At 32.6% G+C, this 72089-nt stretch overlaps 2 protein-coding genes and 1 pseudogene across 6 annotated transcripts; 1 reads left to right on the forward strand and 2 right to left on the reverse strand.

Moving 5' to 3' along the window:
* The first annotated feature begins 871 nt into the window (after nt 1-871).
* LOC139499001 (ATPase inhibitor mai-2, mitochondrial-like) lies at nt 872-15518 on the forward strand. Of its 5 annotated transcripts, none has more exons than XR_011658071.1 (6): nt 872-981; nt 3690-3732; nt 8967-8992; nt 10190-10253; nt 11463-12904; nt 15230-15518. XR_011658071.1 is itself a non-coding variant. In XM_071287655.1 (6 exons), the coding sequence occupies exons 1-6, from the start codon at nt 935-937 to the stop codon at nt 15311-15313; spliced, it is 345 nt and encodes a 114-aa protein (XP_071143756.1). In that variant the 5' UTR covers nt 872-934; the 3' UTR covers nt 15314-15518. The 5 variants fall into 5 exon arrangements, 4 of the variants coding, with proteins under 4 accessions (XP_071143756.1, XP_071143755.1, XP_071143754.1 ...); XM_071287655.1 differs by having other exon boundaries at nt 11463-11543; XM_071287654.1 differs by having other exon boundaries at nt 12824-12904.
* Nucleotides 15519-22527: 7009 nt separating this feature from the next.
* Nucleotides 22528-24259, reverse strand: LOC139499002 (alpha-L-fucosidase-like). The gene has a single exon (XM_071287656.1). It carries the CDS (start codon nt 24237-24239, stop codon nt 22839-22841), a length of 1401 nt encoding a protein of 466 aa, XP_071143757.1. The 5' UTR covers nt 24240-24259; the 3' UTR covers nt 22528-22838.
* A 6028-nt stretch (nt 24260-30287) lies between these two features.
* On the reverse strand, nt 30288-31884 carry LOC139497805 (alpha-L-fucosidase-like; annotated as a pseudogene).
* Nucleotides 31885-72089: the final 40205 nt, after the last annotated feature.

Genomic DNA, 72089 nt, shown 5'->3' on the forward strand with positions numbered 1-72089 from the left:
CTATCTATCTATCTATCTATCTATCTATCTATCTATCTATCTATCTATCTATCTATCTATCTATCTATCTATCTATCTATCTATCTATCTATCTATCTATCTATCTATCTATCTATCTATCTATCTATCTATCTATCTATCTATCTATCTATCTATCTATCTATCTATCTATCTATCTATCTATCTATCTATCTATCTATCTATCTATCTATCTATCTATCTATCTATCTATCTATCTATCTATCTATCTATCTATCTATCTATCTATCTATCTATCTATCTATCTATCTATCTATCTATCTATCTATCTATCTATCTATCTATCTATCTATCTATCTATCTATCTATCTATCTATCTATCTATCTATCTATCTATCTATCTATCTATCTATCTATCTATCTATCTATCTATCTATCTATCTATCTATCTATCTATCTATCTATCTATCTATCTATCTATCTATCTATCTATCTATCTACACAAACTTAATTGACACTCCTACTACTACTCAGGCCCACTCATCTACTCCCACCAATAAAAATGGTCGCCAGGACTTGAAATAGTCAACCGAATGATGATAGTGGCACAACATATCATTCTATCAATTAGTTAATCTCACGGTTTAGTTTTCTTTTATTTTTATTATGCTTTGGGGTGTTCGTCACTTTTTTAATGTCACTCCCTCCCACCCAATATCTTTTGCAACAATTAAGGAAAAAAATAGAATATATTTTTAAACTTTAAAAAATCATTACTTTCAAGCTATGTAACATTAATTCAGTTTTGCAAACGATTCTATATCTTTATTAGAAACGATGAAAATGTCGACGTCCCAATGACACCCAATGAATAAAAGTTTCTTGTTAAAAATGCGCTCCATAGTTGTTATCTCCCTTGGTTCTATATCCGTAACTTTGCAGACGTAAAATAACGATGGCATTGCAAGCAGCTAAAAGATTAACCTCCCTGCGGTTTATTGGGTATGGCAATATAAAGTAATGTTTCTGTTGCATTAAAAAACTACCAAAGTATTCATAACAGAGATTAAATTGCTTTAACGACACATAAGAACTTAGTAATTTGCCCTTTACTCTATTCAAACAGTTGAAGGTCGCATGGTCAACACACATGTGTATTACGTTTTATACAGTAATGCATTTTTTGAATACGGAAAACCACATAAGACATTTGCCGTTAAAGTGTTAATGAGTTACATAATTTAAGGATAACAGGTTTAAAAGATTACAGTCTATAGTAACCCCTCTTTTTAAGATTTTGTTTACCGTAAATTTTTATCCCTAATCACTAAAGTTGATACATCATTGACTTCTTTGGATCATTACTAGGTTTTGCACTTCTATGCACAGTGGCGGATCCAGAAATTTTCATAAGTGGGGGCCCACTGACTGCCTAAGGGGGGGAGGGGGGGGGGGGGCTGCTCCAGTCATGCTTCAGTGATTCCCTATATAAGCAACCAAATTTTTCCCAGGAAAAGGGGGGGGGGGCCTGCCCCCCCCCCCTTAATCCGCCTCTGATGCATGTATGATTGAATTGGAAACTTATTTGGCAGGCCTGTGTTGTCACGCATTTCTTTTCAAATGGCAATATACGGCACAATCATGACAATGGTGGTTCAATACACCTTTTTCGCTATTTGTCTGCATTTCAGGGATATCTCAGGTTCTCTTAAAATTTTGACGTTATAATAGAAAATACTTGACCCACAATCATGACAATACACCTTATTGCTCTTTCATTTGGAAATCTGTTCAAGTTGACTCGAGAATCTGCCCCTGCTAAACTATAGACGTCATACAACAATAGCTTTTGCATTGTGGCGTCTTATATTTTGTATTATGACGTCAAAATTTTAGGGGAACCTTTGTGATGTCCAGTAATGGCAGACAAATAGCAAGGTTTCGAACCTCCCTCATTTGGGGGGACCATCAATGTATTTGAATAGGGACAAATGGTTATGTACATATATATAATCATGATAATCAAAAATTTGGTATAGGAATATTTCAATAATTAGTTTGAGCTCAACTCTGATAAGAAAGATGCTTAGACATATTAAAAGTACAAATAGGTTTGAACAAGAGTGACCCCTCTTTCATGAGACTAAATTTGAATGAAAAGGTTGATAGCAGTAAAACCTCAGTTGTAGTTGTGGAAAAAGTTTTACTATAAATATATACATTTGTATATTGTTCACAAATTAAACACCTACCTCTTTAAATAAAGTGAATGTCTGTTCAAACTGTTTTCATGGTCTTACTTTTTTCAGCGGTGTGTTGAAGTGAAGTAAGTCTCTCATGTAATAAAATGGTTATGGAATGCTCAAATGCAAGTGCAAAAAAAAATCTGAATAGGCTTACAATTACTGCTTATTGTTGCACTATTTATATATGCTAGCCAAAGCATACCGGTATATATACGATGTATGGTTTTGAAAGTTGTTAACTTGTTAACTGCAAGGACTGGACAAAAATATTTGTCTTTAAAGTCATATGAAACGAGTGAGTGGTGAAAAATAATGTTTATCCAATTCTTGAACCAATGTATGTATATATCATAAACTTAGTCCTCTGTGCACGATTTTATCATTATTTTCGCAAATATATCCTATAATCGTCAATTTTTTCTCTCTCTGTTTGTTATGATTTAAAAAATATGGCTGCTCATTAAATGCCGTGTTTTGAAGCCGAGTTTTAACGATTGTCACCTTATAGTAAACAAATCACAAAAAGCATGGGTATTGAGCACGTGTTTAACATGTATACTCAGATATTTGTTTATTTCAATACAGATCCATGCGTATTGCGATTACCGGATTTTTACGAGGAGGGTTACGCTCGGGTCACTATGCATACGGAAAATATGTCGGCGAATTGCTTCCTGGAAGCAAGCAATTAAAAATAAGTAAACTTCTTCTAAATGTGGACAAATTAAAGAATTTTCCTCAGAAAAAAGTATATGTACATAAGTTGTATAATGAAAACTATCCATTTAGTTATAAAAAACATATGCATATTTTTTTTAAATTTGAGGTTTCTTATGACTTTAAGCATGGTAATCATGTACATGTTCATACAATTATATATGAATAGCAGTGTGCAAAACTTATTGGCACTGGAGTTATCACAGTTAAACACACACACACAAAATACTTTAAATAGGATAATTAGAATGGCCCAAAATATTTGAAAGGTCAACATGGTCAACAGAGACCCCCCCCCCCCAAAAAAAAAAAAAAAATAAATAAATAGAAACAAACACAATCTACAAAAACATACAGACTCAAAATATATAAAAAAACAATTTATAAAAAACAAATATGGCAGACATGAACTACATGAACTAACTACAACCACTCAGCACTGAACTAAAGGAACCTGACTTGGGACAGGCACATAATAAATATGGTAGGGTGAAACATATTTGTGGGGGCTGAACCCACTCCTTAATCAGGATTTCTTTTTTTAAATTTGAACCACAAGATAAATTGTTCAAATACATACATGTACAAAATATATATAGGAAATCTCTGATGCATAACTGGAGCGGGCCCCCTCTTAGGCAGTCAGTGGGCCCCCTCTTATGAAAATTTCTGGATCCGCCACTGACCACATCTCTATTTATTCATGTCATTCATGTTTTGTAATATGTTGTGATTTTTTTATTTCAGAATCAGGGCCATGAGTGATGAATGGGGAAGTGGTGCAGGAAAGGTAAAAACATATCTACTTAAATTCACCCCAACAGTCTTCTACAATGTATCTCAACCACAGTTCAAACAATCCAGGCTTGTAAAATGCTTTACCTGGCCTGTAAAAATCACCCCTACATGCCAATATACCCTGATTAAAGTTTTGTTAAATTCAGCCAGGGATCTCCATGGCCTGTTTAACTATGGCACCACGCCATCGTTCAAATGTCTTGCGCCATCGTCAAATGACTCGCACCATCGTTAAATTGTCTTCCGCCATCGTTCAAACTTCATCGTTTTTTGTAGCCTGACACCATTTTTCTCATCACTTGGCGTCCGTCGTCCGTAAACTTTTACAAAAATCTTCTCCTCTGAAACTACTGGGCCAAATTCTACCAAACTTGGCCACAATCATCCTTGGGGTATCTAGTTTAAAAAATGTGTGGCGTGACCCGTCAAACCAACCAAGATGGCCGCCATGGCTAAAAATAGAACATAGGGGTAAAATGCAGTTTTTGGCTAATAACTCAAAAACCAAAGCATTTAGAGCAAATCTGACAGGGTAAAATGGTTGATCAGGTCAAGATCTATCTGCCTTGAAATTTTCAGACGAATAGGACAACCTGTTGTTGGGTTGCTGCCTGTGAAATGGTTATTTTAAGGAAATTTTGCAGTTTTTGGTTATTATCTTGAATACTATTATAGATAGAGAAAACTGTAAACAGCAATAATGTTCAGCAAAGTAAGACCTACAAATAAGTCAACATGACCAAAATTGTCAGTTGACCCCTTAAGGAGTAATTGCCCTTTATAGTCAATTTTTAACAACTTTTCGTCATTTTTTGTAACTTTTCTAAAAATCTTCTTCTCCAAAACTACTTTGCCAAATTTAACCAAACTTGGCCACAATTATCATTGTGGTTTATAGTTTAAAAAATGTGTCCGATGACCCAGCCTGCCAAACAAAATGGCCGACATGGCTAAAATTAGAACATAGTGGTAAAATGCAGTTTTTGCTTTATATCTTTGAAACTAAGACATTTAGGGCAAATCTTTCAAGATTTAAATGTCCATCAGAATAAGATATATCCCCTCACAAATTTTGAGTTGAATCGGACAACCTGTTGTTGGGTTGCTGCCCTAAAATTGGTGATTTTAAGGAAATTTTGCAGTTTTTGGTTATTATCTTGAATACTATTATAGATAGAGATAAACTGTAAACAGCAATAATGTTCAGCAAAGTAAGATCTACAAATAAGTCAGCATGATCAAAATTGTTAGAGGACCCCTTAAGGAGTTATTGCCCTTTATAGTCAATATTGAACAACTTTTCGTCATTTTTGTAACTTGTATAAAAATCTTTTCTAAAACGACTTGGCCAAATTTAACCAAACTTGGCCACAATCATAATACTAGGGTATCTATTTTAAAAAAAAGTGTCTAATGACCCCGCCTACCAACGAAGATGGCCGACATCAGTAAACACATTAGCAGGTGAGCGACACAGGCTCTTGAGAGCCTCTAGTTTTTTATCAATTATAATCAAATGCATGTAATTGCATAACCCTTAGGCTTTTTATGTTATAATCCAATACAGTTCTAACACCTAAGGGATATCCGGATTAAGATCGCTAATCACTTGTACCTGAGCTTGTACAGGTAGATCAACAAACCAGACAGGAGAATACTATCTGAGGATAGACGATCCATTTGTCGAATTAATCAACTAAGTTTCAGCAAATGATTATGATAATTTAGATCAGGGTTGGCAAAAACCCGGGTTTTATGAGTATTGCCCAGCCCAGTGGGAAATACTGGGAAAACCCGGGTTTTACTGGGTTTTAGTGGGAAATACTGGGCAATAATGGGTAATATAAAATATTTGTCTGAATTTTAAAGAGGATTCAGTGATAAACACAAATGCAATACATTTAATAAGATATTTATACCCTATTTTGTTTGTTTAGCAAAATTTGTCTAGATTGGCAAACTGTAAATAGAAAGCAAATATTATTTTTTTTTTCAAATGAATATAGCTCCTTTCACTGCCTATTAAGAATTAACAATTACAACATGTATTAAAGAAACATCACATTTAAATAATGTATATATGTACTGTCACTAATTAATAAGTAGTTATTCAGATTAGAACACAGATTTGTTTATGTAACAATAATCAATCTTTTCAATTTTATAAGTGTTAATGGCATGACCCTGTAGGGTGTTTATTTAGCAATATGAATGTTTAACAATTAAAATTAACAATTCACTTAAACACTGCAATAAAAGGCATTTTTTAAAGTTTGAATTTTTGAAACAATACTTGGTAATTAAAAGGTATCTTTAAATGTACAAATCTTGTATTCTGCCTACATATAAAATTAATAGAGAAGAGAATGAAATTGAATTTTCTAGAAATGACTGTCAATAGTTCATTAGTTATCTGTATAAAAAGTATATATTTAGCTGTTATACTATGAAACTATAACAAGTCTTTACTATTTTGTGTTAAAATAAGCTTAAAAATCATATTGCCCAGTAATGCCCACTATTACCCATTTCTGGGAGTATTGCCCAGCCCGGGAAAACCCGGGTTTTCCCGCCCGGGAATTCCGGGTGGGTAATACTTTGCCAACCCTGATTTAGATTTAATAAATAAATTAATAATCCAGTTACAAAGAAAACAGTTTAACGAGTCGAACACGTGCTTTATTTTGACTTACGCAATCAGCATCCCCCTTTTTTAAGAAGTACAAAATAAGACGCAAAACAGTAAATATTATTTCATCGCAAATAACTTGAGTACTGCTGTAACGATAATTTAGAATTACTTAAAAAGTAAAAACTTAAATATTTCCTGTAAAGAAATATCGTATCGTAATTCCGAATTCATTTCGTATATTACAATCAAATTGATACATCCGCGTTTCCGGTTTCTATTCAGACTCCAAAGATGCATGTTGCACAGCATCAATTTGCCAGATAAAGTCATTAAAAACCTTTTCATTTGTCAACGTTTGCTTTACAAATCTCTTTAACCTTTTACATAACCCGTACGAATCGTTTTGTTGTTGCTGCAAATCATATACGTTGATAGTGGGTCTTCCAATGGATAGAAACAAGTGCCTGTGCCCCATAACAATTACCAAAAATACAAGAAATCTACATGGGGACCTTCATGACAGCTTTTGGTCATTCTCGACTAAGGGGGGACCATTAAGACTTGGCAAATTTTTAAATGAAAATATTGATACTTCTAATTCTATAATGAAAATTCAAATAAATATAATTTAAATAAGTAATGAATTAGCATGTTCACCATTCCTTGTATGGAGGGATAAAATACTTCCGATCGCGCTACACTGTACAGCGTAGACACGGTTTGAATACGTTGTTGTTTACAATAATAGACGTAATATACAGACAATTGCTGTATCAAAGTGGTAGCTGATGTTCTGAATATAGAGACATGCAGATATTTAATAGTGTCAGACCATGGTTATACTAATTTCATAAAGTGAATCAGTGTCATTTTAGATTTTAGACTATTTTTAACGAAGTATCAAAGTGAATAACTTTTAATACCGTCCGTGTAATATAAGCCCATCGTCTTTTTAATATATGCAATTGCGTTTTTTACTGTGAATTAACAAAGTGATTTTAGCTATATAAGTCCGTGTAATATAAGCCCACTTTGATAATCAAGAAATTGATGTGCTCCTAACCACAGGAGGAAGTTACTGAAAGAAGAAGAAGAAGAATGGTGAAAGTTCCTCCATCGTTCAATTTTCATCCATGGAGATCCCTGTTCAGCTTCAGGCCTTTAGATTCAAAGTTTATAAATCACAAAGACTGTATATATAATGATATAAATGAAAAGGAAAATTGTAAAAATAATCAGTGGTCAGAAATATGTTGTTCATTACAAACATGGGCAAAATATAGAATATGCACAAGAAAAAAGTGTTTTTTGAAGTAGAAAAGGGAGACAAAAAAGTTTGATAATATTTTAAGGGAGATAATAGAGCTTTGATATTATGATATATAACATTACAAGAGCGCAATTATTTGTTTACATTTTACCGGCAAGTTTTTTACCCCAAGATGGTTCTCAGAATAGAAAACTATACGGCTTCTGATTGGATGAAAAAGGATAGGAATTACATTTTATCTAAAGCTTATCCAATAAGGTTTAAAAATTGCAGAAAATCATATTCACATTTTACGAAGTATAGAAAATATCTTCCATTTCTGCACGTCGGAGCCATTGAAATATGCCTTTTTCATTAAGCGAAAGAAATAGACGATCTTTTTTAACTGCATTTTAAGTCAATTTCTGCTGCATGACCCTATATATTTTTTGGGTTGTAATGCAACACTGGCATTTCTAGTAACAGTAACTTCTAACCGTTTTTCCCTAGTTTGTGTAGTCTTCGAGAAAAAAATACGGAACACCAGTGGTACCCTATGGAAAATGCATTACGAATAATTGAGCTCTTGTAACCATAAAGGAAAACTTAGGTTTACCCTCTGATCCCATTAAATATTGTATAATTTTAGCCCTACCTTAATTTTAAGCAGACTAATTCAAAGACAAAATATACCATTTATACATGGTAATTTTATTACATCTTTTCACTTACAAAAAATTTATGAAATTGTAACTTTGAGCTTCTGTGGTAAGAAAACTTGACTTAAAATCAAAAAATTTAATATTTAGCACTGTGATAAGACTGATAAGACATATATACATATATTACAAGAAGTTTAGCTTCAAGCTTAGGTTGACTCATTTCTGTAAAATAGTTGTTGTATTAAGTCCCAAAGAAAACTACACAGCACAAGGACCTTCTGAATTTTGATGTTGGGTAATCATTTTAACTTGATCATGTTAATAACAACAACAACAATACTTTATTTTAAGAGGGTTACACAGTTAGCTATATAACTTATCTTCCCTTCCATCATGAAAATCAAACAAATACAAACATATACATTGCATATATCAGTATAAAAAGTCAAGTATGATAATAACGTTCAATACAACTTGATAAAATGTTATGAAAAAATTCAAATAATGACATAATCAGTTTTCAATTTTATTTATACAGCTAATACATGTTAATACATTGATGATTTGACTTTTATGCAGTGGTTCAAATTCAATTAATTGGGATAAATGTTTGATCTGTGACCAAGAAATGATAATGTACACTACATGTTTATCATATATTTGTCATAATTTTATCTTTGTAGGGTGGTGGTGCTGGTGGCAGTGTAAGGTAAGATAACAAAACAAAGTATTATTCAACTGTAAGAAATATTATTGGAAGTTCTCCAACTGATAATGGATCAGCTTTATAGTTGGGGCTTAGGAAATGATTGGAAGAGAGGCAAATATACCAAATTGTTCAAACTTTCCAAGTAAAAAAAAAATTGACAATGCCGTGGCAAAAAAAAAAAAAACACAACAGAACACAAGACACATCATAGAAAACTAAAGATTGAAGAACATGAACCCGGGGTCCCCACCTAAAAACAAGGGTATTATCTCAGGTGATCCTTCTTCACATGTGGCACCCATGAGGGTATTATCTCAGGTGATCCTTCTTCACATGTGGCACCCAATGCCACCATTGCCAAAAACTTTTATTCAATGTTTTGATTGAATAATAATCATAAGTTTGAGTATCTTATGAATTTACATTGTTTTTCATGTTTTAATATGACCCTACTTGTATACTCACAATAGGGAAATCTATAAATGCAGTCGGACATTCATATAAATGATCATCATTCCAGTCCTGTTTTATGAACTGTAAAATCAGAAATTACTGTGAGTTTTTATTATTGCAAAAAATGCGACAGAGGTGTAAATGCAATAATTTAAACTCACATTTTGAAATATTTTTTAAGACTTAAAGAGGATTTTTTTCAAAATGGTAAAAATTAAAATCGCATTTAAGTCTAAATGGACAAAATCGCAATAATAAATGCATGCAATAATTTCTGATTTTTCTAGTAGATGATCATGATGACAATTCTGTTTTATATACTATGAAGCATTCATTTTAGATATTCCTTTTTACCCTCTCAAGCATCTTCCCGCAAAATTTTTTGGGATATGACATTACATAAAAAAACGAGCTGACGCGTATTAGTACATGTATAATTACTGTGGTTCTATGATAATATCCTTTTATCCTCAAAAGTATGCATAAATATGTTAATGAATTACAGCTTTCAAGTAAAAAAATTTATCTTCACCTGTACAGAGAGTTTAAATCCAAATCTATTTCGGTGTAATTAAACAGATATATCATGTTATGGAGGGGTATTTGCGAAAAATACCAGTCTTGAGACTGCATTTCCCTTGCCTAGCGGCTCCGGAAATGTAACCGTCCCTTGACTGGCATTTTTTTGCAAATACCCCTCCATAATATGATATATCTGTTCAAAACTCTGTTCTATTATGATAGAGAGGCTGGTGGAGCATTTGGTAAAATGGAGGCTGCCAGGGAAGAGCAATACTTCAGAAAATTGGTAAGAATAATAATTATTATATAATTAAAAGAAGATTTTTATCTGTGTTCCTTAAATTTTCATCCGTATTTAAACTATCGTTTTATATAAATTTTAGATTTTATGTTTCTGAGATATGGGATTTTATTCATAAAAATTTAAAGGGGGTGATTTCAAGTTTTCAGACAATATCCTTAAAGTGCTTTGAGCAGTTTTCATTAAAATTTGGTGACTAATTTATATGTATTATTATTGCCTGTACCAAGTCAGGAATACGACAGTTCTTGTCCATTCGTTTTTGATGCGTTTTGTTATTTGATTTTGCCATGTGATTATGGACTTTCCGAATTGATTTTCCTCTAAGTTCAGTATTTTTGTGATTTTACTTTTTATTAAGATGTCCTTAGTTTTTTTTTTTTATAAATTTCTGTTATGCCATTGAGAAGTTATTGAACTTTATTCTTTGAAAGAGTGAATGGCGTATCATGCGCTCATGGCTCAGGTGTTTATTATGATTTTTCTTTAGGAGTTCAATATTTTTCTGTCAATTTTCTGAGAAATCATAGACCACTTTTGAGTTCATCAGTCACCGGAAAAAAAATGGTCAATTATGCAAGCCTTTATAACGTCATTTACCAGATAGAGGGGATCGCCTGTATCCCTGCACTATTAACCTTCATTAATCCTCTTTGTGATCATCATTGTGCAGGATAAACTAGCAATTATGTTTATTCTGTAGGTACTTAATCACAATTCCCTAATTATACAAGTGCTGAATGTCAATTTTTGAATTCAATTTGTCGAAAAATTTGTGCAAAATAGCAACATAGTTTTCCAACCACTCGCTCAACCTGGGAACGGAAGTGACGAAGCTCCTAAAGTGATGTTCACTAAAACCAAAGTTTTTGATGGAAATGCATTGAACTCGAAAGTTGTCAGTGTCTATTTCTGCAGCAGTTGAATAAAAATGTAGAATATTAATTTCTCTGCATTGCATTGTATGAGTGATAGTTATTTTGGTCATTTGATTGAAAACAATTTCTCTCTTTGTGATAATCGATTAAAGAAAACCATTAGCCTGGCTTAAAATGTTATGACAATCTAGGAAATATATAAATTATGGATTTAAATGAAAAAATTACTTTTTAGAGAACCCAACAAAGAAAAGATCTCTGCAAAAAAAATAAGAATATATTTATTATGGATTTAAAATGAAAAATTACTTTTTAGAGAGACCAACAAATAAAAGATCTTCGCAAACACATGGAAGAAGAAGTCAGTTACCATGAGAAGGAAATTATGAAAAATCAGGTCAAATTTATTAGTGATCTTGGCAATGAGACAGCCTTGCTTGTACCATGATATAGTAGTCACACGCTATTATTCTCGTAATTATTTTATGATGCATATTGATATGTACAAAACTATATAAACTCTCCTGTACTTTTCACATACAACATGGAAAGGCTTACTAAATTGTTTTATAATAGATATATTCTTTTTTTGATTAAAGACCATGTGATCTTTTGCCAGCAGGTGGCATCTGTCAAACTCTTCTTGCAATAACGCTTCAGATCTAAAAATTCGTTGAGTTTTAGAATTTCGCTTTTACTGCTTAAACATGTTTCTGCTTATTCTAATAATAATTATTTGAGGTTCAAAACTTCAAACTAACTTCTAAGGTTTTTGAAATGACAATAGTAAATAGTAATAGAAACAACTTATATATTTTAAGACTAGAAGTTGATAGAAAGTATTATTTTATTTAACTTGCTTTTTAATGTATAAAATTTTATAAGATTAACATTAAAACTATAAAATAGTTTGATTTATATATTTGTTGCTACTATTTACTATTCTTCATGAACTTAAGTGATTAGTAATCAATGTGGCATTGAAAATCTTGATTAAGTTTTTTGCTTCCAACTTATGTTTTCATAAATTCTAGATGTTGTATTTGGATTTATACAGGAGAGTTTTCTGCATGGTTGCATGGCGCTTTATACAAAACTGAGAAAGGCAAAATAATTGAAATGTTTTTGCATTAAGAACTCTTATCATCCATTCAAAATTCTAAAGGGAATCTTATATTAATTTATGAAAAGTCTCAAAAATATACTGAAAATGAGCTTCCACCAGAGGCTTAGCAATTTTTATTTTGTAAGGGGACAATTTTAGCATGTACATAACTGTACAGGAAAATTGCATTTATTGATGGACTTAATTTTTGTTTTGTTTTATTCATGACAATTTCTACTAATTTGGATTACACGAAAAATATAAAATTTGTTGGAGTAAGTTACACTTACATTTTTTTTGTCCTTTTAAGCTTCTGCTAAAATTTATCAGTTATATATTGTAAATTTTAAGACGCTTGATCAAAAGTGAGTAAACTTTTGAGGGTTACGATGAAACTTATTGATGGTCATCCCCCAGCCTCTTCTTAATTAAATTCATAAAAAGTATCTTAAACATGAATGTTAATTTGCCTTTCTCAGAATTTATCCATTGTAACTCATTATGTACTGGCACTAAATCAGTAAATGTTTTTCTTAGTTTTTGTCCTTTCTCTTTATTGTGTAAAACTATAGCAAGCTCAACAGTTAAAAGAAATGAAAGATCACTTAGATGAGGAAGTTAATCATCACGAAGTACAAATTAAACAGCACCAGGTATGGTTTTGTGTGAGAGTCATGTAGTTAAGATCATATCATGTGATTGTCATGTGATTAAAGATCATACCATGTGATTGTCATGTGATATGTAGCCTAGGTATGGCATTGTGTCTGACATTTGATTGTGTTATTGTCATGTGATTCATACTATGTGATTTTTACGTGATATGAGTAACAAGGTAATATTTCATGTTGTTTTATGTTGTGATTGTCCTGTTATTTTATAGTTTTTAAAAGCATTTGCTTTTTCTGTCATTGTGTATGGCCATTTTGTCAAAATAGTGTGCACATGTTTTTCATTCTACATTTTTTTCAAGATTGTGTAAAAGTATGTGTAACGGTGTTTGCTTGACTTTTGTATTGAAAACGAAGCTAATTTGATCAAGCATTCCTCAAATGCAATATTTAACTGGAAGTTTAATTGTTTAATCCTTATGCACAGACATTTTGATAATATACACCACCCATATGGCCGTCAACAATAAGCAAAACATAAGCTATAAAAGGCCCTGTTTTTTCATTACATACCTTCAATTAGACTGAAAGAATACCAGGTGATCTTGACAGAAAATCAATTAAAGTTTAGAGGATGAAGGTACAAAATGATGCGCCAAGCAAACTATGACAGCTTTATTCAAACTAACAACTTGTAGCCTAAACTATACTCATAATTAACATCAATCATTTAAGACTTTATATCATGTTAAATTTAAACTATTATTCAATTATAAACAGATATATCATGTTAAGGAGGGGTATTTGCGAAAAATACCAGTCGAGAGAATGTTAAATTTTGCGAGCCGTACGGCGAGGGAAATTCATTCTCAAGACTGGTATTTTTCGCAAATACCCCTCAAGAATATGCTGTATCTGTTTAATTACACGGAATGTTAATGTTCAAAAACGCGTTGATGATAGTGACATTACAAGTGTCCAGTCAGATAGAGTATTTTTTGACAAATACCATGGCAGAGAGGGTAAAAAAAGCATATCCTTTTGGCAAATACGACGGCGGCGTTAAAAAATGAATGATATTCATTTGATAACAGTAAATTGGTGAAAAATACACTAGCTATCAACCAATCAAAATCCAGGATTCTTACATAAGGTGTAATTATTACAAAAAACTTTACGTTTTGATATTTTTTTTAAATTTAAGATAGATAGATAAATAGATAGATACTTTATTCTCTAAAAACTAAATACAAGTTAACAGAGAAATATACAATATAAATAGATACAATAGTAAAGGTAAACAAATACATGAACATTAAATGAACATGTACTATACTGAGAAAAAAAAGTTTGCAAGAAAAAGTTCATATCCAATATGTTATATTTTGACAACTGAACAGAAACCTACAAATTGTAACAGAAAGAGAAGTAGAATATAGTAATTCCTGACTTTTATGGCATTGAATTTTTATGCCCCTGCTGTAGTGGAGGTGGCGTTTATGTTTACCCTTGTCTGTCGGTACGTCTTTCCGAACATACATCCCAATGTTCATTTATATTCTTTTAAGTTTGACTCAACCAAACTTTATGAAACTAATACACAATGCTTATTACCATAAAACACAGATCAAGTCTGAATTTTGGTAGTGTCACTTTAACTGTTTTAGAGTTATGCCCCTTCACAAATGGAAAAATTGCTGAAATTTTTGTTTCTGATCTTTAACATTAGTTTGCCTCAACTAAATGAAATTAAACTTATACTCCATGCTCATTACTAGGAAATACAGATAAAATTTGAATTTGGGGGTGTCACTTTAACTGTTCTAGAGTAATGCTTATTTACAAATGGAAAAATAACTTAATTTTTTGTTTGTGTTCTCTAACTTAACTTGGTTTCAACCAATTGGAAATAATACACTTCTTATTACCTCAAAATTCAGAACAAGAACAAATTTAGGTTGCATCACTTTCATGGTCCCTTTATAGTTTTTTATGATATGCAAGCGGGGCATCATCTGTGTTCCATGGACCTATTCTCCATTTATTTTGGTATCTAACAGTATAACATTTTTTAATATGTAAGGGAAGTGCCAAAACAACTTCCACATCACAAAAGAACTTTAGTTAAATTTTTCACAGAAAACATAGACAGTGCGTGTCTTTCCTTTGGATTTAGATCATCTGTCCCGAAGGGACATATTTTAATAAGATGCTACTGAAATATTTTAATAAGATGCTACAAACATATTTTAATAAGATGCTAAAAGCAGCTAATATATTTATGTTGAAAACAGATACTGTAAATTCAGATTATAGAATAATATTTTTTTTAAACCTTTTTTAATTTGTTATTTTTTTTTTATACAGGAAGCAATTGACAGACACAAGAAGAGAATAACTGACCTGGCTAAAGCAGAAAAGAAAACAGACGGGTCCAGTAGTAGCGATTAAAATACCCTGAGGACAACATAGTTAAATCAAGAGTTTCTTCTTATGTACGACTGCATATGTGTTTCTTTGTCAATGTGATTTAAAAAAATTTAGAAACTGAGAAGATGACTAACATTTCTTTTATGAATGTCAGGGAATATTATGAAAAATGTCATTGTAGACATTCAAATGTGTGACTTGTTATAGAATAAATTAATGAACAACATGGAGAGTTCATTGTTTTAAAAGTATCAAGTGGTATTCTATTTCCAACATTGTTGTAATAAATTTTTTTTGCTGATCTGGCCCTAAAATCTGGTCAAGCCAATGTCACTACCTGGCTTCCTTTATCATATAAGAAACACATTTTGTCCCCAAAAAGATGCAGATAAAAAAGATAAAAGTATTGTGTCCTTCCCTGTGAGTCTTGTCTGTCTTGATTTTATACAACTTATTTTCCAGTTTGTATCGGCAGTGTTTTAGGTAACTTTTCAAACTGATCAACATCTTATGTCCCCCACAAACGCTGTGCTGGAGTTGAAGAAATACCATAAATCTGTTCAATAGTATGTCTGGTCTAGTTTGTTCTCACATGTGGAAATGTATCTTATGAAGATAATCACTCTGATTTTGCTCTGAAACCTTCATTTCTCTTAATAATATTTATAAATTGCAAAAAAAAGTTTTCTTTTAGTTATTGCCCTTGGATGGATCAAATATGTGCAAACAGGAAAATTGGAACTCTGTTCTTTTGTTAAAAGAGTTATGCCCCTTGAAAATGTGAATTATATAGAAATTTACATTGTAAGCTTTCATGTGTACAATTCTTGCCAGAATTCAATCAAATTTTATCAAAGGTTTATAACAATGTCTCTTGACAAATTCAAAAATATGTGCACATGCACTTTTTTGAAAGAGTTATGACCCTTGGAAATATTTTTTGTACGGACAATTGCCTTGCTAGTACTATCATGTGTATATCTTTGTCAAGATATTTATGAAACTTGCGTTAGATTTATATTAGTAAAGTCTTCGGGACAATTTTGAAAATCAGTGCTGATTAACAATTTTCGAAAGAGTTATGCCCCTTGGAAATACTTACTGTCGTGTATAATTCTTGTCAGATTTTTATGAAACTCATATCGTAGGTTTATTTCAGACATGACTTGGACAAATTAGAAAATCAGAGAAGGTCATTTATTGAGTCATACCTCTTGGAAATATTATTAATTTGGAAAAGTGTAAAAAATAGATTAAAAAAACATGAACAAAAAACATTTTTTAGTTGATGCCCTTAGACAGAAATTCCCAACACAGTGGACATTGGAACTGTGTTCTTTCATTTTATATCAATAAGATATTAAGAAACCTTACCAAATACAAAATATAACAATTGATCTACATACGCTTCAATTATGGGAAGTCAAGTAACTAAAGATTGGATTGAAGAGTTAAATTGCAAATTTATAAGTGACACAGGCTCTTGAGAGCCTCAAGTCTTAAATATTATTATAGATAGAGATAAACTGTAAACAGCAATAATGTACAGCAAAGTAAGACCTACAAATAAGTCAAATGATCAAAATGGTCAATTGACCCCTTAAGAAGTTATTGCCCTTTATAGTCTATTTTAAAAAAAAAATCATAAATTTTGTAAATTTTTACAAAATATTTTAACTACTGGGCCTAATTCATTATAGATACAGATAATTGTGAGCAGCAAGAATGTTCAGTGAAGTAAGATCTACAAACACATCACCATAACCAAAACACAATTTGGTCATGAATCCATCTGTGTCCTTTGTTTATGATATGCACATAGACCGAGGTGTTGGACATAGGCTCTTTAGATCTTCTAGTATGTTTCGAAATTTAGCGTTCGTTTTCATTGAACTAGTACACGTTTTGTTTAGGGGCCAGTTAAAGCCCTCCTGGTGCAGGATTTTCTCCCTGTGGTGAAGCCCCATAGGTGGCATTCAGCTGTTATGTGCTCTTTGGTCAGGTTGTTGTATCTATGACACATTCCCTATTTCCATTCTCAATTTAATCCTTATCTCAAAGTCAACATCGAGTTAAAGCACACAAGTCACTGCAAGATCATACAGTACATCCAAATATTCTGATTTGAGTGGGACGTGTTGAAAGAAACCTTTATTTGAAAGGTCACATTATCATACAATTAAACAAATTATAAGCATTAGAAAGGATTCATCCGATTGTGTATTATGTTATGGTAAGGCAGAACTTAAAATGTAGCAACCCAATGAAGCTGAATCAACCTCCCTATTTGCATAGGGTTTTTTTATGCCCCACCTAAGATAGTAGAGGGGCATTATGTTTTCTGGTCTGTGGCTCCGTTCGTCTGTGCGTCCGTCCGTTCAGATTAAAGTTTTTGGTCAAGGTAGTTTTTGATGAAGCTGAAGTCCAATCAACTTGAAACTTAGTAGACTTGTTGCTTATGATATGATCTTTCTAATTTTAAAGCCAAATTAGACTTTTGACCCCAATTTCACGGTCCACTGAACATAGAAAATGAAAGTTGGAGTTTCAGGTTAAAGTTTTTGGTCAAGGTAGTTTTTGGTGAAGCTGAAGTCCAATCAACTTGAAACTTAGTACATATGTTCCCTATAGTATAATCTTTCTAATTTTAATACCAAATTAGATTATTACCCAATTTCAAGGTCCATGGAACATGGAAAAGGATAGTGCGAGTGGGGCATCCGTGTACTTTGGACACATTCTTGTTTCTATATGAAGTTGTATACAGATGTGCCGCTGGAATGGGTGCCTTTTTTTTTGACACATCAAATATATCAATGGGTTGCAATTTGACCAAGGTAATATGTCAATAGGTCATTAATTTTCATCTTTCGATTAGATGTTTGTACAAATGCTGTTTTTATCGTTTAAAATCAAGTCAAAATGTTAAAGATACTGTATGATAATTGAGGAATATATGAATGGGATATTATTTTGCCATGAAATATGTTTATGGGTCAGGATTTCACAAGACTACAATATATGGATGGGAAGTGTTTTTGAAATTCTAGCTACACATATGTACCCAAAAACTCATGTTGAGACCCCCATGCCTATTTTATTTTAAGAGGGTTGAAATAGCTTGATTTGTCTGGTGTCCGTGTTGTGCCTTTTGATAGCTTGGCAAAAAAGCAAATTAAAAATTATAAAACTTGTTGACCTGTCTTTCTATTTATAGGTGTCAGTTCTTCCCTCTTAATTTTTTTAGGAACTACAAAAAGTACTCGCATGAAATGTTGTATTAAGCTACATCCACTTTATTTCAACTTTGCTGGATAGTTGTCTCATTGACAATCATACCAGAAATGTTTTGTGTAATTGTCTCCCCTTATAACGAATTGTCTCCCCTTATAACGAATTGTCTCCCCTTATAACGAATTGTCTTCCCTTATAACGAATCAGAGGTGGATGCTTGAATTATGTAATTTTATTGTCGAGCCTGCAACTTTTGTTGCAGAAAGCTCGACATAGGGATAGTGATCCGGCGGCGGCTACGGCGGCGGCGGTGTTAGCTCACTTCTTAAAAGCTTTATATTTTAGAAGGTGGAAGACCTGGATGCTTCATACTTTGTATATAGATGCTTCATGTTACGAACTTTCCGTCAGTCACATGTCCAATAACCTTGACCTCATTTTCATGGTTCAGTGACTACTTGAAAAAAAAGTTCAAATTTTTTGTAATGTTGAATTCTCTCTTATTATAAGTAATAGGATAACTATATTTGATATGTGCGTACCTTGCAAGGTCCTCATGTCTGTCAGACAGTTTTCACTTGACCTCGACCTCATTTCATGGATCAATGAACAAGGTTAAGTTTTGGTGGTCAAGTCCATATCTCAGATACTATAAGCAATAGGGCTAGCATATTCAGTCTATGGTAGGACTGTAAGGTGTACATGTCCAACTGGCAGGTGTCATCTGACCTTGACCTCATTTTCATGGTTCAGTGGTTATAGTTAAATTTTTGTGTTTTGGTCTGTTTTTCTCATACTATATGCAATAGGTCTACTATATTTGTTGTATGAAATGATTGTAAGCTATACATGTCTAGCGGGCAGATGTCATGTGACCTTGACCTCATATTCATGGTTCAGTGGTCAAAGTTAAGTTTTTGAGTTTTGGTCTTTTTATCTAATACTATATGCCATAGGTCAACTATATTTGGTGTATGGAAATATTTTATGATCTTTATGTCAGTCGCGCAGGTTTTATTTGACCGTGACCTCATTTTCATGGTTCATTGCACAGTGTTAAGTTTTTGTGTTTTGGTCTATTTTTCTTAAACTATCAGTAATGGGTCAACTATATATGTTGTATAGAAGCATTGTTAGCTGTACTTGTCTGCCTGGCATGGTTCATCTGACCTTGACCTCATTTTCAAGGTTCATTGGTCTTTGTTTAGTTATCTTGGTTAATGTTAAGTTTATGTGACAGTTGTAATAAAGCTTAGCTTTATACTTAGGACTATCAACATAATATCAATGATTAGTATAGAAGGCGAGACATTTCAGCGTGTGCACTCTTGTAGTTCTTAAGTCAGATCGGACTTGTATAAATATGATGATATTTTTGAAGGCAACCCAAGAGGTAAAGGTAATTTGGAACTGGCACGTTTTTCATACACGATGAATGTTATTGATCATGCTAGATCTTAGTTATAGCTCCCCAAAACAGCATTTAACTAATAATTAAGCTGCCCTGTTAAGGTCAGTGTTGGATTTGAAGCTTCTCGATTTTATGTGAAGTCTTCCCGGACATTTATAATCTCTCTTGCCTAATGCAGGTTGTTTCAGGAACAAGTGTGATGACTGGAGACATGTTGGTACTGATAGAAATGTTTAGTTGTTGTGTTATTTGTCTATCTATCAAGTAGTCATGACTTCTTTCATGGCATGACTTAAATATAATAGCGGTTGTTTTTTTCTATGGTCGGGTTGTTGTGTCTTTGGCACATTCTCCATTTCCATTCTCAATTTTAATTAGTATGACCTAGTGTAATCAATGGTCATCCTTGTGGTCACTTTTTTAAAAGATTTTATTTGGAACCTGACTAGAACATTTGTGACTCACCGTATTTATCGATTTTTGTTATAAAGATAGAAAAAAGTAAAATAACAAAAGTACCGAACTCCGAGAAAAATTCAACCGAAAGTTGTTTATCAAATAGTGAAATCAAAAGCTCAAACACATCAAACGAATGGATAACATCTGTCACTACACATAGAAATGACCAATAGAATGGATAACATCTGTCACTACACATAGAAATGACCAATAGAATGGATAACATCTGTCACTACACATAGAAATGACCAAAAGAATGGATAACATCTGTCACTACACATAGAAATGACCAATAGAATGGATAACATCTGTCACTACACATAGAAATGACCAAAAGAATAAGATCTAAATAATGGCAACACAAAACCTGTTCAATTGAATCATAATAGGATATTGATTTTTATGCTACAAAAATGTCAATATTTCCGAAATCATCAAATTAATATTAATATAATATTGCTCCAGAATGACGATTTATGACATTTTAACGTTTTTTTTTATGCCCCACCTACGATAGTAGAGGGGCATTATGTTTTCTGGTCTGTGCGTCCGTTCGTTCGTTCGTCCGTCCGTCTGTTCGTTCGTTCGTTCGTTCGTCTGTTCGTTCGTCCGTCTTTCCCGCTTCAGGTTAAAGTTTTTGGTCAAGGTAGTTTTTGATGAAGTTGAAGTCCAATCAACTTGAAACTTAGTACACATGTTCCTTATGATATGATCTTTCTAATTTTAAAGCCAAATTAAACTTTTGACGGTCCACTGAACATAGAAAATGAAAGTGCATGTTTCAGGTTAAAGTTTTTGGTCAAGGTAGTTTTTGATGAAGTTGAAGTCCAATCAACTTGAAACTTAGTACAAATGTTCCCTATGATATGCCCCACCTACGATAGTAGAGGGGCATTATGTTTTCTGGTCTGTGCGTCCGTTCGTTCGTTCGTCCGTTCGTTCGTCCGTCTGTCCCGCTTCAGGTTAAAGTTTTTGGTCAAGGTAGTTTTTGATGAAGTTGAAGTCCAATCAACTTGAAACTTAGTACACATGTTCCTTATGATATGATCTTTCTAATTTTAAAGCCAAATTAAACTTTTGACCCCAATTTCACGGTCCACTGAACATAGAAAATGAAAGTGCATGTTTCAGGTTAAAGTTTTTGGTCAAGGTAGTTTTTGATGAAGTTGAAGTCCAATCAACTTGAAACTTAGTACAAATGTTCCCTATGATATTATCTTTCTAATTTTAATGCCTAATTATATTTTTTATCCAATTTCACGGTCCATTGAACATGGAAAATGATAGTGGGAGTGGGGCATCCGTGTACTTTGGACACATTCTTGTTTGTAGTGTCTTAACAAAATTTTGTTTTTCAGATATACTGAAATTGTGAACAGCAATAATAATCATCAAGTTAAGACCTATATATATATATAACTGAAATGATCGAAACAATGCAAAACAATAGACAACTATTGCCATGAAATTGTTTAGACGAATATTGTGAATATAATTCGAGATTGCATGTTAGTTAAGTTAGCGCGTGTTGGTCGTCGATGGTATATGTGCGTTGTTGTTTTGCGGGTTGCATAATGTGATGTTGTGTTGACTATTATATTATTTGTATTTGCGTTTCTCTGTTGTGAATGTTCTAACGTGAGCTTATGCTGTGTTCTGTCACGTAGTGTTTTAGCGATATTTTTTTTTAACATTGTCATAAAGTAGGAGGTATGGCATGCCATTACACCAGGTTCAACTCACTTGTTTTTCTTAAAATGTGCTGTACCAAGTCCGGATTACTGCAGTTGTTATCAAATCGTTCATGTCTATGTTCGTTGACGTTTGTTTTTGTTGCACTTCAGTGTTTCTGTTGTTTCTGTTGTTCATTTGTTTCCCACTTAAACATGTTATAATTGATCTGTTTCTCTCGGTTTTGGTTTTTAACCCGGATTTGTTTTCGCTCAATCGATTTTCGACTTTTGAACACCGGTATACTATTGTTGTCTTTATAGTTTGAATTATGAGAATATAACTGGTTAGTTGTTTATAAATACCAATTTTACTTTGAATTTGTCTAGAGATCTTCCCCTCTGAAACTAGGAAACTAACAATGCTAAACATGACTTGAGTACTCCAAAGTGTTTGCGAATTTCTTTGAGGATTTTAATGAAATACACGACGAAAATGTGAGCATAAGCACAAATATCAAAATTAAAAGGTAATAACATAACATGAATAGTTTGCTACAAAAATAGAAAGAAAAGTTCACACTAGTTACTTAAGCTAATATCTAGTTGCACTCAAAATTAATTGCATTAAAAGTCCCTGAATATATTTGTATGTTTTATATGTCTGAAAGTAATATGAATATCCGTTTTTTTTCTCTCCTAAAAAGGGATGATTCCACGTCAGCAACAACTAGAGGTACTTATGTTCGAGCATTTCATTATTACAACGGAATCAATTCTTTAAATCAGTTAATTTAAAAACCCACGCATCAGTACTTGGTATCTTTGAGAATGATATGACGGGTAATGTTATATTAATCCCGGATGGTTGAACTTTTGAATAACTAAAATAACCTGAATATCCTAGCATCGTTATCGAAGTGCTACTACTGGCCACAGGTGCATTCAAATACAAATAGTTTTTATCAGGCCAGTCAAGTAAAATGGCATAAACGTTAGTTCCGCTCGTCGTTTTCTTCATTGTATACCATGCATTCGTAGCGTTGTCTTGTTGTGTTGTCCATGGTTTTGACTTATATATTGCTTCCTCGTTTATTTTCATCCATTTTCCAAATTGTAGAAGTCTTTCTTCATAGATTGGTTGGATTGTACCATAGCTAGTTGGTCCAACGTTCATAAGCATATTCCCTCCGCAGCTAATAGTTTCCGCAAATGTAGAAATCAGTTCTCTTGATGTATAAAAGTCTTCAATATTTGCCTCTCTTCGGAATCCCCAGTGATTTTTGTCTATCGTCATTGGGTTTTCAAATTTTCTTTTCTGGAGAGTTTTAGGATTATACCTATCGCTGCATGTAAGATACCCTCCATGGTGACACATATCGCCGCGCCCCCATCTATCATTGGTGACAACAGTATCCCTGACAGGACTGTCATTGTAGAGCCAAGCGATGAATTCCTTTGACATCCAGTAACTATCCGATGCTTCCCAGTCGCCATCTGACCAAATTACTTCCGGTTTATATCGATTCACAAGTTCATATAGTTCTGGCATTGTTTTCATTTTCACAAAATTTTGTGTTGTGAAATTATTTTCTTTGTCCTTCAGATACAACGGATTGAACCATTCATACAGAGAATGATAGAGACCAAATCGAAGATCTGTTGTCTCCCGAACTGCAGTAGCTAGTTCACCGACTAGATCTCTATGTGGTCCAGTGTCGTAAGAATTCCAGTTCCATGAATAATTTGACGGCCAATTTGTAAAGCCCTCGTGATGTTTAGAAACTAAAACAACGTATTTAGCCCCGGAGGCCTGTAATATAGCAGCCCACCGTTTTGGATCATAGAATTCTGTTTTGAAATCTGCTGCAAAGTCACCATATGTATAACCAGGTCGATAGTTACGTTTCATAAAATTGTTAATGTCTTTATTTCCATTTTCCCAATTATTCCAAAACCAAACTGCACTATAACTAGGAACAGAAAACACTCCCCAGTGCATAAAAATACCTAGCTTAGCTTCATCAAACCATGACGGAAGAGATCTGCTTTCGAGAGATTCCCATGTTGGTTCGTACCGTTGTGCAGCAGATAAATATGCACAACATAAATAGAAACATAAACTGTAGATATCCATATTTGATTTCCTTGACTTGTGTTGGTTTATGTTCATCCACCTGTTAAATAATCAATTGCTAAATTTATAACATTAATAATGTACGATAAGCAAACAGTGTTACAATAGGTATATTTTACAACAGAAAAGTCATAGATTATTGCAACAGAACTTGTAAGCATGCACTACAGTACATCTTTTTATCACAGGTTGATGTTACCAATTTAGCATGCTTCGGTATTGTATGTAAGAAATAGCCTTATTTAATTGAATTCCTTGACTTGTTTTGGTATCAGATTATCGACCTGTTTAGTCATTGCTAAATTTAGAATATATACGATAAGCGACTAGTGACAAAGATTTTCATATTTAATCACCTGTGTTTCAACACACAAGTCAGTGTTTCTTTTGGAAGAGCACCAAAAGCAAAACTAGTATTATACAATTATGATTACATTTCATGTATGATTCATTATATGTAACCTCTGAAAGCAATACACTGGCTTACGAAAGCACACATATAGGGTTAATGAATTTATTGTATATTCATATACTATATAAATATTAGTGTTGTCAACGGTTAACCGGTTAACCGGTCGAACGACCGAATACCGAATACCAAAAACGCTAACCGGTTAACCGGACTTTTTTCAATTTTGATAGATTTGATAAAATTTGTAATAGATCAATAAATAGTTATGTTTTATTTTAAAAATGTCGTCGAGGTAATTAATTTGACATATCAATTGTCCAGTATATTGATTGCTATTGTTTATCCTAAAAAACATAAAATTAATTAGAGCTCGGGCAGGATCTTAAACAAACATAATTAGTATACATGTTTTTTTAACAGTAACTTTAAATCAGTAATGCGATTAAATACTAGTTACTTCATTATTTTGTGTTTGATCTAATATTGTGTAAACCTATATTTAAATGTGAAACCTCCGTAGTGCAAGGCTTATTCTTACTTTAAACGAAATGCTTACTCAAAAATTGTGAAATGGAAACCAATATGAATGTACTCAATGTATACGTGATAGTACGAGTAACATGCTTAAAAAACAAGCAAACAAAGTAAAGAAACATGTCGTACGGTGACCAACAGTTGTTCTGTGTCATTTTGGTCACTTGTGGAGAATTGTCTGATTGTCAATCATACCACATCTTCTTTTTAATAATTAATCATTTCAAATTGAAACACTCCACATTATATTCGAAGACAACAAGAGATATGGAAAGAATAATCGGTTTCAGACATATTCAGTTCTATGAGATCAAGAAGTTTTTTTTTTTTTATTTTTCTATCTGAAGTTGGAAAAAACGCTATAGTTGATACGGTGTATTTGATTATTAAAAGTCAAACTTCGCCCAGAATCCTCACAGACAAGCCTTATAATACCAAAGGACAAACTTCAGTTCCAAAAGCTTGGATGAAAGGTTGTCAAATTGGCTCTCATACCACATCTTACATTGTATCTATGTGTAGGATAATATTGATAAGGCTTTCAATCGCCAACTTAAACTACCGGTTAACCGGTTAATCGGTCGAACGATTATCCGAGTAACCGGTTAGGAAAAGGTGTACGATTTGACAACACTATTAAATATATATAAAAATAATCACATTAATTGACAACGCTGAATATTTCCATATTTGTGGAGAAGTAGAAAATAAAGAAAAAAAACAACAGTAGTATACCGGAGCTCGAAGGTTTCAAATCGATGGAGTAAAAACCAAAACCGAGGGACACACAAACTATAAGAAGAAAAAAAATAACAACAGGAACACCGAGCTGCACAAAAACAAACGTCAACATATATAGAAATGAACTATTAGCTAACAATTTGCCATATACCTGACTGGGTACAGGACATTTCATATTGGACCTGGTAAAATAACTAGCTAAACCTCCCGCTTTATGACAATTTTAAACAATTTCAGTTATATATCAATAGTGAAAAACACAGTGTAGTGATCAGTTTTATAACTATACACTAATTAATAGAATGCAGCAAATACTACTTTGAAATACCTTTAAATAATATTTGGGCAAACAAACATAATCAAACCATATGAAAAAATATGATTTGGTAAAATATATTAATTAATCGTCATTTCAAAATGAAATGTATCATTCATGATGACATGAGCTTTCACAATAAAGTGCACATGTACAAAAAAGGAATAACTTGATAGAAATCGAGTTTTCATGATCTTACCAACAACAATTAAGAATTGAATGCTCTTTTTTGTAAATTTATTGGAGTGTAAAAGCGTTGACCGAAGTACATTTGTATGAAGCGCGGAAGCGCTTCATACTAAAAATGTGCGCACGGTCAACGCTTTTACAACCCTATAAAGTTACAAAAAAAAGCATTCAATACTTATAATTACATTTTTACCTATAGGATCATGAAAACACGCTTTTTATCAAGTCTTTATTTCATTTACCTGTGCACTTTATTGTGGGACCTCGTGTCATCATGAATGAAAAGTTGCATTGTGTAGTGCAATTGATTAAGGAATACCACGAGATTGCTAGTTAACCAATCAGAATAACGTATTATAATGAAACATACATCTAATGTAATTATTATGGAATGAAAAGTATTGAATGCTATTTTAAGTATTTTATTGATTCATATCAATAAATTTACCAAAAATAACCACTATATTCTTAACTGATCAAAGGGTGATGTTAACAATTTGTTTTAAATGTATTTTATTTCGTTTGAAATAGGGTTTTTCCCGTTTGCTATTTGTAGTAATTATCTATAGATTGGAACTAGTATAACTAGTTCGGATACTGGTTTTGCAACAGTATGTACTAGTTATAAATTTGATGTTAGGTGCATAAGGGACGAGGAAAGTTTTGGCGGTTTTTACGGGTGGGGTTAAATGGTACTATAAAGTTTGGCATTTAAATGTATTGGTTTTTACATGTTTTTCTCGTAGGCTACCGTCAAATCAAAGGTTGACATTTCGTAACTAAGGGGTCGTCATGTTGACTTGCTGAAATCAGTAAATGTGCGAATAATGCAATAGAATAGAAAATAATACAAAACCTACCCCAAATATCCATTTTAATACAAAATTATACGAATTTCGATGGTTTACTTAACGTAAACAACTGTAGCGTTTTCATATGTATGACGACATGTTTTGAAATGACTTAAATGCGCCAAAAAACTTAATAGACTTTCGCAGAATGTTCATTTATTTCGATTTTGTTAATTTTACCAAGATCTTATACATTATTTCTTTTTATTTTGCATCCGAATAAGAATAAAAGTTCTTTCATCTTTTTGTAATTGCAATCTTTAAAACAATAAAATCGGCAAAGCGTTCTTAATACATGTGGATTTACGTGGGAGATTCATTGTAACATCCATTTTTATCAATATCTCTAAGTCTGCGCTAAGTATAGATGTATCGAGAATTTTATCACGGTGTTGTTTACAAAGCGAAAGAAGCACGCCATATTCTAATGCTTATTTAGGTTAATTATTAGTTTGTTTAATTTAATTTAAACATCGCAAAAACTTATAGATAATTCGATGCTTGTTGATGAGTTTCACTGGGTTTTAGTTGGTACCCGGATTTGTTTTCTCTTAATTGATTCATGACTTTTGGACAGCGGTATACTACTGTTGCCTTTTTTTTTAATGGTCACTCAAATGAAACCAAAGATTTGTATACCTAATTAAGCAACAGTAGTATTACAAACCAAAACCGAGTGAAAAACATTAATTCAAGATAGAAACAACAGAAACACTAAACTGCATTTTAAGAAAAAAAAGGTGGGTTGAACCTTTTTTATGAATAGCCAACCATCCCGCTTTTATTACAATGTCAAAGAATATCACTAAAATTACAACTCAAACGCAAGAACTGTCTACACAGAGAAATGCATTAATAATTACCATCATAGTACATTACAAAAACATTACAACCGCAGAATGACATCTGCCATCCAATGAGTCTCTTTACACTTTTTGTTACCTTCTCCACGTCACCATTTATGTTATACTTTAATATTTTTATATGTTGGTTTCTTATGTTGGTTTGTTGTTTTGTCCTAGTATATATATGCATTTATGTTCTTCATAGTAACATGTACAAATATTATCCAAAAGGAAAATTCTTGTAAGCTGCATTGAATGCTGTAACTAAGAAGTGCTTCGTTTTTTGCTGTTGCCAAAATTCCTATTTTCTGTAGTTTAAGTGAATCTTTTTTTTTGTCTTCTCCTTATACAGCAGTTTAGAAGTTTCTGTATTGATATATGTTTTATTTGGATATATTATAACTCAGATCTGTATATATTTAAGAAACTAATAAGTAACAATCAAATTATTCTATACTACTAATGGTGAACGAGCCCGGGATAATGGACCGGTATTTTTTTATATCTAACTAACAAATGTCATAACTATCAATAAAGTATGAAACAATTCAAACAAGAATGTGTCCATAGTACACAGATGCCTCACTCGCACTATCATTTTCTGTGTTAAGTGGACCGTAAAGTTGGGATAAAGACTTTAATTTGGCATTAAAATTAGAAAGATCATATCACAGGGAACATGTATACTAAGTTTCAAGTAGATTGGACTTCAACTTCATAAAAAACTACCTAGACCAAAAACTTTAACCTGAAATTTACACTTTCATTTTCTATGTTCAGTAAACCATGAGATTGTGTCAAAACACGAATTTGGCATTAAAATAAAAAAAAAGATCATATCATAGGGCCCATGTGTACTGAGTTTCAGGTTGATTGGACTTCAACTTCATCGAAAACTACCTTGACAAAAAACTTTAACCTGAAGCGGGACGAAGGATGGAAGGACGAACGAACGGACGCACATTTCAGAAAACATAATGCCCCATTACTATCGTAGGTGGGCATAAAAATAATAGTAAAACCAAAACAAAGCAAGAGATAAGATGAAGTTTAAATATGACCGTTCTGCCCCCTCTTTTTTCATAAAAGCCAATATAATAATTATAAGGAAGGTTTCGTCTACAAAATCTTTTCATGCACTACATCATGTACAAGCACTATATGCAAATTAACAAATTACTTTTAAAAAATCCACGTAGAAATCTCCTAAATCAACTCGTTTTCATCTCTTTTCTGGCCTTTGTAAAAAAAATTCCTGGAAATGGATAATTGCCTTGTTATGAAGAGTAAGTCGGGTAATCTTTAACATTAAATCATGTTTGACGCCACTGCCATGTTTAAAAAGTATAAATTAAACACACACACACATATATATCTTCTACCTTCTAATTTTATCAATTTTATCTTTATTAAGCTTCACCTTGAATAAAAACCTTGAGATTGAAAATGTAGAATGTGTCAAATAGACAACAACCCAACCAAAGAGCTGCAAATAGACGAATGCATCAATGGGTATTCAACACAGCGAGCAAATACCACACCCGGAGTCGGGATTCAGCTAGCCCTTCAACAAAATGTGTAGTAGTTGAATGAAAATGGATGTAACAGCAAACCCCAAAACATAAAAAAAAACCAAGACTAATAAAGGCCAGAGGATCCTGACATGGGACAGGCGCAACAGTTTATATTCAAATAAAACATCATAGGTTATAATGAGTCATCAAAACAGGTGGTTGAATAGCAAAACAAATTAATGCTACAATAACTGTTTGAACTTCAAAAAAGGTTGAGGTGAAGAAGAAGAATCAAAACTCACAACTAAATTATAAACCAACACAATCTTGGTACTATACAAATACCGAACTCTGAGGAAAATTCCAAGCGGAATGTTCTTTATCATATGGCAAAATAAAAAGCTCAAAACACACCAATGAATCGATAACTGTCATATTCATGACTTGGTAAAGATATTTTCTTATGTAGAAAATGGTGGATTAAACCTGGTTTTATTGCTAGCCAAACCTGTCACTTTAATGAAAGTCCTTAATTTGTTCATTTTTAAATTTAGACAGAAATTATGAATTGTAATACGTCTATTCATAAAAATATTAAACTGTTATGTCACGCTTCCTGCTTGAACACACAATGAAACGAAAGTCAAAGGTTCTTTACAAAATTAAAACATACTAACGACAATAAAGTTAAAGAGCCAATTATTCTAAAATTATTACATCTGGATATATCTACAACTATTATGACAATACTACCAAGTGTTATAGTAGTCTCATGTAACACTTTTAACTTGTATAAATAGAATGACTCGAAAAAATATGAAAGATGTCAGACATTGTTAACAATAAAGGATCTACCAAAACATTGTCATTTCAGTTACCCGCAAATGACTCTTTAGTGACATTGAAATAGGCACCTGATTACATTATTACAATGGAGTCAATTAGTTCTTTAAATCAGTCAATTTAAAAACCCACGCATCGGTACTTGGTATCTTTGAAAATGATATGACTGGTAATGTTATATTAATCCCGGATGGTTGCACTATTGAGTAACTAAAATAACCTGAATATCCTAGCATCGTTATAGAAGTGCTGCTACTGGCCACAGGTGCTTTCAAATTCAAATATATTTTCTCAGGCCAGTCTAGTAAAATGGCATAAACGTTAGTTCCGCTCGTCGTTTTCTTCATTCTATACCATGCATTCGTTGCGTTGTCTTTTTGTGTTGTCCATGGCTTTGAACTATATATTGCTTCCTCATTTATTTTCATCTATTTTCCAAATTGAAGAAGTCTTTCTTCATAGATTGGTTGGAATGTTCCATAGCTAGTTGGTCCGACGTTCATAAGCATATTACCTCCGCAGCTTACAGTTTGTGCAAATGTAGAAATCAGTTCTCGTGATGTATAAAAGTCTTCTATGTTTGCTTCTCTTCGGAATCCCCAGTGGTTTTTGTCTATCGTCATTGGGTTTTCAAATTTTCTGTTCTGGAGAGATTTCGGATTATACCTATCATTGCACGTAAGATATCCCCCATGGCGGCAAATATCGCAACGACCCCATCTATCATTGACGACAACAGTATCCTTGACAGGACTGTCATTGTAGAGCCAAGCTATAAATTCCTTAGACATCCAGTAACTATCTGTCGCTTGGCCGGAGCCATCTGACCAAATTACTTCCGGTTTATATCGATTCACAAGTTCATATAGTTCAGGCATTGATTTCATTTTCACAAAATCTTGTGTTGTAAAATTATTTTCTTTGTCCTTCAGAAACAGCGGATTAAACCATTCAAACAGGGAATGATAGAGACCAAATCGAAGATCTGTTGTCTCCAGAACTGCAGTAGCTAGTTCGCCGACTAGATCTCTATGCGGTCCAGTGTCGTAAGAATTCCAGTTCCACGAATAATTTGACGGCCAATTTGTAAAGCCCTCGTGATGTTTAGAAACTAAAACAACATATTTAGCCCCGGAGGCCTGTAATATAGCAGCCCACCGTTTTGGATCATAGAATTCTGTTTTGAAATCTGCTGCAAAGTCAGCATATGTATAACCAGGTCGATAGTTACGTTTCATAAAATTGTTAATGTCTTTATGTCCATTTTTCCAATAATTCCAGAACCAAACTGCACTATAACTAGGAACGGAAAACACTCCCCAGTGAATAAAAATACATAGCTTAGCTTCATCAAACCATGACGGAAGAGGTCTGCTTTCGAGAGATTCCCATGTTGGTTCGTATCGTTGTGCGACTGATAAATTAGCACAGTCAAATCAAAAGTAAGAATATACTGTAAATAGCCATGTTTGATTTCCTCCACTGTGTTAGTATATGTGTTCATCCACCTGTAACATGTGTGTAGTAAAGTATCCAAATGCTAAATATATTATATACGGTAAGCGATCAGTGTTTAAAAAATGGCATATTTTGTTCATCCACCTGTCGATTAATCAATTGCTAAATTTATAATGTACGATAAGCAAACAGTGTTTAAAATATATAAGCTTAGATATATTTAACAACAGACAATTCAATGAAAATAAAAAAGAGATTACTTTTATTTATAGTTGCTACCTCGATTTATGGTTCTTATTGCTACAATTTTTTTAAATTATTTTAAATCAAGGAATATGTCTACCCCATACATGCATTTGGTAAAAAAATCTCTTTTTATTTGGTTTATAAGCTCTTCGTGTATTTCTAATAAGTTTTGGTCACGAGCATCACTGAAGAGAAATTAGTTAGATTATTATGCGAATCTGATACAGAAAAGATTGTATCGTTAATGAGGGTAAGGGAGACAGGGAGAAAGGGGGTAGAGGAGAAAGGAGAGGAAGGCTGGAAGAAAGGAGAAAAGGTTGGAGAAAAAAATAAAATATGAAAAAATAAAATATCTCTCTTTTTTCCGGTAAATTAAAAAAAAATAAGGAGAAGAGGGGTAGGAGAAAGGAGAAGAGGGGTGGGAGAAGGGAGAAGGGAACCCCCTGTCCTCCCCCTCGTTAATGTTATAACGACCACTGACTTAGTATTAGTACCTCGATACATCGATAAGCAACTGTTGCCCGAAAGTATACTGATAAAATGTAATGACATATTTTCTAAATGTCTTATTATATATTTTTTTTTCTATAGCACGTTTCTTCTATTCAAAAAGCGCATAGATTTATCATGAAAAAAATATTTCCTTGTGTGAAAAAAAATATTCATAACAATATACATTCCTTTCCGACTGACGTTTTTAATGAAAATTATATCTTAAAACTGTAAAACATGATGTGTTATTTTAGTAATCAAGGAAGGTTTTAATTCAGTAACTATTTTACTAAACTTTGAATTCTTCGAAAATACCAGGATTATAATTTTATACGCGAGACGTGCGTTTTGTCTACATAAGACTCATCAGTGACGTTTAGATCAAAATAGTTATAAAGCCAAACAATTACAAAGTTGAAGAGCATTGAGGACCCAAAACTCCAAAACGTTGTGCCAAATACGGCTTAGGTAATCTATTCCTGGGGTGAGAAAGTCCTTAGTTTTTTTTTGTTTTTTTTGTTTTTTTTTTTTTTTTAAGTTTTGTAAACAGAAAATTTATAAAAATGATCATAAATTGATATTCATGTCAACACCGAAGTGCTGACTACTGGGCTGGTGATACTCTCGGGAACGAAACGTCCACCAGCAGTGGCATCCACCCAGTGGTGTATATAGTTATCAAAGGTACCATGATTATAATTTTATACGCCAGACGCGCGTTTCTTCAAAAGAAAGTACCAATACTTACAGTGTTTATAGATGCGGTATGACATTTATGACAGAAATTACGTTCTGAGATATTTTTGAGACTGCTTATTTGAAAAGCGAGTTCATTATTTTCAATAGAACAAAATGATGGCCCAGCAAATTAAAACTCACAATTCTATTTTCATGATTTGTAGTATACCAATATACGAGCGCCATTTACACGTTTCATTCTATCATGAGTTTCTGGTTTACGTAATGGGCATATAATTTTAAATACAAAATACAAATATGGTTACTTTGTCATGACTTGATGTAAGTTGTTTGGTTTTTTACAATGTAACCAATACTAGTAACTGATTCTATTTAAAAAAAAGCAGATTATTTCAATCAAAATATAAGAAGTTTATAAAAACTATTTTGATACAAAGTGATCAGAAGTGTTGAGAAGACCATACCAACATTTAACAGTTTTTGTTCTATCAGAGTTACACGGGTTGAACTTTAGAAGCGGACATGAACACAGCCATTTTTCTTATATTAATACAATCAGTTTGATTTTTTGTTTAATTTACTTGGGTTCATGGTCCGATATATATAAACTCATCATAGATACCAGGACTAAATTTTGTATATACGCCAGACGCGCGTTTCGTCTACAAAAGACTCATCAGTGACGCTCGAATCCAATAAAAGTTAAAAAGGCCAAATAAAGTACGAAGTTGAAGAGCATTGAGGACCAAAATTCCTAAAAGTTTTGCCAAATCCAGCTAAGGTAATCTATGCCTGAGGTAGAAAAGCCTTAGTATTTCAAAAATTCTAAATTTTAATTTAGAAATATTACCATATCAATGACAAAATTTCTTTCTGTGTTACGTATAAATTTTCTGACGTCATACACGCGAAGCAATGAATGGGATTTAAATATGATAGATGCTTGTGTGCTTTTTTGTAAAATTGTTTGTTTTAAGATTGTAACACAGTGATGACTGTTGTACCCATATTTTGACTGTTTTATTTATTATGTCTGTTTTGTTCACACATCGTTGTAAATATAACGGAATTTGATGAGACTGTCGTAAAAGTGAGAGGTTTAGCGCTATAAAACCAGGCTCAATTCTCCATTTTCTACATTTGAAAATGCCTGTACCAAGTTAGGAATATGACAGTTGTTGTCCATTCGTTTGATGTGTTTTGTCATTTGATTAGGGACTTTCCGATTGAATTTTCCTCGGAGTTCAGTATTTTTCTGATTTTATTTTTTTCCTCACAAAACCATTCAACCTGTTTATTACGACGATTTCAAAACCAATATCACGAGGTGTATAATTTTTTTCTGAAAGTAATATCAGGTTTAGAAATGTAATAGGAATTTCCTTGTGTCAATTAACATTCTTTTTAATAGGTTATTTTTTAAAAAAATATATTAAAAACCTATGATGACTTCCCCGGTATTTCAAATTGAGAATTACATTTATTTTGTGCTTCTATCAATGCCTTCTCCTTCTTAAAGGATACTTATCTTTTTCGTGAGGCAAAAAATAAACAGCTAACCACATTAAAGTTTCAGGTAAGTGAATGAGGTAAAAATTGAAGCAAAGAATTTTTTAACTAGAAGTTCTTGTGTTATTTTTTGATAATATGCATGACAAATCTATATACATTTGTTCATTTGTTTAAAGTGGTATTTACACTTGATAGAATTGCGACCATTTACATTGGAAACAAACTGTTTTGTCAGTAAAGTTAAAACGCATTCTTTGTAATTGGAAATATTTTAAATTCAAAAACCCCCTTTTTTTCTTAAAATATTCTGTACCTTGTCAAGAATATGGCAGTTGTAATCTAACAGTCCGTAACTATGTATGTTGGTGTTTGTTTTGTTGCACTTCAGTATTTCTGTTGTTCCGTTTTCTTCCTCTTATAGTTGATTTGTATGCCTCAGTTATTGTTTATAACACAGAATTGTTTTCTCTCAATTGATTTATGACTTTTGAACACCGGTATACTATTGTCGCCTTTTGAAAATGTGTCTGGAAAATATTATCTCCGATTTGTTCATCCAGTTAACATTTGTACAATTTTTCTTTCAAGAACGATGAAAATATAACAAGAATTTTTAAAGATTTTGAGAACGGCTTTTTAAACTGTGAAATAAAATTATAAAAAAAATAAAGGTTAGCGGGCTTTTTTTTATTGGCACTACATGGATAAAATCAGAGGATTCCGGATATCTAATAAAAAGTCAAAAACAGGAGTAGCAACAATCCTTGATATTACGTTTAGAGGCATTTCTATGTATCACAGATTTCTTCATTTACACAAACAGTAAGCTGCTGTCGGAAAATGCTTATAAACGTAAGATAAAAATAGTATTTTATTATTTAGAATAAATCGGATCAAATAACAGTTTTTTTTACAATTTCTAAAATGACAAGTTGTCACGTGGTACAAATAGTCTGAATATAACTGTGCACAAAGGGAGATACAGTGAAACCTGTTTAAACCGAACCTCTTCGAAACCTATGATTTTGTTCGGTTTAGGCCGATGTTCGGTTTTATCAGGTTCACAACGCACATTATTTGATATGACGGTGCGTGCGAACATGTTTGGTTTATACAGGTTTTCAGTGTATGCAGGACATGGTTTAGTCAGATTTCACTGTAATTTGTTTATTGTGTGTATCTTATGGGGGAATATTTCTTTACTTCCTAAAAATTATTTGTCATTATTAGAAAATACTTTATATTGAAAATATTCATACAACCGGAAAACTTTTGAAATATCATAATTGATTGTTTTGTCACGGTGACTTTCGAGACATAAAATATTTCAACACTATCAATAATGTTGATTATCAATTCAAATCATACAACCATGTACCACTTAATCCACGAACATCTCAAAATAGTGATCAAGAAATGATTATTAAAGTCAGGAATATAATCCTAATTTTCTGAGGATAATTTGAGTAAGTTTTGTCAAACTGAAATCTTGTAATATATCATGTTTTTGCGGAATTATGGCCGTATATGTTCTGTTAATTTTACTTGACACGATTTATATTATCGGTCTTTGTAAAAATCATGCAGAAGGTGATTCATGACATGTCACAAAAGTAATTGTTTTTGCCCTATATCATAAGAACTTTGGTAGATGAGTAAAATTTTGTCTTTATTTTCCCTGTATTATGCCCGTTGCCATGGTAACCATCAAATCAACATTTTGCCTGAATATGTGAAAAAGACCCTTTTGAAAATATAAAATAAGGAAATTTGAAGTCCCATAGAAATAAAGTTAATCAATTTAAACAATATGAATATTTATAGTATTGACAAACAAAACCCCAAACTATACAAAAACGTTAAAATTTTGAATTTACTAAATAGTTTGTTTCCAAAGCAACCATTTAAAAATGTGTTAAAATTCAAAAATGAAAAATTTGAAAAACACCTAAATTTTTAAATCTGTTTATATCCCAAGACCAACAATATTATGACATGTTATTGACAAATTTTGTAAGACCACATTTTATATTAATAAAATAATAACAACTCTCCACAATAGACCAAATAACCCAACATTAACAGCTGTAGGTCACCGTACAGTCTTCAACAATGAGCAAAGCCCATACCGCATAGTCAGCTATAAAAGACCCCGAAATGAAAAATGTAAAACAATTGAAATGACAAAACTAACGGCGTAATTTATGCACAAAAAATGAACGAAAAACAAATATGTAATACAACAACAAACGACTACAACGAAATTACTGGCTCCTTAGTTTGGATAGGCACATACACAAGGAATGTGGTGGGGTTAAACATTTTAGCGGGATTGCAACCCTCCCACTTTTCAAACTGTGCATAATTGTATCTTATCTGATAATTTGATACCCCTTTCAAGCTCTGAAGTGCAATTTCTTTCAATAAAGCATTAAACTAGGTATAACAGTTCTAGTTGGAAAAGTTTCCATCGTCAGTTTTGATTTGACGGTCACGTGCATTATTAATATTCATTCTTACACGTTTTGCTGTTTTATATTTTTCATAATGAATAGAGAAGAACTTTCACTTACAAATGTATTATTATCTCAGTAAGCTAATTAGTTCCGGTGATGTCAATTAATGCCCATGCTTTTGAACTGACAGCCTCTGCATTGTCTTGTCTCGCTTGTCCTAATTCATTGATACATATAGTGACTGGGAAGGTTTTGAATCACTTTACACGTGTCAATATTTGCTTATAGATATAGGAAGACACGGTATGAGTGCCAATGCCAATGTGACAACTTCCCATCCATGACATAATTTATTTTAAAGTAAACCATTATAGGTCAGGGTACGGCCCTCAACACGGAGCCTTGGCTCACCCCGAATAGCATTCTACAAGGGGCCTAAAAAATTCCTAGTGTAAAACCATTCAAACGAAAACACCAACGGTCTAATCTATGTTAACTCGTTGTCCTATTGGTTATTGTTAACTTCATAAATGTATTAAGAAAAGCATTATCCAGAATGCATCGATATGAAAAACCAAAGTTTATCTAGTATTTCTCCGGATAAAACATATTTACAGGCAACAAATAGTTTGGAAAAGCAGACTGTATTCAAGAAAGCAAAACGGGAGTATGGTTTGTTACAGACTTATCATTAAGAATGTTTATTTCGTCTATCCATTTTGTTTAATACCAGTAGATCTGCAAATATTATCAAATAATATAATTACCATCGTGATCCGCCGATTGTCTACTATAATGTGTTATCATTTTTGTTTCTCTAATATAGTCATGATTTATGGGGGTGCAAAAACGCTGTTTATAATAAACATTAATCGGAAAGTACTTCATTCAAATTATGAGCGTCAGTTTATAATTCCTCAACAGTGTACGAAGAATCGCAGGTTTTTGAAATAAACACATCGAAGGATTTGACAATTACAATTTCAAGACACAAAACTAATTAATGTAATTGTCAATGAATATTTTCAATTGAATTTTGTTCATTTCTATCTGATATAAGTATATTCACATCATGGTATAGTAGTTGAAACAGGAAACGTCTAAATCAGAAAAGTAATTTCCTAATAATTAAGGTTTTTGAACAAATGCTGTTACTTTGAAATTGAATACCTTGAACAACAAAATAAAAGATACCAATACGATTAATAGTACATGTTGTACTGCACAAGATGCACACTGCGTCAAAAAATGTCACTGCAATGATGACTGATGCAAAATATTTAAAAAAAACTTAAACGAACGTTGAAGAGATGATAAAAGCGATAATCAAAACTCGAAACTAAAAGAAAATCTACTAATCTATGAACTAAGAAACACGAATCCATCAAAAACGGATTTGATCTCAGTCGATCCGAATGGGCGTTCAGATCATGCTCCTTCTAGTAATGTATCCAAAAAAATGTTTAAGATAATTTCCCCAAATGTTAGTCAGCATGTTGGTTGAAAATAAATTTGCATTGCTAAAAATATGAAGATTGTACATGTGCTATGTATCTGGCTTCCCAACCTATGATCTGAGGCATTTTTGTAAATTATTTTCTGATTTTATTTTCTCAAAAATTATGATCTACGGAGCAAAAAAAAAAAAAATAGAATAAACACAAATACTGAACTTTAAGGAAATTTCAAAGCTGAAAGTCCATATGGCAAAATCAAAAGCTCAAACACACCAAACGAAGGTAAAAAAAACTGCCATATTCTCGACTAAGTACAGGCATTTCCTTATGTAGAAAATGAGTGATTGAACCATGTTTTACAGCTTACTAAACCTCTAACTTTTTGGCAGTCGTACAGAATTCTTTTATATTGATATCAATATGTGAGCAAAACAAACATAACAGGTAAATTTGTCAAAAATTGAGGAACAGTAGTCAACATTGTGTTATAATCTTAATCACCAATAACGTCAATACCTATATTCTAGACCATCAAGTATTATTCGTTAAGCTGATACGGAAAATTCATTGACAAAGTAGTCTTGGCATCTGACATTGCACCATTTTAGAAAAAGTACGAGACCAAGTCCTTTCTCCCAAATTGTACTGTATGTTCTAATGACAATTATTATTAATCACACTATATTCTTAATGAATTTGATCAAATCCAAGAACCCGTTTTTCACTTGTTTGTTTTATTAAAGTATGTCATAATTGTGTTTCGCTCAAAGTATACTGCCTAGATATTTCATAGGTAGCATGCTCGCATCGAGTGTGGGAGATCGTGGGTTAGATTTTCTATCAGGCAAAACCAAAGATAAGAATATTTGTATTTGCTGCATCTACGCTAAGCATTCAGCATTTAGGACTTGTCGGCTTATAGTCATAATAATGTCCTCGGATAGGGTGACACGTTTTTCCATAGACTGATACCTTGTGAACTAGCAACTGAAAAATCCGATTCAGTTGGTCTTGTTAAAAGAAGGGTCTGTATCTATATCCCATTATCATGTTCTCGTCCTGAAAAAGGCATAAAATTTGCTAGTGGAAGATAAGCAGCAATTCATCCATCTTTCTCGTTCAAAAAGTATAAACTGAAATGAGGCAGTGAAGTGTTTTTTTTCTTTTGGAATGTTTAACGTGCAGCGTTTCGAGCTTACTATAAATGAAGGCAATAGTAGTATATCGCTGTTCCATAGTCATAAATCGATTTAACTGAAACAAATCCGGGTCACAAATCAAAACTGGCGGAAACTCATTAACTACTTAGTAGAAGATAAAACAAAACGGAACAACAGAAATACTGAACTGCGACAAAAACAAACGCCAACATATCTAAAACTGACTATGTGTTAACAATTGCCATACTCCTGACTTGGTACAGGACATTTAAGATGGTGGGTTGAACCTGGTTTTATGTTTAGTCAAACCTCTCGCTTATATAGCAATGTTAGAAATACCGCTAAAATGAAAACATTATGTGACAGGATGAAAGTACAAATAAATACAAGAACATTCGGGACAGAGTAATACATAAATGAATAATATAATAATCTATTTAATCATGTAAACCACAGAATAACAAAGAACACCTAAAATTAATTTAAGACAGAACACAAATACTGCACGACAGTAAAATGAACTGTGCGTCACACGAATGTATCAACTCCGTTTTATAAGGGTATCGTTTGTTTGTGTTGCTCTACGTATGCTAGTTGTGCCTTTGGCTATCATTCCCCATTTCCTTCATAGTTATTTTTTCGGTTCAAATTTCAATGAAACTTATTCGAGACAGATCGACCTACAATTTAATGTTTAAGAGTTATTTAAAGTGTTAATATTATATATGAATTTGGCCAATTGACGTTGGACTTCAGTATTCGCTGACCAAAATTTAGTGTTTATTCGTTATTCGTATACATCTGTATCTGTCTTGTACTTTTTTCTGTCTGTTAAACTGTGTCGTATTTGTTGTACTTTTGATTGTCTGTTTTTATTGTCTCTCTGTACGTCTTCCAGCCTTTGTTGTCGACTGTTTGGGCTCAGTGGCCGGTCTTGTCGAATGTCCATTCTGTTTTATTTATCTACACCTCCATAGTTTTCTGTGTGTACGCCTTTCTTTTATCTGTTGTTATATTCATGACTATGTAATCTCAGTTTTCTATTTTATTGCCTGTCTCCTGTCTGTTATCGATCTGTGTGACCATGTTGTCTGTATGAATGACTGTTTTATCGTTTTTGTCGTCTGTCAGAACGATTGTCTACTCTTTGTTGTATCTCTTCTTTGTTGTCTTTTTGTACGATTGTCTCGTATCTGTTGTTTCTGTGACTATCTCATCTGTTTTGTCTGTCTAGGTTTGATAAAATTATTCCAAGTTATTCTAGGTCCAAATGGTCTAAAATTGTACTTTGTTTGATTTCATTAAAACTTGAATTCTCGCGGTTGTTTTATATGCTGAATCTAACCATATATTTTGATATTATATATTGGACCCTAATAGGTAAATCGCTAATTTCAAAATTTTCATTTCTAAGACCACATTCATTTTGTATCAGAAACCTATGCTGTGTCAAATATTTCCACACAATCCAAATTAAGAGCTGTATTGTTGTGTCAATACTTGAAAGACAGTTTAGGGATTGACCTCTACGGTCGTATCAAGCTGGTCCCTGCGGACTATTTTAGTTAGATAGCTTCGCCCCTTGGAAATATTGATTGTATGGAAATTTGCATTGTCATTACTCTCATGTGTACAATTTTTGCCAGATGTTTATGATACTCATATGACTGGTTTATATCATCTATGTCTCAGACAAGTACGACAATCAGTGTTGATTTTCTATTATTATAAGCGTTATGTCCCTTGGAAATATAAATAATTATTGAAAAGTGCTTAATAAGCACTATCAAGCCTTCATTTCACTAAGATATTTATAAAACGTTTTATAAAAACACAAAACATTTTTTTTTAGTAGTTGCCCTTGGACGGGTAAAATATGTGCAACGTATGGGACATTGAAACTCTGTTCTATTAGTATATTCTAAAGATCAGTAAAAACTATACCAAAAGAAGTCTTGAAGATATAAGATTTGGTCCACACACACTTTTTTCATTTGGAGTCAAGTTAATGTTTTTGAGAGTAAATTAGAAAATATAGTAGTCGGGACATATAGTAAAATACAAAATAAATAGATGCAGTTGACAAAACCAACAGCAAAGAAACATGACTTTAACTCCTGATCTCCATCACAAAGTTAAAGTGTAGCATTCAGCATGGAGTAAATGCTCACACATACATGCAAGCCTTTGACGACGACCAAATGCTGTGGTTCAAGTTGAACGTTTGGATAGAAAACTAATCGTCTTTAAGTGTCAGACCACCAATTATTTCAAACTTTTTCCATATTGTAGAAGTCCTTCTTCATAGACTCGTTTGATAGTGTTATAGCTAGTCCAACGTTCATACAAAATTCCCTTTGCCGCTCACAGTTTATGCAACTGTGGTTCTCGTGATGTATAAAAGTATTCTATTTTTGCCCCACTTTGGAACCCACAGTAATTTTTTCTTTATGTAGGTTTTTCGGACTTAACATACCACTACATGTAAGATGTCCCCCATGGTGTCACATATCACCACGCCCCATCTGTCATCGGTGACAACAATATCTTTCACAGGACTGTCATTGAACAACCAAGCTCTACACTCCTTTGACATCCAGTATCTTTACGACGCCTCCCCATCGCCGTCTGACCAAATTACTTCCGGTTTTTATCTATGCACAACTAATCGACCTGATTTAACCATACAATTTTTGTTTAATTTAACAGTCTGCTTACAAACATTCAACACGCCTAGCTTTATCCAAGGGCAAAATTTGAAAGAAATAAATGAAATAGGAACTTGCATCCTTATATCAAGTGACATACATTCATTGTTAATAAAGGCACAGTAGGCGTTTCCCAGTCTATGCATTTAGTTGAACTTTTCTTACATCTGTCCTTGCTCTAAGCAATTGTAACTATACAGAGTTGAGAGGAACTTAATCAACTCAAGAAACACCAGGTAAGTTGTTCCGGTAAATATATATATTATAATAACGTTTGATTTAAATTATTCATATATCAGATGATAATATCATAGACTTTTCCAAAACGTCAATGGACCCCAAGAGTGACTAGAATATAAATTTAGTCACTTTAGTTTTCTTCTGACCTGCATTTAAACCTTTGCCAAAGTGGAACGTTCGTTTGGCTTTGCAGAATGAACACAGTCAGGTCGGAATGTGAACGTTAAATCTCAACAGTAGACGCTCTTTGTACGTTTAACCCTTGCAACAACTCGTGATGTTATTTTGTTCTTGCCCTGAACATGCATGATTTGTTTGCCAGTGGACGTAAAGCAAATTGAGCGGTTCATGATGTTTAAAACTTTTACTCATGGTGTTTTGAGATTATCATAAAAGTATACAACATGTCAATATGACTGAGCTTGTGAAGCAAATTTTTGAGAAATGTAATGTAGGAACCAGTGTGATGTGGACTGTAGTGTGTTCCGGCGTTATAAGACAAACTTACACAAGAGTATAATGAATTCTGCAACGTTTAAGCATTAATTAATAATCAAAGGTGTCATAACAATTTAGAATTGGATTTCGCTTGATATCAACTTAAGTTATTTTAATTTGAATAATAATATTAACGAGCACTTAACGAATTATTTATAATTATCAACATTATGTAACGAGAGTTGGTATCAGGAGAAACCTATTTCTCTTATGTAAACATTTTCTTTGTGTTTAAAAAAATGTCTGGGAATCGTTGATCTAATTTTTTGCACATACCATTATGACATTATATATAAAAAGATAAGAAGAAGTGGTATAATTGCCTACGAAAAAAAATGTCAACCATAGACCAAATGACAAAGAAGAACGACGAGCAACGCCCAAATGTCTTGATACGGACGTCAAACTTTATAACTAGACATTTTAAAACTTTATTGCGTTTATCATTCATGTTTTGAAATTAAAGACAAAGAATTGTTTGTCAATTTGGTTTGTGCTGAAGCGGTGTAAAGCTACCACAAATCAATCAATCAAAGTGGTTATAACAAATTAAATTTTTGATTTAATTGTTTTCTTAAGGCATTTATTTGAATTTCTTGAATTTGGCTTTTAGATGAAGTTATACAGAACGGATTCGGGCTACCTTTTTAAAGTAAAGGATATACAGGTTTATCTGAATGTAGTGATTTTGTTTTTATCTGACGAGTTCAGTGAAAACAAATGGAAAACAGTAATAAACAGATGTTCGAATTTCGTAAATCAACTTGTATATATAAACCATGTGAAAACAACTGGAATGATTGCGTGACCTCTAAAATGATTTACACCTGGTAAGTTCACAAAGTAATCGCCTCCTGCTGTAAATGCATTACCAATAAAAATGTAAATGCAGGCTTAGTCAAAGTTAAGTCTTTCTCCTTTCATAATCTTTTGAAGTAGCTGATGCATTATAAAGATTGTTTATGCCGAAGTCGATGTTTTCGACAACATTGGGATGTTTTATTGGTAGGTAAATTGCTACTTTGTAAGATTATTGTAGTCATGCACTTGAATGTAATAACTTTATGAAATATTTTCAAATTCCCCTCTAAAGATTATACTGATTAAAAGATGAAACGAAAACGACTAAAACACAGTAGTCTCAGTTCAACAAGAGCAATCATTTGAATATACTATTTCCTGGTGTGTGCAAAATACTGAAAACGAATATAAATCCCTTAAAAGCTTTTGAAATCAATTTAAACTAAACAGAAAAGTGTAATATTTTTGTTTGTGATAATTCAGTATTCAGGGAAGATGAAACTTTAATAACTCTTTAGATATAAAAAAAAACCTTCTTATCTGTTCCTTCTTCATATGTCTTTTCTTTATGAAACTGAGTTATTCGAACTTAAAGGAAGTATTTTATACAATAATTAATATACTAATTTTGTTTTATCAATGTATCTTAATATCAAATGAATTTACACACTGTTTAAATCCATATTAGAAATGACAGTTAAGTCAACCTCGACATATTTCAATTAATTAAATACACTCATCATAGATTCCAGGGGCTTGGATTTCAATAGTATCGTATGACTAAGACATGTCTTATGATGGTCTCAGGACATATTCGTTTTAATAAATAGTAAAGTATTATTGTATCTTAATTCTTCTTGATTATTGGCAGAAAACTTGGGTTATGTCTTCTGTTGCAATATATTTTAAGTATAACATATGGACAGGACGTTCCCCATAAAAACAAAGGTATTCCATACCCAAGGGTACACGCAACTGTCATATGGAAAATTACTACTTTACCTGTAATCAGTTGACTGACCAACCCACTACAATTTAAAAAGTGTGTTGATAGATCAAAATGAAAATCATCATTTCTTCATCAAATTATTAAGTGAAATATTTTAACATAAAAAGAAAAAAAAATAATTTCCAAAAGATTAAAATAAAATATTATCTACTCCGGGAATAACAGAAAACTGTATTTATAAAGGGTCCCATCAATGATGTCTATAGAAATCATTGGTCTTATGAAATGGGTCTCAAACAGGCATGTATGATATAGATTTAAACATTTTTTTTGTTCTGTGATTTCTTGAGAAAAAAACATGAGGAGGGAATCAACACAAATATTTAGTTTTGATTAAAAATTATGAAATTCAACATGCTACATTGAATAACAAATATTTTTGATTGTTCTCAAAAAACTTCGCCACAAACGAAAGTCCCCCTTTTTAGTCACACACATACACGAGATGAATTGTGGGGTCAAAAAGAGACACTGGTTACATTTTTAAACTGCCTCAAGTCACCCATTTTAGAAAGCAAATTTGACTGGTAGTTTTTCGAACGGCAAACTCTAAGTGCGGTTTGTCAGTAACTTTGACATATAATCCCGGCGAAATCAATTAATTAAACGTTAGATAAAAAAAGAAATCACAATTTTACTACATTGGAGTCATTCGGGGTATTCCCACTTAGGTGCACCTGAATGGTATCTCACTATACAAAATTAATCAAGATTTGATCTAGCGATAATAAAAATGGGTATATAGCAGCAATATAGAAAGTCATAAACAGTGCATAATGTGTTTGTACACATTTCAAGCTAAATTTATACTGTTGAGATAGTGAGAAGACATCTTTAAGACCATCAAGAATTTGTCGAGATATATGAAGACATTATTAAGAATGTCAATATTAAGTAAACTGGCCTCCTTTACGAGTAGACTAGTCCGACAGATTACCAATCTATTTGTCTGGAAGACTAGACTTCTTCGAAAGGAAGGTAGTATACTTTACATAAAAATTACTTCACGGTTCAGCTAACAAGCAAGCTAACTAAGGATTCTATCTTTCCCTTAACACTCAATCACTGTATCACACCGGCAAACATGTTTGGACTCGATGCTATCTAATATCCGGCAGGTGACGGGACATTATTGGTCAGAGAAAAGGTTGATTTCAGACAACAGAGAAATAAGTAAAAATGCATGTCAAAATGATGAATTTGTATAATATCTCGTTAAATTGTTCACATTGTACGGGAAGAAAGATATGAAAAGAAAGATATTGACACGGAGATGACAAAGCTAGCCACTTTGAGCATCTCAATACTTGTATTTATGTGTATTGCATGAAAGAAATGGGTCATGTCAAAATGTAAGTGGCCGGTTTGGTCAATGTTGTTTACTACACAATCACCCGGTTATGTCTATGTATATCACCCGGTTTTGTTTTGTTTTGAAACCACACATTTATGAAAAGCAACACTAACACGGATCTTTATAATATTGTCCATCGAATGAAATTCAACATAACTATGACTGTTATTGTAAAACAAATTCACTTGCGTTTTTCAACAAAATTAAATACCATATACAATGTATTATTTATACAAGAGTGAACGCACTGACATTTAGCGACGGCTTGAATGTTCGTAATTTTGAATCTATTTTTAAGATCTGAAAGATAAATGATTTAATAAAAGTATCACAAGAACTTCACATTGTTCATGGAACCATACAAAAGTCAAGGTCTAATGAAACCTGCCAGACACATAACAATAATTAAAACCAACAAAAAAAAAACCAACAAAAAAAAAAAAACCCAACAAAAAAAAACTTAACATTTACCAATACACCTTATCGCTAATCCCGGCTGACCCGGCCGCTTGAACTTTTGACGCATACAACAATCACTTTTCCATTGTGGCGTATATGTTTTTCTCGTTTGAATTGTTTTACATTTGTGATTTCGGCGCCTTTTACAGCGATATATGCGGTATGCACTTTGCTTATTGTTGAAGGCCGTATGATGACCTGTAAGTGTAAATGTATGTGTTATTTGGTTTGTTGTGGAGAGTTGTCTCATTGCCAATCAGATCACATCTAATTTTTTTTTTTTTGATATTGAACACGAAATGTTAACCTTCATCATGGATATCAACAATTATGGAAAATCAATTTAACTTCCAGGAGTGGGGTATGTTTTTTTTTTTGTTTTTTTTTTAAATATTCTGATCACCAAATTGATGAAAAAAATGTTCTGAGTCAAGCAGATTACAAAACAAAAATATTTGAAATTCAGATTTCCCACTAACTTACAGTGTTAAATCTTAAAAAAAAAATCTGATTGATAGCCTTGCGAATTTTTTTCTATCTAGAAAAAAAACATTAACCACGCCTCTCCCCCTTTGAAGTTGAATGGTTGCTACCTTATCAGTGTGACATTCACAGCTATTCATTTTGATTGCAAATCGCTGAATTATAAAAATGAGGTCAATTAAGGGCAATGGCCATATGACAGATAGAAATATCGTACGGCAAAATATCTGTGTGCGCAGTTTGTTGCAGTCAGGCCTTCTCATTTCTGACACGTGAAGCCTCACACAAAAAGTTAAAGCCGCCATGAATTGCATCACTTGGTCTCGCCTTTTGGCGTTCTAAATTATCAATGTGAAATTTTAGATTAAACATGATAATCCTTCTCATATACACCCAATCTAAATTATCAATGTGAAATTTAAGATTAAACATGATAATCCTTCTCATATACACCCAATATCTCGGTTGTCGCTGTTTTCTTATTTCTTCTTAAAATTCTAAGTACGATTTAGTTATATCCCATTTGTGAGGAATCCAGGCGGCTTATATGTCACACGCCGCCAACCCCACCTGGGATGGCCCTTAAAAAATAATTCTTGTTTTTAACCTTTTTTTTTTTTAGCTTAAAATCGTCTCAAATACATTTGTCTTTTTATCATGTCTTATAATAAACTCTTAGCCTTAAGAAGATCCATTTTAATCGATCATAAGAAAGATTACACCCGTTGGTAGTGGGGAGTATTTGCGCGAATTTGTCCTACGTTTGCACGAGTAGATTGGATTACTTATAAAGATAACCATCTTGTTGTGCAAGAAATTCACATATCAAATGTACGTGTCCAATTGTTAAGACCGTAAACTGTAATTTCAAGTTTGATCACTTACATTTACATAGTGCATATTATAAACGTATAAAGATCTTAAATCTCAATTTGCGTGATAACCTTCATTTTTTTAAAGTTCCAATAGAGTAGGAATTCAAGTGTTTACAGACTCAAATAAATAATAAGTTGACCTCTGAAAGAAATCGTTTTCCAAAGAGCCATTAAACGCCGAAGTTCAACTATGTTATGCAATTATGCATTTTATTTCTTTGACAAAACCGGGTTCTACCTTGAGAAATCTAGGACAAAGCCGGGTTGTAAACATAGACCAAACCGGCCTCTTCCATTTTGACATCACCAATTTCTTTCATTTCATATTTATTACTTATTTCTCCGTTAATATAGAACGGTTGTAGACAATATCACACCTCACAATAGAAACTAGATATATATATATATATATGTACAAATTCTTCGATATCATTTTGCTTTGTTGAGGAATATTGACAATAAGGTCGTGCCAATATTTTTTATCTATGTCAAGATGGAATATGGTTAGAACATCGAATTTTCGGACTTAAAAAATAACGTTACCTTTGTTAAATAAGATTTCTTTTGAATATGACTATTTATCAAAAGTCTTCTGATTCTACACGTCGATAGAAACAAGTCTCACTGTGCAGAATGAAAAATCTGATTAATGATTGTAATCAGAGTGGAAACATAAGTATCGAGTGAGAGTTATTCTGTTTTTTTTTCACAGTATTAATAAATAAATCATGGTGTCTATGATGAGTTAATGAAGATCCAGCATAGATGCTTTCTTAGTTGCTTAGAATCGAACGGTCTGATTTAGGTGTATATCAATTTAATATAGATAAGAAGATATGATATGAGTGCCAATGAGACAACCTAAAAATCCTATTCACAATGTATAAAAACTTTTAACTTTTATAGTTCAAAGTACTGCTTTCAACACGGAGCATTGGCTTACACCGAACAACAAGCTATAAAGGACCCCAAAATGACTAGAGTAAAACAGTTTAAACAGGGAAACTATTTTACTAAATAATAACAATACCAGATGGATATTATGAAGCCACATTATGCTCATATTTCATTCTGTCTTTCTTGTATGGATCAACTCGCTGTCATTTTTAAGAAGAATATTATAACCCACGATATTTATTAACTTTATTTTTTTTTCTTTTTGGTTCGTACATATTGAAATTGAGAAACAAATCATTTCATGACGTGTCGAATTTGGTAAGAGGAGATGTCAAGCATGTATTGTTACCATCATTTTATCATTTTTACATAGATTTGCTGTAAATATGAGCCAAACACTTGAAGACCTTTCACTTCAATTTTACCAAGTATTATGTAACATTGTTGGTTCAAAAGATGTTGTGAAAACAAGAAGGAATTTATTTACGGTTATGGACTTTACTTTCAATGATAATGAACACGCAACCACAATAAGCAGTGGTAGTAAAGCAGAAGGAGTAGACCTCAAAGGCAGTGATTACGATCAGATGGTGGTTTACGAAGCCTTTCGTGTATTCGAGAGTATCAGTGATGAAATTTATCTATCAAAGAAAGTGCCACTTCTAATGGATACCAATGGTACAAAACCTGGTTTTACAAAATTGAAATTGTTTAAAAAATCAGACAAAATATTATCTGAAGTAACTGATTGGTCCTATACTCTAGGACAAGACACATACATCTCAAGTCAACTTGTGAAGGAATACTTTTTACCACCTTGGACACAGATTCACGGTCCTTGTGCGTGTGTACCAGGCGATATATTTGATTGTGCAATGACTTACCGATGCAACGAATGGATAGCACCAGCTCAACAGTGGATAGATCGACCAAGATTTAACTGGCCAAGTGAGAAACTGGTTATTTCAGTGGTTCAAGATGGTGTTTTATTTGTTCCCATTGGATGTAAAAGCTCACCAAACGAGTACCTTGAATGGCGCATGTCGTTTTCCATGGCGGAAAAAAAATTAATACACTCTTTATCGCATACTCAGTTATTGTGCTACGCGTTGTTGAAAATTGTTTTAAAAAACATAATTAAACCGAAACATGGTGATCTCATATGTTCCTATTTTCTTAAAACAATTATGTTTTGGTTATGTGAAGAGTTTCAATCTTCAGACTGGAAACCTGAAAAAATGTTTCTTTGTTTCATGAACTGTCTAAGACGACTTATTTACTCTGTAGAATATAAAACATGTCTTCATTATTTTATCCCAGATATCAACCTCTTTGAGGAAAGATTTACAGGTGATCAACATAAAATGTTACTGGAAACACTACGGCTGTTATATACTTCACCGTGGACATCCATATTTTATACGCCGACTTTTCAAAAATATAGAATAAGATCAAATAATTTGCATGTGTTTGAATTTACAACATCTGAGTTGTCGTGCCTCTGGTATCCCACTATGCAGATTAATTTCGCGACTAACAGCGCTGAACATGCATTTAATTACGTTAAAAGTTCTATTATCGGTTTCAAACGATTTAAAGAACGCGAGGTATGTAAATATATGATATCTTTGATGTTGAAAAAACATATTCAATTACGTAAACCGCAGATATTCGTAAGAAATAACAAATCTTTCTACAGACAATACAATATAACATTAGGTAGTTTCAGGATATGCATATCTTCCGATGCATTGTCAAATTGGTTATTGTTAGCATCCTTTATGTATCAACATAAGCGTTTCTTGGAATGCATAGATATAATTAACCACTGTTTATTGCAGTGTACACCAGATAAGATATATTCATTCTTTAAAAAAAATGTGGAAGAAAACACAGTTTTTGAGAAGATGAAGAAGACAGTTGGCTTGATATTGACGTGTAAACATCTTATGTATCAAGATGTGCATTTCTTTCATCCATTTCAGTTATTGCCAACAGAACTGACAACGTTACCAAAATCACTTTTCACCATCATAATTCCCCCTGTTGTTTACTCTAATGTGTTATTATTTCTGTGTTTTCATCATCTTCGAGATGGTAGGGGAAAACTGAATACTCTTCGTGATCTAGAATTAACAATAAGGGAAATGTATTTCATTTTTCCAACTGCCGACCATTTTACAATTGCAAATAGATGCCTCAATATAATAAAGACACTGATTTAATTAAAAACTAAACGCATTGTATGTTGAAATAAAAACAAGTTTTGAATCTATGAGATAGGGTAATTAGAAGGGAAGAAACAGTCTTATTTCAGTTTAACACCAGAAACTCTACAACTCGTTCGGTATGGCCGTTTCTGTACAGATGTTTTGGATTCAATGAGCCTAATGTATTAATTCCTGGTAAATTATCAAATTCTTTACTAAATTTCAAAAGATCAAAGGGTTAAGTCTGCAAGTTTGAATGTTAGATGTGACCTAAATGATACTTAGTCTTAAATACATGATTTTTTTATTAGTTGTAATTTGCTTTGACCTGAATGTCCGTAACAGTGAGTACTCTAAAATTTTTACTGTGTGTCGTTGTTTTTGTTGATATGTATAAATACCCTGCCACGTCCAGTCTGTGTTAGATGTTTTTTCTGCTTTGTATCGATCTGACGAGGCAAGCCCTTTGCAATTGATTTTATAGTTTTTGTCTTAGGTTGTGCTGTAACAGCACTGTTTTAGTTAAAGCAGATGGTTTGGTACTGTATGTGCAAGTCCAAATCCAGGAGCCTGTCGTTCAATGGTTGTTGTTGGTACATGTCTCTCATATTTGTTTTATGTAAACTATGTTTTGGGCGTTGTTTCATGTTTTTCATGTCAGGGCCTTTAGTAGAGGTTTCCCGATTTGCTATCGTATCAACCGTAGTGCCAACTTGGAGCCGTTTTTGAACTTTTTAAATTAATTCATATATACCCTTAATGTCCATGTATGTTTTGTAAATCATTATCTGAAGTATGTCGATGATTTGTAGCTACAACTTGGTATAGGTAGACTTTTACAAAACATAAAAGAATGAGAGCTCTTTTAACAAAGCAAATTGACCTCATTGAAAATGTATAATATAAAAGGTAAATACAAATCCTGTGTAGATATTGAAATTTCTGATACTATAAACACCGAATTCAAGTTAGTACAGATCAAAAATATAAACACGACAGAGCAAGTCTTTATATATATGTATAATTATATACCATACCGTTGATTAACCAATTTGTTTTTAAAAAGTAATCAGGGGGATTTCTTGGTGTTCTATGATATGATTTAATATTGTAGGTTATTTTAGTTGTTCAAATTCATTATCTATAATACCATTCTTATATTTTCTGCAATTTGTTAAAAATCATAATTCAGAAGTATTAAAAATTTGAACAAAAGTTAAAAGTACGAATAAAGGATTAAAAAAGATGCACTGAAAAAATATTCATTGAACACAGGTATCAGTACAATTGTATTTAAGTATAATTATATGACAATTATTCTAGTCAATGAATTTAAATTAAATGATTTAAGAAATGTTGTTGTTTTTTCACTTGTATTCGAATAGTGAATACTGATTTTTGAATATTTTTTCAATTTACTTATGCATTCTAGAAAACAATTATCGAAGAATTCCCTTTTCATACTCAAGATGAGAACTCACCCTCATCCACCTTACAAAAAAATATTCTGCTGCAATGATCAAAATAGATTAGGTGAATAATAAAAACTAATTTCAAAATCATCCAAGAACTAATTATAATACTAAAACAACACAATTTTGAAATGTTTACAAATATAACCTTCACCAGTATCATGTTTTTGAATAAATATTTTATAGTTATTATTTTAATTATTCATAAGTCTGTATGAAAACATTTTTTTCTATAAATTAACGAAACAAAAACAATACCTATAGCAAAAAGAAATGCAAATCTATATTTAAAATCTAAAGGCCGTGTCAATTTCATCTCAGTTCGTTTAAGGTATGTTTAATTCATGCACTTGTTCTGTGCATAAACTAAGTTATTCCATAAAGAATCATTAACAACGTGTTCTAGAAACGTTGAAATTGTTATCAATTAAAACGTTAAGCTAGTTTTTTGGTGATACGCATATCAATTATTTCAATATCTGATGATGAATAAGATAATTTCTTGCATTAAATGATACCTCCAAACCATCACCAACGGTTGCCTTGCGTATCAACCGTTCCTGATACGTAACACATCAGGGAACCTTTAGCAACCGATTATACGGTATAAGAGTTTATCATTGACAATCACACCACATCTCCTTATTTTTAAATAAATATTGTAATACAACATTATTTAAAAATATTTGACATGCATTATAAAGCACCATTTTGAATGACGAATTCAAATCAAAGCATGACTATATTATTTGTTTCCTTAAATAATTAATGATTGGTTATGTACAATGTAAAACTTCAAAATGGAGTAATCCAGCCAATGCTTTTGCAAATAAACAATAAAAGTCTATTTGGAGTTGTTTTACCTTCGTATGCCGTAGGTCCAATTTATACTTAATCGATTAACGATATTTGAACATCGTTTAACTACTGTTACCCCAAAAAAAAAATCTTTAGCGCTACACTAACTTGTGAAAAAATGCAGTATACAGTATTCAGTGAAACATAAATTATATCACAGAGGAACATGATTTTTATAAAACATTGGCTTGAAACTTAGGGCAAGAAACATTTATATAAAGAAAACTTTTCCAGGAATTCCTTTTACGTCCAGGTGTGGTTATTCATGGTTCCTGCACTTCTTTACCAGGTGATTCATATGGTATTTCCGTTGTAAACAATGAATAACATCAGCTCAACAGTGGATTTTCAGATTAAGATCTACTTGGCCAATAACACATTTTTTCTTTTTAGTTTAATATGATGTTTTTATTTGTTCCTATTGGATGCAAAAACTCCCAAAGCGAGAACTAAAATCTTATTTGTTCTTATTTTCTTAAAACCATTATGTTATGGTTGTGTGAAGAGACAAATCCTTTAGAATGGAAACCACAGAGAATAACCCTGTGTTTCATGGATTGTCTTAGACTACTGATTTATTGTGTAGAATATGACACATGTCTTCATTATTTCATATCAGACAACAACCTTTTTGAGGACAGATATAGGTAGCACGGTAGTATTTGCAATTCAGAATTTAGGTTGCTCTTTTGTGTACCCTATTTAGGTTAATGTACCTGAACGGTGTGATTAGAAAAAGCATACAGCATCAACTGAACATACTTTCCCAAAATGAGGGATGAATCAGGTGTAGAAAATATGGAATAATTTTACATACAGGTGAAAATGAATTTTTGAGAATTTTTTTTAATTTTTGTTAATCACTGCATGATAAAAGTCATTAATGCACTAGTGGCCTTAGCTTTTTAAAATTATCAAAAAAAGTAAACGGTATTGATACATATTCAAATACATTTCTGATTAGTATAATACAAATACTACAGTTAACTGTGTATGTAAATTTTTAACAGTGTTAGAAAGTTGCAAAAATCCTAAAAAGGCTTTCATTATCCCTTATGGGCAAGGAAATACTACCGTGCCACCTTAACAGGGATATATCTGTTTACACTAAATCAATCAAAGTAATTTTTATACCTATGCAATTAGTAAGTTTATAAATATTAAGTAGATTAAGGGCTACTAGAATTAAAAAAAAAGTTTCATCCCTGGGAGTGAAAATTGCTGTTTTAGCAAATTTTGCCTGATCTGAGGGTAATAATGTTACAATTTACTTAGAAAGTAAAAAGTCTTTATTTTTAAGTAACTTTGAACACATTTTTTATTATAAAGTTTGGCTTTAACTTTTCGTAGTGTTTGACATATGTACAACCAATGGAATTTGAGACGCGACATATTTTAGTTGCCTGTATATAATTTTCACCGTAATAGATGAAGTACATAATTTCTTATTTTTTTCCACACAAGTACAGCTATACCTATTTTCGTCGGGTTTAATTTGTGGTTCTGTGGTAACAGGACACCAGCAAAGAACTTTTTTGGAACTAGTAAGTGGTTAAGGGGTCCTTACTTACTTATTCAACGTGCGCTTTAAGCAAGCGAGAGCACCTGATAGCTTGGTACATGTTTGAAATTCTGTATAGTCGGAAAATAAAAGAAAATGATGTCGCATTGTTGTTTTGCTTAGGAAAGTTTTTTTATTTTGTTTATATTAACTATAAAAAAAACATCAGTCAGAAACTTTAAATTTAATTGCCCTGTATCAACTATTCAAAATATCTTCTCTTGTGTTTGGCGGTGTTTCTGTTTCCATGCACTATAAGTTTACTGAATGAATTTGAATTTATATAAAAAAGTGTCATTAGCTCAACAAAACAAACGTATAAAAGGACAAACTAGCACACAAAATTTCCAAACACAAAAATGTTCTGAAAACGTTTACAGGGTACATGTTTCTGGAGAAAACTAAAAACATTAGATGACTAAATTATCTGCAAATATTCTTCAAACAATTCTTTTTCTTTCTAATCAATATGTGTGTGTAAAATCCAACATAATGTGCCTTCAAAATATATATTTTAAATGTGTTAAATATTTGAAACCAATAGCAAAAACTGTACATCCATTAGACAGAAAACAAACGATACAAAAATGGAAAAAATAAAAAGAAGGGGTCAACAAACACTGCCGCCCATAAATTGTATGGCTTGATCCCTACTACACAAATATCTCACCCAATTTGAGAGTCAAACCATGATATTTTTTCTTAGCAGAAATTGCGTAGCGTGAGATATATAAGTAATATTTTTTGTTGTCCCCTTTGTAATAATATGTCAAATCAGCAACTGCTTGTGGATGACATGAGCACAAAAAGTGCGGAAGATATTAAAGGATCACACAAAACTCGTAAGTTCAAGAGAAACTGACAATGCCAAGGCGAAATCCTGTAGTACGAATTCTTTTTAAAAATGGTGCATTCTTGAGATTATTGATTTTGAAATTTCCATGTTATTGATATATACTCTGTTAGGGTCACCAAACTTCTTTTTTTATTCTTATAAATAGTATATATATAACGTCTGAATATTAGTCCAAGGATCTTACCTACGAGGGCGCTGGATCGTTACGAGTAAAGATACAGTAACATATAATACACGATAAATAAATAACATAAGTACGTCTGAACCAGTGACAACACTACGACAAATTTTATCCATCGGATCACTGGATAAAAACACATTCTGTATATATGATAATTTGTCTGAATAACAGCCAAACAATGCAAGATCTGTTAATTTGCGGAGTTCTATATTCTGTTCAATAGGGGAATGGCATAGTTACGTCGTGATTGCATTGTGCATCAAATTCTTAATTTCAAACTCTATATATATAACATGTACATTTGAAAGCATTCAAACAGTAAACACAAATTCGTTTACTCCTGTAAATTTTATATAAAACTGAAAATGTATTGACATATAAGATTGTTTGAAATAAAACCATTTCTAAGACAGTTTTTGAGAAAATACAATTAAACATTAAGAGCTGTATCGGATAACAATCGACCGAATGCAAGTGCGTATTTAAATGTGCATGTATATAAGACTCAATTTAAGACTTTGTTTGATTTCGGAACATTTAAATACGAAAAAGAAGATGAATTTTCGACTGTTAGTATGGTTCTTATAACAACCCAGTTTTCAAACGCTTACATACTTTCTGTAGATTTACAGATGTATTGATATACATTTGCAGAAGATCGATTTCTATCCGACATAGCTCAATTTTGATACATTTATGTACTTCTTTCTGAAGAATATTAAATTCGCTCTTTCCCCAGAATTATAAGATTTCTTGCATCTTTTTATATATATTTTCTGCTCTAATGGGTATATCAACTTTGCATATTTCTTAAACATTAGTAAGATTCACCATTTTCGTTTATTATCAAACAAAGATCTAAAAGAGGACAGTCAAACTCATAAATCTAAAACAAACTGACAACGCCATGGCTAAAAATGAAAAAGACAAACAGAAAAACAATAGTACACATGACACAACATAGAAAACTAAAGAATAAACAACACGAACCCCACCAAAAACTAGGGGTGATCTCAGGTGCTCCGGAAGGGTAAGCAGATCCTGCTCCACATGCGGCACCCGTCGTGTTGCTTATGTGATAACAAATCCGGTAAATAGTCTAACTGACAAACGTCGACCGTCGAAACAGAATTGCGTCCATACGAAAACAATTGCATGACGTTATGCATTGTTACGCTTCCTTTGTGACGTTTTCCGTTGAAATTTGAAAATCAAGGGCCTATACCTTGGCACTCAACGGTAGTTTACCCCAAAAAAACATGGCACTCTAAGGGCTAAAATTAAACTCTCAGACTTAGAAATCGATAAACATTAGTATTCACAGCATTTAGATTGACATTTATTCTACAAACAACATCATACTGGATTGTGACCTTAATAGTGAACGTAATATTCAGATTGGATTCCGAAAGATAACCGGATACAGATACAGATAAAAGATTGGACTGATATTTTGACATTTAAGTTGACAGTAATATTTGTGTAATACTTCTTGTAAACTTTTGTATAATAAATCTTTTTGAAATTTTATTATTGATTTGTGTCTTTTGTTGGCCGCAAGTTAAAGATGATTTCTGACCGTAACAACATGTAAACATTTTATCATTCAAGACCATACAGTCTTCTAATATCTATTTAATTTATTACCACGATAACTGATTTCATTATCACAAAACACAGAAAACATCATGATCTCCCCTGTTGTTTACTGTTATGTGTTATTGTTTTTATGCTATCACCATCTTCGAGATGACAGTGGAAAACTAAATGCTCTTTATAATCTTGAATTATCAATAAGAAAAAGCTACTTTAATCAAAGAGATTTAGAAATTAGTAAAGGATACATGCCTTGATATAATTAAAAACAAATTATACAAAGTTATTAATGAAATAAAAGTTTTTCATGTGTATAAAATGCCTAGCTAACAAAATAATGACTTTTGAATTTGTAAATCTCTTCTATGACATTGAATATTTGCTTGTTAATAATTTGTTCATTCGTGTCATTATGTGCATCCAGCAATGACTACGTGGTTATTTTATAACAATGTGTATGTAAAACATGATCAAATATTGTAATTTAATAAAACGATGTTTTGTTTTTAAAATAAAACAGAAAGATATAATACAATGATAGGATTTTTTTCTTAAGAACCTGAGATCAAACCCGGTTTCTTGTGGGTTCGTGAAACTCAGTCTTTAGTTTTCTTTGTTTGGCTTTTTGTATTGTTATTTGTCTTTCCGCGTTTTTGTTGATTTTATTTTGTGTTGTCAGTTTGTCATTGACTTGTGTTTTTTTTTTTACTATTTTGTGATGTCAGTTTGTCATTGACTTATGTGTTGTCAGTTTGTCATTGACTTATGTGTTGTCAGTTTGTCATTGACTTATGTGTTTTTACTATTTTGTGTTGTCAGTTTGTTATTGACTTGTGTGTTTATACTATTTTATGTTGTCAGTTTGTCATTGACTTGTGTGTTTTTACTATTTTGTGTTGTCAGTTTGTCATTGACTTGTGTGTTTTTACTATTTTGTGTTGTCAGTTTGTCATTGACTTGTGTGTTTTTACTATTTTGTGTTGTCAGTTTGTCATTGACTTGTGTGTTTTTACTATTTTGTGTTGTCAGTTTTTCATTGACTTGTGTTTTTTTTTTACTATTTTGTGCTGTCAGTTTGTCATTGACTTATGTGTTGTCAGTTTGTCATTGACTTATGTGTTTTTACTATTTTGTGTTGTCAGTTTGTTATTGACTTGTGTGTTTTTACTATTTTGTGTTGTCAGTTTGTCATTGACTTGTGTGTTTTTACTATTTTGTGTTGTCAGTTTGTCATTGACTTGTGTGTTTTTACTATTTTGTGTTGTCAGTTTGTCATTGACTTGTGTGTTTATACTATTTTGTGTTGTCAGTTTGTCATTGACTTGTGTGTTTTTACTATTTTGTGTTGTCAGTTTGTCATTGACTTGTGTGTTTTTACACTTTGTGTTGTCAGTTTGTCATTGACTTGTGTGTTTTTACTATTTTGTGTTGTCAGTTTGTCATTGACTTGTGTGTTTTTACTATTTTGTGTTGTCAGTTTGTCATTGACTTGTGTGTTTTTACTATTTTGTGTTGTCAGTTTTGTCATTGACTTGTGTGTTTTTACTATTTTGTGTTGTCAGTTTGTCATTGACTTATGTGTTTGACTATTCCTTTGGTATCTTCCGCCTCCGTTTTTGTTGTATTTTAAATTGTATTGAGTTGCTGGATGCTGAAAGTTATTTTATTGATACTTATTATAGGCTATTATTTTATGAACCATGAACACCGGCAATTCATTTCTTAAAACAATTGTTCAACAATGGCAGTTTAAAAAATAACAAATTTGTTTTCTATTTACAATAATTAAAGATGAACCAATTTCTTGATTTAGAAAATCATTAACACCCGCCACAATGTCAGTGCCTGTCCTAAGTAAGGAACGTTGCCAGTATCCAACATTTTCAATGTTCTTCTTTTTTTTAAATCTATTGCTGTTACTTTACCAGTGTCATAGACCCATAAAATTGAGAATGAAAATGGGGAATGTGTCAAAGAGACAACAACCCAACCATAGAACAGACATCAGAAGAAGGTCACCAACAGGTTTTCAATGCAGCGAGAAATTCCCGCACTCGGAGTGGTCCTTCAATTGTCCCCTTAATAAATATATATACTAGGTTAGTGATAATGAACGCCTTACTAAACTCCAAACTTTACACAAGAAAATAAAATTAAAAATCATACAAGACTAATAAAGGCCAGAGGCTCCTGACTTGAAACAGGCGCAAAAATGCGGCTTGGTTAAACATGTTTATGAGATCTCAACCCACCCCCTATACATCTATCCAATGTAGAAAGTAAACGCATAAACCCATGTCGAAGTAGTGCATGAGAAATTTTAGTGACCCTTGCTTATATTGTATAATGTACTGTGTCGTTTATTTATATCTGGATTCGTATGGAAAATTGTAAAAGGCTACTTCTCTCATTGGTGTATTTAAATGACTGGGTTATTTTGTCGTAGGCTCCATCCAGATAACTCGTAGAATCATTTATACAATAATGATTCATATTTTTGTTGATGTTTTCCAAACAGAAATAATACTATGATACCGTTTATTCAAGATGATAATATAAAAAGTACGCCATTTTAATACGAGTAAATAATAAATTGTAGACAACACTGTACATGGGCATTAAACAAGTAGAAACAAATTTGTTTACATCAAGTTTTAGTAGCAAAGTATGTAACTTCTACCTACAATAGCCTCTTTGATATTTTATTTTTTTCTTTGAGAAGAAATCAGTATTCAATCTAAATGATGCTATCTAGCCAGTAGCACAGTTACCCGATTAATTTTGATTGTTATGCCCTATCTAGGGGCATTATGTTTTCTGGTCTGTTCGTGCGTTAGTCCGTGTGTACCGCCTCTGATGAAAGAATTTGGTCAAGTTAGTTTTCGATGAAGTTGAAGTCCAAGCAACTTGAAAGTTAGTACTTATGTTCTTTATAATATGATATTTCTGAATTGTATGCAAATTTAAAGTTTTTCCCACAATTCACGGTCTACTGAACATAAAAAATGATATTGTGAGTGGGGTATCCGTGTATTATTGACACATTCTAGTTTACTTTCTCTGTGAAAATATTCTAGAGCTTTTGTTTTTTTTTCCGTTAAGGTATGTTGTTGTAATTTTTCGGTCAATATTTCATTGTCATGCAATATAAGTTGTGATATGTGTTATATGTATAACCGACTTTAAATAAATCTTTTATTCTTATGCTTATGTAAAATGTTTGCGTTTGTTTATTTTCAAGGAAACTTTTAATTCAGTAACTTCTACTAAATATCAATGGTTTCTTTCTTATAATTCCTCCTTCACATTCCATTTTTATGAAAAAGTTTAATTAAATTAACTATAGATTAAGTAAAAATCTAATTTAACATAGACTAATCTGCAATCAAGAGCTTACTTTTGAAATTACACATAATTTTACTACGACAGGTTTGATTTGGCTCAAGTAAACTCTGCTTACATTAAAAGACAGAGCTTCGAATTTACTGTTAACTCACTTGGGACGAGAGGGGTTCAGCAAGTACATTTATTGTCCATTGTAAAACATTACACGTAAAAAATTCCCATTTAAAGTGTTTGTTAAGAAAAAGCCATGTTTTAGAGCGTGTCGTGTTTTGTCCCTCTCTGTAAATTTATATATGTATAGGTCTGCCTATGTGTTGAGACATCTTCAAATTAAACCGTGTCCATCGGATTTCTTATGATAAAGAAATACCAGGCGTTGGAATATGTATTAAAGAGCCTAGAAAATCAACCTAACGATTTAAGAGGAGATCTGATTCTTTACTTCCTCCCCGAGCGGGGCTGGAACATGTATTTTTTTTTTATTTCTAACTTCTACGACAACACCGTCGAACACTGCTAAGACGTATTATTCCCTCTTCTATCTGTAGCTGATACTAATCAGCTTTTGTTTCGGGAGGTGTTACCTTCTCGTAGGAATTAAACAACAACATCTGATACGTATACAATACACAAATTATTTTCTAAGTATAAAACACTTATCATCTACTGATCTCTTCAGTATAATTACAGGATGCTAATATATATTTTTAAGACCATACAATCACTGTCAATTAATATATGAATATATCTAATTATGTGTAGTAGTCCGGCCGATCGGTGAAAAAAATGCTCAAATAATGAGGAAAGCACCAGTTTTTGCATGATGGTACATTTTTTGTGTACTGAGCAATATTAGCTATGGACCCGCCCTCAAAATTCAATATGGCGGCTTATTTTAAGATGGCTGCCGTACGTTCTAAAATATTTTCCAGTATTACACAAACCACAGTGGATTTGATGCTGGAAGCACAAAAATCAACATATTTGAATGACTTGGTGTACTTAGCAAGATTTTGTTTTGATCTATCTTTGAAATACAAAATGGCGGCTATTTTCAAAATGGCCGCCTTAAAAAGGAGCAAATATTCATTATTGAGAATTGACCTGAATATAAGCATTTTATTGATATATAGTGTCATTTAGTATCTGTCTTTTTTGATTTTGCCTTGCTTGTCATTTCATACATAAAGAAGTAGCCTTCATAAAAAGCTGCAGTAGTAGCTTTCATTAAAAGCTGCACTATTTGTTGTCTTGGGTCACACATAAAAGCTGTGATTTGAGATATCAAACTGTGAATTGAGAATCATTTAAACACATATCAGTGAAATGGCAGGAATTGGGGACAACAAGGACAAGAACACTAAAATGGCAGAAAACTTATCACTTGGGGATATGGAGAAACCCACAGCTGAACTCGGACGCTTTAACAGAGGACAGCTCAGAAATGACTATTAAACAATTGTACCAAGAATTTTTAGCAGGTAGTAAATTTAATGCCCAAAGAACAGCTGAGATTACCGCAAATAAAACAGAGCGAATCATCGCGAATTGATAAGATATGTGTTTGTCTCATTACAATTCAAGCTGAACAGAAAGAGGCAATGCATATTAATAACTAACAGATGAGAGCAATATCTCAGCAACTTCAGCAGTCTGAAGACAGCATAGACCACAATAATTGCTTGGAGGAATTGATGGTCAGACCAATAAGATATTCAATGCTGTTGTGAGACGAATGGACAAGCTGACAACACCTGAGGAAGTAGACACAGTTCAATTTAAAAGTGCATTTGAACAGCAGGGTACCTTCCAACAACTGGCATCTGTTGTAAATGAATTAGTGGACAATCGATAATAAGAAGTTAAAATTCCTGCAATGGACACATCATCTAAGCCAAAATTTGACCTTAGCCAGTACAACGCAAGTTTACCAAAAGTACACAACAAAATCCATGCCTTGGGTCTTTCCCCAAGTATAGTTCGCATGAACCAGCAACCGCGCCAACTCTGTTGAAGGTGTCTTCACCTTAAGTCAAAAGTCCTATGTCAGGGTTTTTGGCCCTGCATGAAACAGTTCAAATTATTCAACAACAATCTCCAATTAAGAACATACTAAAACCCTCTAGTACTTATCAAGGATACCAGCAACAGGCTTATGTGTCGTCTTACACACACTAACCATCTACTATGAGTCAATAATAGTTGGTTCAGAGCAGCACACAATTCCAGAAACAATTGACTGCAAGTGAATCCTATCTAGTTTCTCCAATGCTGAATGTAGTTCCTACTTACGGTATCATCCCCGTCGAGTCAATGGCAAATCCCACATTTATCACTCCAGTTATGACAACCTTGTCAGCTCCAGGAGCTCTAACATGCTTCCCATAACAGCAAGCTGACTCCACTGGACGGTCTTTGAAAGGGCAGAGGAAACCAAACAGAGTGTGGCAACACCTCTTCTTCAGACTCCTCATTGGAGAGAGAATATACCCGATGGCAAGACAATCTTGGTGCAAGGGACCGGAGACGAAGCCCACAGCTTCCAAAAATTCAAAAAACTCAATTGGAGAGGATCCATGACTTGGGAGGCGTTCATTTGCCAATTTGAACGATTTGCCGGTAGATGACAATGGAAAAACAGAAAAATGTGTGTAGGCCCCATATTGCAGGCCGATGTTGGCTTTGAGTACGCTCGCACAGATGATGATCCCAAGGCCTTAAAAAAGCATTCATTTGGAGCAGCGCTTCAGCAAGAAAGACGACCAAACCTGATTGGAACCGAAGCATTCCATCGAGAATGTAAAGACAAAGATTCTTCAAGGCATGTAATAAAGAGGAACCAAGAACATTTCAACGAGGCGTTGAATCAACTAAAAACCTCAATAGCAAACCAGATGGCAAAATATGAATCAAAAAGTGCCAATTATAACCATCGACAAATCTACTTTGCTAATGGCGCAGTATCACCGACCGATAAAGGAAATATGAGCAGACCTTTGGATAATGAGGGGCACAACCTCGCACAAATTGTCACAAAACTAGCTGATATTATGCTTTCAACTAATCAGCATAGCCGTGGATTGACCGATCAGTATAACCTCGGATCTTCTGATCAAATTATCATGGAAGATCACCTGATCAATATACACATGGAGGATTTCCTGAGCAATACATTCGCGGTAGATCGCCTGATAGATTACACCCAAGCTTAATGCCTATCGATCAGCAACACACCCACTAAGGTAGAGATCATATAGTCCCCAAAGACAACGGTTAGCATCTCCACGGGCAAACTCCAGAAATCCCAGTTATTTCAGACAACGATCACCTTTACACGGATACGGAACAAATCAAAGTGCTACTCCAACAATGGAGTCTTTAAACAGCAAATGGTCGGGCCAGTAGGCCAATGCACGATTCCAAAGTCCATTGGCCATGAAACATCACCTCATCACAAAATCGAACAGAGGCCCACGGCCTCGTCCGATATTGTCATCAGACGAACCATTTGAAAGAGCTTAGCAGAACGAGGTACTATACATGACCAGAATGTGAGCATGATTGTGGACACTGCTGCAAAGATAACATTAGTAAATGAGAAATTAATTCCGGCAGAAAATGGAGATTTTGTGAACGTAACGCTACGTGGTTTGTGTTAACAGCTTGTTATTGGGAAGACTATAAAGAACGACTCTCGACATTAATAGAGTAAACAGACGATGTTATACTTAGGCTAGATATTTTGGACATGCTGAGCGCAGTGATAAACCTGAGTACTCCCACAATTACCATCAACAATAAAGTGATAAATGCGGCATTTGTTAACGGTGGAAACGAGATTTCCCAAACTCAGAAATGACTGTTACCATTAAAACTAATAAAAGTGCTGATCAGGAGTGCATTTTAGGACCATGCTCGCTGAATAGTTGCGAATTGGTTTCGCACGTAGTTGGAAAAGGAAATAGTTGCCCCTTAACAATTTTAAATGATGGCAATCGCCTATTCCGCCTGAAGAAAGGTACACCTATTGATTACATAGAACAATTTGACGATGTAGTGCGTACGGCAGATGAAAACGCGATAAGTGACGTAAGACGTTACATTGAAGAGACACGAGACAGGGTGCCCTCGGCACTGCGTCAAAGTTCAGATGAGTTATCTACTATTCCACCACATTTAACCGATCTATATTAACGTTCAATCGACTCGTTTCAACCTATTTCATTCCAACCATTAAAACTGAAAGCGTTTAAAGAATAACATGTAACATATTGATTAACATTTTGAATTTCACTATTTATTTTTGTATGTGCAGCCATATTTGCAAATGTATATGTAATAGAAATAACCAAATTATTTTTTATATTTTAAAATTAATTGATAACAAATTCAAGAACATAAAGTCCATTTTTGAAGAATCATAACTTTAATTTCCGAAATTATATAGAATACCTTTAGGACAATCTTGATTTTTATACCGTTTTTCCGCCATCTTGAAAATGGCAGCCATATTGGATTTTTCAGAGTGGGTCCATAGCTGAAATCAAAGGGTATATAACCAAGAACTACTATGCAAAGTTTCGTGCTTTCCTCATCAAGTGAACAATTCTGCTCTATATCTGCACCAATCGGCCGGACTATAGTGACAACAGCAAAGTATATCTTGTCCATCGGATTTACGTCTGCGCAATACTAGGCGTTGTTGTCGTAGAAGTAAGAAATTAAAAGTACAGATTCTGCTCGGGGAGGAAGTAAAAAATCAGATATACTTTTACATCGTTAGGTTGATTTTCTAGGCGCTTTGGTCATATTCTAACGCCATCCATTATCCATTATGGGGGTCAACGACATATATGCGATAATGACATTGAAAAATAAGTAGGTGAATGCGGTCAACGTGATATATCTTATCAATAGATAACAACATTAGTTTTATAAATAAATGTAATAGTCACCTGATATGTATGGCCATTTTTCTAACAGAACAAATTATTACCAGTTGAAACTTTTATAAAAAAAGGTAAGTTTTGAGTACAGTAAAAACTTAATCAAAAGACATGTGCTTTGAAAATGACATTTTGTTAGAAGTTTGTACAGTTCAAATCAAACTTCAATGCTCTATAATTAAGCAATACAATATGGTAAATTAATTTTAAGGTTTTGTTTTTACATTTAAATCTACGCTTGTTAATGTGAAATTATTTTGACGTATTATCTTATCTGTAAGTACGTCCGTGCTCCTTGAAGGATTAAATAAAATGCTTTCGAGACATCTGCCGAGCTCCTTTAACGCCGATAAGCCCTTGCAGATAATCCTGCTGACGTGGCACAATTCTGTTGTGTAAAATCATCATCATCATCATCATCATCATCATCATCATCATCATCATCATCATCATCATCATCATCATCATCATCATCGTCGTAATCAAATTCATCAATCATATAATCGATTGGACTTAAATTTTTTATCTTATTTATCACTTACTAGAAAGTATGATTTGACAGTTTGCGATACAAGATTTTTTGTTGTTGTTGTAGTGTTTCTGTGACAATGAATGATATTGACGAAGAACTTTCACTTGAATTTTACCATTACTTTTGCAACATTATTGGTTCAGAAGATGTTGTGAAAACAAGACGAAATATTTTCACGATTATGGACTTCGTTGTAAATACTAATAATTACAATACGATTATAAGCAGTGGCAGTAAAGCCGAAGGCATCGATCTCAAAGGCAGTGATTACGATCAAATGATCGTTGTAGATTTGATTCGTGTGTATGAGAGTATGAATGGCAGGATAAGTTCACGAATTGGAATGCCTTTACTGATGGATACTTATGATACAAAACCTGGTTTTACGAAATTGAAATTGTATGACAAAAATCACAGGAATTTGTCTGTATTATCTAGTAAATGGTTTAATAATTTAGGACAAGAAACATATGTCTCAAGTAAACATTTTAGGGACCACTATTTAGAACCTGGTATGGTGATTAATGGTCCTTGCCAATCTATACCAGGTGATATATTTGATGGATCGGTCTATTTCCGATGTAAGGAATGGATATCTTCAGCTCAACAATGGATTTATAGATCTAGATCTACTTGGCCAGAGGAGAAACTCGTAGCTGCAGTGATTTAATACGGTTTTTTATTTGTTCCCATCGGTTCAAAAACTTCTCCAAACGAAGACCTAGAATGGCGGATTTCTTTTTCTATGGCGGAAAAACAATTGATTCATTCTTTTTCCCATACTCAATTATTATGCTATGCGTTATTAAAAATAATTTTGAAAGACATCACCAAACCAAAACATGGAGATCTTATTTGTTCCTATTTCTTGAAAATAATAATGTTTTGGTTATGTGAAGAGTCAAGAAGATCAAAATGGAAACCCGAAAAAATTAATTCGTGTTTTCTGAACTGTTTAAAGCGACTGATTTACTGTATTAATTATAGAACATGTCTTCATTATTTTATTCCAGACTACAACTTATTTGAAGATAGATTTTCCAATGACCAACATCAATTATTACTGAATACGCTTCAGATAATATACGTCACACCATGGACATCAATGTTTCATACGTCAACCTTTCAAACGTACAGGCTGGATTCAATAAATTCTCCTATGTTTGAACTGAAAACTTCTGCATTGTCGAATCTATGTTATCCATATGTATATATAAATACAATGCCTACGGGAGTTGTTTTATATACAGAATTCAATTGTGCATTCTCTAACCTCAAACGTGCCATGAAAACATGTAAACTGTTGAGGGACAAAGAATTGTGTAAATACATACTATCTTTGGCTGCAAATAAATACATGCAGCAAACAAAACCGTTTGATTTAATTAGATGTAATAAATCTGTCTACAGGCACTATTATATAACATTTGGAATCTATAAAATTGGCTTATATAGTAATATAATGTCAGCTTGGTTATTGCTAGCATCGTTTATGTATCAGCAGGAGCGTTTTCGAGAATGTATAGATATAATAAACTACGGTCTATCTAAGTGTACACCAGATGTTATATCATCGTATTCAGAACATAATTTAAAGCAACACACTTATTTCCACAGAATGAAGCAGTCATATGGTTTATTAGTTACATGTAAAAAACTTTATTTTCAAAATTTAAACTTTCACTATCCATTCAATTTTTGGCCAAAAGAATTGACATTATTAGATGACAATGAACCCATTTGTATTTCACCAGTTGTCTATTCTTATGTGTTATCAAGTTTGTGCTGTCATCATCTACGAGATGTCACTGGAAAACTAAATGCTATTCGTGATCTTAAATCAACTCTAGATGACATTGACGTCTTTAATCCAAATAGAGAAACATGGGTTATAGAAAATGCATGTTTCTTTAAAGTTATGCAACTGGTTTGATTGCATAATATACATGTTTTGCTATTCATACGTTATTTGCGTCCAATCATCTTATAAACATTAATGTGGATATATTATTACAGATGTTACAGAACTGAAGTATTTAGATACATATACATATTGGAATATCCGTTTAAGTGCGATACAGTGCAATTGTTAATGTTCATTCAACTATATGTGAATATGTTGATTGCTTACTAATCGGTTAATAATTACTGTACTTTAGCGGAATTCAGAAAAAAAACCACGTTTAAGTTGAAGAGAAATAGTCACCAAACAACTGATTTTGTTAGATTATATCATTTTGAATCTTAAAGATGCATAAATAAACTACATCGAATAATTCTCCCGCTTAGATATGAAAGATTTTTCTGGCACCATTCTTTTGAAAAGGAAAATAATCTTTAAATTATTAACAACCTTATAATGTTCAGGAAGTCAGGTACATCTTTTATATTCCAGCGAGTTTGTGTCCGCTGTTTTGTCCTTCAAATGAATTATACAAAAGAAACAGAGAATATATCATATCGCTTCAAATTGCATTATTCTTATATTTTAAAACTTATTTGTTATATAATATTATTCAAATTTCATTATATTAGAAAACAAAATATATGGGTTAAGTGAAATATCTTAACAGGGTAGGTGTGTTTTAATATAAAAATAACTGTGTGCTAAATCATTAAATGTTTTACTCGTGTATGTATTTAATTTTATTGACCAACTATTTGAATACAATTTAGGAATGCTAATTATCCAATTTACGAAAATGTACTTTAACATAGAATTTTTCTGTTGTCATACACAGGCAAATTTCACTCACATCAATTTCACGTGAATTTAAATTCATGTGACTTTCACGTGAAATTCACATCAATTTCACCTCAAACGATCTTATATGTGAAACTCACGTGAAAACAATTTTTGTGAGTTTCATGTGATTCTCATGTGAAACTCATGTGAATTTCACGTGAAAGTCACATGAATTTAAATTCAAATTCAAATAACATCTAAATTTTCAAATTTAATTAAAATCATGAAAAATATCCAATTTTTTTGTTGTAAATTTCACATGAAATTCATGTGAAAAATTTCACATCAGATTCATGTGAATCTCAATTCACGTGAAATTCACATGAAAATTTTCACGTGAGTTTCATGTATAAGCTCGATTGAGGTGAATCTCACGTGAAATTTTTCATGTGAATTTCACGTGAGATTGATGTGAAATTCATGTGAGCAAATTTAGCCTGTGTACGAAATTGTAATACGAAATTTGATTTTTTTTTTGGCAAAGAAGTTTTTGCTTATATAAATTAAAAAACAATTGCTCAAAAACATTTGAAAAGAGGGACGAAAGATACAAGAGGGACAGTCGAACATAGATTAAAAAAAAACCTGACAACGACATGGCTAAAAATAAAAAGACAAACAAGTGGCATGCGTCGTGTTGCTTATGTTATAACAAATCCGGTAAATAGTCTTATTTGGAAGGTACCATTCGTGAAACAGGAAGGGTATTGTAGTTACGACATATCCAATATCATCTGTGAAACGGTTATTCTTTAACGGTCAACCAACTTGTGATGGCGTCCGTAAAAATTACGAAGGGATGATTTCAACTTTAACATTTTGAACTCTTGATTTAATAGCTTCCTTGTGAGCAGTTATCCTCAATCAAGGAAATCATGATAGGAAATACAAGCCCGGAATATCGTATCAATTGCAAGATATATACTCAGCATGTAGAAGCTGCTGGAATGTTGCTTCATAGAAATGGAAAGTTCACAATTGGGAAGTTGAAATCATCTCTTTTGTCGTAAACTTTTGTTTACAACCAACCCTCATTGTCAATTTTTAGATGTTAGTCAAGATATGAGGCAGACTTAACTGTAGACGTAGTATCCTTTATCTCTTGTTCGATGGGATAGATTTGTTCAACATAGTCACCAAATTTTGTATTATTTAGTGAGAGAACATCATCTATATAGCGGAACGTAAAGTTAAAGGATAATGCTAATTTCTTATCTTTCTTCCTAAGAAGTTCCTGTATGAAGTCAGCCTCATATAAAAAAACAAGTCGGCAAAAAGAGGGGCAGAATTGGTTCCCATGGAATTTCGACAGTCTGTTGCAAATCACGACCTCCAAACATAACAAATATGTTGTCAATCAAAAAATCAAGCATCTTGATAATGTCATTTTTAGTTTAAATCATAGTGATTCTTTTCAAAGTATGATTTATCCCTCCCCAAGACAAGATACTTGTATCTACGTTCGCACCCGAAAACAAAAGTATTTCCACCTTAAACGATATATTTTGTTGTGAAAATATTCAAATGCAGTTTAAAATGTTATTTCCAGGGTCAAATGAAAACTTACTCAATGATGATTCTAACAATTTATGGTTTCTATACAAAAGCTAGATGATTTGTTATTTCCGGTTTGAAAAATGTCACTTCCAGTATCATTATATTGTTTACTGGACTTTGATTCCAAAAATATATGGTTCTTTGACCCCTTTTTTAATGAAGATTTTGTTTCCAATATAAAACAAGAAAGATTCAATACAATGGCGTTGTCTGTTTATTTTCATCCTATGAGTTTGACTGTCCCTCTGGTATCTGTCGCCTCTCTTTTAATGAACATTTTGTATCCAAATTAAAACAGAAAGATACGTAACAATGATATAAAGCTTTATTCCAGAGTACCTAAGACCAGACTCGTTTCATGTGAATTCGTGTTGCTCAGTCCTTTTTTCTCTTTTTGTATTGTTGTTTGATTTTTCTTCGTTTTTCGGTTTTTGTATTGTTGTTTGATTTTTCTTCGTTTTTCGGTTTTTGATTTGTCGTTGTCATTTCGTCTTTGAGTTATTGTTTAAATTATGCTTTAGTATCTTCCGGCTTCAATTTACGTGTTGTTGTATAATGAATTATATTGAGTTGTTGGATGCTTGAAAATCATTTCATCGATTCACGATATAGGGTTTTATCTTATAAACTGTGAGCACCGGTAAGTCATTTCTAAAACAATTGTTCAAGAATGGAAGTCAAACAAATTACCTATTTTTTATTGACAATAATCAAAAATGAACCATTGTTTTGATTTGAAAAAAAAACATTCACACGCGCCATAATTTCAGTGCCTGTCTTAAGTAAGGAACGTCGTCAGTATCCAATATCTTCAATGTTCTTCGATTATTTTATATTATCTATTGATGTTACTTTACAACTTCCATGACAATTTAGTGCATGAACATTTTTAGTGACTCCTTGCTTAAAATGAATAACGTTCTTGTTCGCCTCTTTGTTTTTTAATTCTTTGTTGGTTTTATTTGCTGTCAAAAGCA

Source organism: Mytilus edulis, chromosome 12 (genome assembly GCF_963676685.1).
Source record: "Mytilus edulis chromosome 12, xbMytEdul2.2, whole genome shotgun sequence".
NCBI classification, from domain to species: domain Eukaryota; kingdom Metazoa; phylum Mollusca; class Bivalvia; order Mytilida; family Mytilidae; genus Mytilus; species Mytilus edulis.

What these genes read in the sequence shown, in the direction of transcription:
- LOC139499001 (XM_071287653.1), top strand. Translation starts at nt 935, where the DNA reads ATGGCATTGCAAGCAGCTAAAAGATTAACCTCCCTGCGGTTTATTGGG. An exon ending in GGTGCTGGTGGCAGTGTAAG is followed by an intron (nt 8,993 to 10,189) that starts GTAAGATAACAA and finishes CTATTATGATAG; the next exon opens with AGAGGCTGGTGGAGCATTTG. An exon ending in AGCAATACTTCAGAAAATTG is followed by an intron (nt 10,254 to 11,462) that starts GTAAGAATAATA and finishes ATTACTTTTTAG; the next exon opens with AGAGACCAACAAATAAAAGA.
- LOC139499002 (XM_071287656.1), bottom strand. Translation starts at nt 24,239, where the DNA reads ATGAACATAAACCAACACAAGTCAAGGAAATCAAATATGGATATCTAC.